The sequence below is a fragment of the Takifugu rubripes genome, chromosome 9, assembly GCF_901000725.2.
Source record: "Takifugu rubripes chromosome 9, fTakRub1.2, whole genome shotgun sequence".
NCBI classification, from domain to species: Eukaryota; Metazoa; Chordata; class Actinopteri; order Tetraodontiformes; family Tetraodontidae; genus Takifugu; species Takifugu rubripes.
Window position 1 is genome coordinate 5493123 of NC_042293.1, and position 63698 is coordinate 5556820.

Here is a 63698-nt window from a genome sequence, read left to right on the forward strand (position 1 = left end):
AGTTGGACACATCCAGCCTGGCTCCATGTACTACGGGTTCCCTTAGCAACCAGAACAGAGAGTCAGAGCTTTTCCTTGTTTCACATTTGAAAATGGCCCATGCCTTAACAACACTTAAAATATTAATAAACATAAAATAGAGGTAGCCCATTTACTTTGGTAAATTTAAAGTCGGTTAAAAACATAGTGTCATCCAGCCCCAAGTTACTCACCCATCTGAAGACACACCTGGCCACATCTCGCCACATTAGATCCGCCGGCCCTGTTAAAAACCTCTGGACAAACTGAATTCTAAAGGTGGTGGTCCTGCTGGCCAGGTGGATGAGACCCTGCCCTCCCTCCTCTCTAGGCAGGTACAGCACCCCCTGTTGGACCCAATGCATGTTGTTCCAGAAGAAGTTCAGAACTCTTGTCTGAACTTGTGCCAACAACCCTGAGGGGGGCTCCAGGCAATTAAGCCGGTGCCACAGCACAGAGGCCACCAGGTTGTTGAGGACCAGAGTTCTGCCTCTGTACGACATGCAGGGGAGAAGCCACTTCCCTTTTCCAATTCTGCCCTCAACTCTTTCAATTGTGTCCAGCCCATTTTTTTCACGGTTACCTCATCTCCAATAAAAACACAAAGGAACTTTAAGTCATCCTTCCACCAGGCTAGATTTTGGGGAAGGACAGGCAGACCATTGGTCCAACTGCCAATGGCCAGGGATTCACTTTTCTGCCAATTGACCTTTGCCGCAGACAGGCGATTGAATAAAACTGTTAAATTAACTAAAACATCCACATCTTTTTGGCTACACACCATCACTATGACAACATCTGCGTAGGCAGATAAAACCATTTTTTTGCTAAAGGACTTTAAAATCAGGACTGGAGGGGTGGGGGGTTCAAGGGAGAGAGCGTAAGGATTGCAGACAGGGTGCAGCCCTGCCAGGAAACATCTATGCACCCTGAAGAAGGCACACAGACTGCGGTTGAACTTCAGCATACTCACAATGTCACAGTACAGGACACGGATCATCGCTATAAAGCCAGGGCTGAACCCAAACCTCTGGAAGGAACTTGTGTTCAACTCGGTCAAAAGCCTTTTCCTGGTCTAGCAAAATGGGACCAGCATCGACGCCCAATGAGCTAGAGACCTCCAAAACATTCCAAATTAGGTGGTGCTGTAAATATCACGAATTGCATTTTAGGCTATAGCTATTTTAATGAAAGTAGAGTAGTTTCATGGATAATGCGAGAAGGATCAACTGGGGTAAACTGGGAAACTTTATGTGAGCGTGTTTGTGATGAGAACAGAATAATAAAGTGTGATATCTGTTTGGGTTAGGGCTCTCAAGGCTGTGCACCTGTGCGTAGGCTGAGGGCCGCTTCGATATAGTCAAAATATGTGCAACGTGACTGAGGTGATGCAAACTATGTAACCATGGAAACGCCTTTTGCTGTGTCTTGTGCAGAGTTTAATAAAAGAACCAACTCTGGGGGGGAGTGAGACTCTCTCCGGGACAGCGCGACAGCAGACGTGTCTGTAACGGAGCGGAGCCCCCTTGTACAAGGTTGAAAAGCAACGTTGGCTTCTGGTCTCAATTTGTGGTGAACTCGGTTCGTGCGCCTGTCTCAGTACACTTCTGAAGATTTCGACGTCAGTGGACGTTGTCCACCATGGACCTGCCGGGCACACAGTAGGTCTTCAACCTGGTGGCCAAAGACTTGGACAGAATTTTGTAATCCAAACACAGCAGAGACACAGGGCACCATTTTTTTATGTCCTGCAAATGACCCTTTTTGGGCAGAATAGTGACCACTGCTCTCCGATAGGACAATGGCAGGGAACCCGAGGCCAGGCTTTCGTTAAACACCTCCAGCATGTCGTGGGCCACAATGTCCTAGAAGGCTCTGTAAAACTCTACGGTGAGCCCATTGACACCTGGAGCTCTCCAACCTTGCATGCTGTTCAGAGCGCTATGGAGTTAGTCCAGCTGCAGCGGCCTGTACAGCCACAAGTTTGTTTCCTCAGAGACCTGAGGCAGCTCCCTACAGAACTCCTCAAACAATGCCCCATTCTCATTATACTCGCTGGCGTAGAGGGACGAAAATAACTCCACTGCACGCTTCCTTATCTGGCCCGGATCTACAAGTTCCTGCCCTATGCCCGTAAACAGTGAGTGGATTACTCTATTCTGCCCATGCTTCTTTTCCAGCCCCCCCCAAAAAAGCTAGAGGCAGCTTCTATCTCAGTGATGTTCTGAATCCGGGACCTGACCGGTGCATCCTGTACTTGACCGTCCAGCAGGCTGGCTAAGGCCATTTGTTTGGACTTGAGGACTTCAATGTGTCCTCAATCTCCTGTGGAACTGCTAATCACCTCTAGTTCCATATCTCAGTCTCCAGGTCTATAATTGATCTGCGTGTGTCTTGCGTGGTGTTGAGACTAAATTGCCGGCATAGGAGCTGTATCTCCATTTTGCCACAGTCCCACCACTGTCTAAGACATGTAAAATCACAGCATCAGCATCAAACCTCAACATCAAAACCATTGTCCAGTGCTAAACAAGATTTAAAGTGCCAGCATGCACTCTTGGGTAAGATATTCTTAATAACAACTTCACTTAAAACCAAAGAATGATCCGTAAAACCAACTGGAATAATTTTACAACCCCTAGAAATACTGAAGTGGTGTTTGAAGCAATAAAATCGGTCGAGTCTGGCCAAGGAGCTCCTATCTTCACTGAACCAACGACTCCTTTCCGCCGGACTGTTCCACGGGGCCAGGGGGGTTGCCGACACCGCCCCGGCCAGGACTGCGTGGTTAGAACTTAGCTCTGGCTAAATGCCCCTCGTCGCCACAGTTGAAACACTTTAAGGCAGAGGAGGTGACATACAAAGTGTAATCGAAATAATCTACAAGGACAATGAAATGATAATTGAACTCCTCTGCCTTGTTGTTCAGGATCATATGGACCTGCCTGCGGTGTGACACCACGTGTCTCAACAGCGGCGACTTATACACTGACAAGATTTTCCTAATTTGGGACACCACCTTCCCATGTCGGGACAGCTCTCTCGCCAGGAACTAGTCACTAGTCAGGAGCTGTCCCCGATTTTTTGGCCCACAGCCAGAGCCAACTCCTCCACACTGATCACGGAGCCCGCTCCCATTTTCCTACTCAACCCGGCTAAGCTGGCGTTGGCTGCCACACACACACCTACACACACGCTCACTAAACTAATATAAAAATGAAATGTTATGGCTACGAGGAACGAGGTACAACACATTTGTATGGGATATCACGCCCTCGCGTGGTCTGCTGAAGAAACCTCTATTCACGCCTTTTAAGGCAAATGACCCGTGGTGGTCCTCCCGGACATATAAATTCCCATCGCCACAGTAATTTCTCAGTTCGATCGCTACTCTTCACTGAGCCCATCTGCACAGTGGGGCAACCTAGCGTTGTACCTCGCTCCTCTCCTTCAGAGAAGAGAAGTTATAGCCATAACATTTCCTTCCCTTTCAGTTGATTCACTCAGTACAACACATTTGTATGGGACATGTATACATGCCCAAAAGAGCAGCTACCAAACAAAAGTCAAAACCTCAACAGGCTAGTGCCGGGGTGGCCAACCAGTCAGAGCCTAAGAGCCACATTTTTTACCGTGTTACCGCAACGAGCCACATCATACACATGCGCACAAATGAACATCACCTCATCCCCTTCCTCACACACACGGACCTCTGCTTAGCCAGATTTATTGTAAATGTCACACACCAACATGATGACAGAATTTGACTTCTACAGACTACAGGCCAGTCATTTTCAACAATGAACATTGTGTGCACTGTCTCACACACACAAACTCTCAGTTCAACTAAGTCCACAAACAAAAATATAATAATTAAAATATCTTTTTTTCTCTTACTATGCATGATGCGTAGTGGGACTTCTGGCATTCCTTGCTTTGAACAATCCTCTTCAAATCTGGCTTGTATTCAGTTGTTGCTGCGCGAAGCAATTCTTTCATATGGGTGTCAGTCAGAACAGATCGATGCTTTGATTTCACGTGTTTTACAGGTCTTAACCTGCGGACTCCCTTTAAGAATCGCATAGTCAGAGGCTGAGCACCTGGCATGACCCCATTTAACCGGACATGACAGGCAGAAATTGCTGCCAAATAGACCTTAATTGTAGAAAAGGAAAGACCCTTATCCAATAGTTCCTGAAGGAATGTTAACACATTCACAATGGAACACTGAAATGAGAAAAATATTTTGGTCCTGTCACCACTTCTCAAATGCCTGCCATTTGTAGGCATAAAGGCCTCTAGTAGATGATGCCCTTGCACTCTCAATCATCGCCACCACATTGGGGGGTAAACCAGTAGCTAACAAGTTGGACCTTTCAACAGCTAGGCATGCAGCCGCAACAGTTCCAGTCGTGGATGAAGAATCTCCCCCACTGCCTGGGAAAGGAGGTCCCTGTGGAGAGGAAGTTGCTGGAGTCTGGATACCAGTAAACTGATTATCTCAGCAGGATTTTGCCGGCCAGCAAGGGGCCACTAGGATCATGGAGAGCCCCTGCTGGCGTACTCTCTCCAGCACCAGCAAAACCATTTTCACTGGGGAAAATGCATACAGCAGAGTGTGGGGCCATAGGTGCGCTAAGGCATCCATCCCCAGTGGTGCGCTGCGGTCCATCATGGAAAAGAACAGGGGGCAGTGAGTGTTTTTTCCTGGAGGCAAACAGATCCTCTGCCCTGCCAAAACGGCTTAATATCTGTGCCCCCACAGACGGGTGGAGCCTCCATTCTCTCACTAGAGGACTGCCTCTGGAGAGAAGGTCCGGTCCCAGGTTCATGTGACCCGGAACATGCGTAGCTCTTAGAGACTGAGCATTGCAACACAGCAACAGAGAGTGAGATAGGTTCAAGAGGGGTAGAGAACGAGTCTCTCCCTGTCTGTTTATGTAAGAAACCACTGTTGTATTGTCTGTTCTAATCAGAACATGGTAGCCTGTAAGAACAGGATGGAAATGTTTCAGAGCCAAAAAGGTTGCCAACAGTTCCAAATAGTTGATGTGGAGCCTGTATTGCACCGCAGTCCACAACCCTCTCACTGCTGCTCCGTTGCACAGTGCCCCCCACTCTGTCAGGGACGCATCTGTGGACACTACTTTGCGAAAAGAAACCCTCCCTATGGGAGGTCCTTGGCGTAACAGCCTGGGTTCCCTCCTCGGAAGGAGAGTCGTCATGCAAGTCAGCGTTATCACCAGTTTCATTTGGAGGTAACGAGGTACACAAAGCTGGTGTGATAGCATCTAGCGTTGAAACTGGCGTTTAACAGCCCGAGTGGTACCACTGCGATCATTGACGCCATCATGCCTTTCAGCTGTAAAACCGTTCGGAAACGTAGTCTGCGTCCCAATTGAAATTGAGAGACGGTGGTGAAACGCCGCCACCTTGTGCTCCGACAGACGTGCCCGACCTGAGAGGGAACATATTTCCAACCAGAGGAAGGAAAACTGTTGACTGGGAATCACTTAACTTTTCTGAAGATTTACTAAAAACCTCAGCGCTCAGATGTGCGTCAGTGTTTGTGACAGCTGCCCAGCTGCCCGCTCCTCGGAGCTCGCAACTAAAGCCCAATCGTCCAGATAGGCTAATATGCCAACACCCGTTTTTGAAGCGGAGCCAACGCTGCCTCAACACATCTGGTGAAGGTGCAGGGAGCAAGCAACATACCAAACGGCAGAACCAAGCCTTTAAACGCGAACCTCAGAAACTGCCTGTGGACTGGGTGTATCGCTATGTGAAAGTTAGTGTCTGTGAGATCGATCGTTGTGAACTAATCTACTGCACTTAAAGCGCTCAGCAGCTGTCTTAGTGTTAGCATCTTGAATCTGTAAGTGGGTAGGAATCTGTTTAGCACTTGAAGATCGAGAATAGGACGGAGTACTCCCCCTTTCTTCAGAACAACGAAATAGCGGCTTTACCAGCGTCTGTTAACGTCTGACACAGGAACAACTCATATCGCTCCTTTGTTCAACAAGTTGTTTATTTCTTCCCTCAATACTGTTGCCGCCTCATTCCCCACAACTGTATATATAAAACACTGAGGGGGCTGAACTTTGAACTATAAACGGTAGCCTGTCACAACGATCCTCTCTACCCAAGGTGTACTGCGCATGCGCACCACCGAGGGAGTCGAACAGCCAGCCGACTGACCTGCAGAATTGTGGGCGAGGGACTGTCGCCCCATGGCGTGCCAGTGGGAAGCGGCATTAGCAGTCCACCCCGATGTTTGAGATTCATATTTTTTGGGTGAAAATAACACACAGTGAACAGTGGGTACCTTTATTGGGGCATTTGTGTGATCTGAAATGCTGTGCTTGGGAGACTGTATGGGGAAAACGGAGCCCCCTCACCCCGTTGTCCAAACAAAATGAAAGCGCAGACTTTCGGCAGCAACAGACAAGGGGCTGCGGTGTCTCCCTGCTGCATAAGCCTCTCCTCAGTCAATCCTAAGTCAGGACGACTGAGGCTTTTTCCGACCGGGTGCTGAGCCTTTATGGAGGCTACATGGTGGGCCCTTGTTCCAAGCCGAGTAGCATGAGTTTCCACCACACAATCTCTGTTGGCTGAGGCTCCAACCCTGCAGCTGTTGCCGATCTTTTAGGAGGATGCGGTAGTGCAGATCTGCGGAGGTTAGCAGGCTGTTTAGGTTTGGTTTCACGCCTGGTAATTATGCTGCTGAGAGCTTCAGCGTGCTTCTTCCTCAGCTCAAACTTTGTCTGAATGGTGTCGAGTGACTGACCAAACAAGCCACCAGCCGATACAGGTTCGTCCAGATAGATTGCCCGGTCCCTCTCTGGGACGTGAGACACAGGTGCCTCTGTGCAACGACCATGGAAGCCATCCCTCTCCCTAGGGAGAGCGCGGCATAGCAGGACACACGAAGGATGTGGTCTGTAGCGATCCTAACTTCGTTAAGCAGAGGGACCAGTGGACTATCTGGAGGCAAATTCTCCCCAAGTTCTGCCAGAGACATAGCTTGGTATGTCTGGAGCATAGCGACGGAGCGCAAAGCACGAGCTGTGCTTGCCTGCGACCAGTAAATTTTCTCCAGCTGTGAAGCGGAGAACCTGCAATGCCTCGATGGGAGTGTGGCAGAGCCACCGACACCGTGATTATGAGACGGGGCCAGGTACAAGGCCAAGTACGCTTCCATAGGAGGAATATTGACCAGACCGGTCTCCTCCGCTCTGTCCAATTCCAAAAACTGTCCAGAGTGCACAGTGGCGCGGGTAGACAATGGTTTGTGCCACGTCGACGTTAGTTCTGCGACAAAGTCCGGGAACATAGGCAGGCTATTCTTAACAGTTGTCGGTTCAGGGTGGAGGAAAAATCCAATGAATTGCGATGGCTTTTGAGCCGGCGGAGGAGAGGGCCACTCTATGGACAGCTTTTCAGCTGCGTGACAGCACAGTAAGAGGACTCCAAGCAGCTACACGCATCCTTTATTAAACCTTCAATGTAGGATGTTATTTATGATAAAGTATTGTTTAAAGCATTGCATTGTATACAATACTTTATTCTAATAATGAGTAGGTATTTCATATTTACATTACTTTTTTTGTTGTAAACCTAAGTAGGTTAAGTTTTTATGTTCAAATATAGGCACTTGGACCAACTATGCGTCAGGAATAATTAGTTAATGTTCGGGCCGAGGACAGAATTTTCTGCCTTTCTTTTGCAGTTTTTGTTTGTTTTAAGAAAAGAAAAACCTTATATCATGTGTTGGTTAAACACATACCGTATTAAAGTCTGAACCGATTGATCGATTCAGGATCCTGCAAGGCTCGACTCAGGGAAAGTCTACAAGTGTTTTTAAGAGCGGTCGGGTCCGCTCGGAAAGACTCGGGAATGATCGGGGTAACGGCTTTGACCGTGCTGACCGGTCGCTTTGTCAATGGAGGTTCATGATATGATCGTGTTTATGATCATTTGTTTCTAAACAAATACCGGTACTCTTACGCAAATGATAAATAGAAGATATCGCTTCAGTTTGCAAAACATGAACAATCGTAAACCTTAAAGAAGGAGCGGACAGTAGCTTACAATGCTAACTGGCTACGGTTAGCTCGGGCTTCTCGTTCTCCCCATCTTCTAATGTGATGGAAGAAATCGCTGCAGCTTCCAGCTGTGCAGAAATAACCGACAGTTAGCGGTTCCGCCTGCTCAGCATGGCTCTCACTGTGATGCAATTGACTTCTCGGCCAGGTGAAACCAGTCGTTAACGGATAAGGTAGTCAGTGATGCTAGTAGCGTGTGTCTGATGAAGCTGAAGCGTCAATCGGCTTGAAGATCATGAGTCGGTGTTTGTGTCTCATCAGGAGGCGGAACATGGAAGCCAAAGAAGAGTGGAAGTCCAGTTCACTAGATAAAACGGTGTCCTGCAAGCAAAATGGACGCTCTGGTAAGACTGGTAGTGTTGGAACATTTGTTTGAGGTAAAATCTCACGACTGCTGCTTTGTCAGTATTGTATTTGTTGTATGGAAGAATTATTTTGGGACACATTTTGGCTTTATGTAACTTTTAACTATTTTACACTACATAACACTATTGTCTCATTAAACACGTTTGAGTCGTATACGTGCTTCTGATTTGAAATGATTCAGGGAAAATGTACTGGTGGCTCAATGATGTTCATTGTAACGTTGCAAGATTCCAAAATCACTTTGAATTGGTTCAGTCACAAATGTGTCAAATGTATTTTCCAGTGTGTCCCATTAGTTCTTAAAATGAATAATCATAAAAAGACCTCATTTTTACTCTGAGGTGTCTTCCTGTCTGCAGCTATTGAGAGAACTCTTCAGAACCTGTTGAAAAGTCAAAACACGCTACAGATTCAGTCCATCACACACTCTGAATGTGCTGGTAGGTTCGATCCCCAGGGTAATCTAAAAGACAAGTAAGCAGTAATCTGTGAATCAGATCAGACAGGATAGAACAAATGTATTACAGTAAGGAAAATATATTAAAATGTATTTATGTTGTCTTATTTTCTTCTCTGAGAAATAGCTGTGTCATCAAACGAGTCTCCTTGTGTGATTCAGGCTCCTGTCCCAATCTCATCATGAGTAGAAATGAACTCGCCATCCCAAGGTCCAATCCTGTGAATCTGACCCCCCAGCTGCTCCCCCGTGTCCATCGACCGCTGTGCGTGTCGGTGTCATCAGACAGCAGTGGACGCTTCAAAGCTCTAGAGACACCCGAATGGAAGAACAACCTCAAAGCTCAGGTTTGTCCCAAACAACCCTAAAACCAACAGGCCACTTTGACTTGGACCAATTTTCTTCAAAATATCGTTACAGATCAATTCTTCCTCATAAGCACTTCCTGTTTGTGAATAAGAACACATGAATGTGTCACATTATCAGTCATAAGTCACAAACATTTTTTTAAAGCACAAATCACAGGTAGAGCGTATATAAGATCCACAGTTCCACAATTTTTTTTGCCATCTTAAACTTCTTTATTGCTTCATTGGTGATATTTGACCATACATGCAAAGCTCCTGCTGCCACCAGCTGATCCTCCTTCTTTGATTTACTTCTGGCTCCATTTACCTTCATTGCATATACACAAATATATTAATTATGTTGAGCACCAGAGTCCTAGTGATCTCTGTGTCATTTCCACTTGTTTTTCTATTGGTTGTTGGTAAATGTGGGCTGTGCCAGCAGTCACACCGTAAGATGTCGTCTTTGGCGATCTTAGGCTTTAGTGGACGAAGAGACTGCAGTGACGAAGATGGCCTCCACAAAACTGTGTGTTTGTGTGTCTGCCTGTATATGCGTGCCTTGCAGATGGATCAGGCGCACAGTGCTGGAGCTGCTAGCAGCACGGGGTCTCTTGAGCGAGCGTCTCTTTTCTGCGCCTCAGCCGCAGCTGCAGCGTGCAGCTCCGGTGTCTCCAGCCCTGTCAGCATCCTTAACAAGAGTAAGTCCTCCAGCCGCTTCTCACTCTTCTCTCCCCCCTGGAACAGCAGCTCTGAGTCTGACTCCAACCCACCATCACGTTCAGGTTCAAAGAAGCTGTGCAACTACGGTAGGAGAGCTGCCACGGGGCCAGCAGGGGCCCAGGGCCCCAACATGGCTCAGCCCAGACTAACAGGACCTGAACCCTTCCAGTACTCTGAACCTGTCATCTCCAAGGTGACAGACTACATCTATGTCGGCAACCTGAATGCAGCGTACAGTGGCCGCACACTGTGCCGTAACAACATTGACAGCATTATCGATATGAGCAGCGTGCCAGGAGAACCTCGACTCGGCCTTATACCGTGCACCTGTTCCCGTGGTGCCCGCCACAGCTGGTCCCGTCTAAAGGTGGACATTGGAGACACGCCAGACGCCATTGGGGATGGACTGTCCCTGAGACAGTGCTGTTTTGAAGATATCAATGAATGTATTGATGCGTCCACAGAGAAGAGGAAGCGGGTGCTGGTGCACTGTCGAGATGGCTTCTCACTGGCGCCAACATGCATTATCCAGTATCTGATGGTGAAACAGAACATGAAGCTGATTGCTGCATATGAGCTCCTGAGGGCCAAGTACCCAGTAAACATTAAGGAGTGCCACCAGAATGTACTGGTGAGCCTGGAGAGGGCGCTGCGGCCCCAAGGCAATGTGGACCCTGAGTGTTTCAAACAGGCAATCTCACGCAAAGTGGCGTGGACCTGACGTTGTATTTAAACCCAAGCTCCGAGTGGATCTTCTTGTCGTGCTGCTGTGTTTAGATCAGAAAATAGAACTTGAGCAGTGATGTCACTGTCCTTTTTCTAAATCTAAATCTAACCGCTTGAACAGGACACGACTCTGAGTAAAAAAAAAAAATTGATTCTGCTTATGCTCATCTCTTGAAAATCAGTCATGGAATGCAGAGTGTTGGGAAGGGGACAATTGGCCGCCAGCCTTGGCCATCCCTCATGTTGAACACCAGTGTCCAGTTTTAGTCTGCAGATATTCATCATGTTGTGAAAGAGACTGTTGGGCTGAGCAGAGACACAAGTTTGAGAGATTCTTGCAAATTTGAATAGCAAATCTGAAAGAGCCAGTCATGCTGGATGTGCCAGGAGACAAACTTCCAAAATTCTGATCCTTATTTCCAGATATTAATTAGTCTTTGTTACCCCTTCATTGTGTTGGTAGGTAAACTATACTTTGTTTCCTGTAATCAAACCTGAATAATATAAGTTCATGAAGTAAAAATTTCGATTTTTCACAAGAGTTTGAGAACATTTTAAAAGTTTTAAGACAGGCTTATTTGGTTATGAAGCTCACACTGTGGTGGGGCAGGGCACGGGGGATGCAGCTCCTCTAATGTCTCTCGTGGTGAAAACAAACATTCTTTGACTGATTAAACCTCATGACAATTCAGTATTTGTGGTGAAATTTTATATTTTGTTATCTCTTTAGAGCGCTTTAGTTCCCAAGCGTTTTAGTTGTAGATCAGATAGAAGAAACCCAGTCCAGTTGACAGAGAAAACTACCTTGGATACAATGACCTGGATGACTGAGAATTTACACAGACATCAGATAGAGTTGGGATTAATTTGCTTATGACAGCAATGCCGACTTGACCCTTTCAGAAAGTTGAGTGTTTGGTGTTGAGCTCATACATGGATGAAGATGAGTGTATCCTCTATGAGGAAGAGCCCTGTTTACTGACTGATCGGTGTTTTATTGATGTTCTGTGTTTGATGGCATTCACACGTTAGGATATTTACATCCGAGTTATAGTCATTCATATCATCAGATATTTTTGACAAAGCTTGTACATCTTCCTGTTTGGTGTCATAATAATTGGTATTATTGTCATGGAATATGATTGTGGTCAAACGGAAATGCTCTTTTTCCCTTAAAAGTTCAGATTTTTATTTCATTTTTCGTACCCCTGTGGACCGTCTAATCTCAGTGACATGACTGATGATGTCATATGTTTGGTGCCTTTTTTGCTGTGACATATTTGCTTATCAGTTTTATGGATGAATGTTGATCACTGGTGTCTGTGATTGCATCAAACTGGGCTGTTCTCAGGCAGTTTCTCTTTCATCATTCAAAAATGTGAATCTCATTATTAATGTATAATTATTTGCCCATTATTATTACATGCATATTGATGTTTTAACAATAATAACATTATCACTTGTTTTTCTAAAAGGGGATTGAAATCAATTAATAAAAATAGCACAAATTCTAGGTAAAATTTGAACTAGACAAATATTTAGGCAAAGTGAAAAGAATGTCAACATATTTTTGTAATGTAAAAGTTGAAAGTTGGTTATGATTTTATGTTTTATTTCATGTGATATAGAACAAAAACATAATCAAATAAACAGATCTACATTGATTTGTGAGATGTGAGTAATGTTCTCTTCTGTGCTGATCATTTCATATGTCATGAGACCATCACGTATGACAACATCAAAAGTTTATTTTGTTTTTGTTTCCAGGTATTGAAAGAATAAAATAAATTTTGTAATTGAGAAAAAGATTAATTACCTTTCTTGAGAAAAAAGTTTGAACTATGCTAAGATTTGTAAATCATGCATATTCCAATTAAAAAATATTATAGGTTTAGGTGTTTTAGGTCTGTTATCATCAGTAAGTGCACAAATCCCTATGTTTATTACAGATTGTATAACAAGTCGTAATTGGTTAACTTTTTGTATTTAGAAGAACCCATATTTTCTGTCATTTCCAGGTGTGAAATAATGAGAGGTCAGAGGTTATTTATAAAAGTCTGGGGAAGTTTGACATCTAAAGTTTCAGCTGATTGGTGACTCAGAAAATTCACCTCCTTAAACAGAAAGATGATGCTTTACTTTTCCTCTGGGAAACACAATAAATAACCAATGGATAAACGCCAAAACACGGCCACTCCACAAGTCTGCCCCAGCCTGTTCCAGAACGGGGTGAGAACGTTTACTTCTGTCTTCTTTGACGTTAAGGATGAGTGAGATTTGAGCTCTGCTACTGTGTGGTGAGGATGATTAACACATGTCTGTGGTGTTACCTGTTGCTGTGTCACAGATGTTATTTAGCAGTTTTCACTCATGTCTGTAGTGTGTCACATGTTGCTAGATGTTATTTAGCAGTTTCAGACATGTCTGTGGTATGTTGCTGTGTCACAGATGTTATTTAGCATTTTCAGGCATGTCTCATATGTCACATGTTGCTGTGTCACAGATGTTCTTTAGGAGTTTCAGACATGTCAGTGATGTCACATTTTGAGATGTTTAAATTGATGGGGGACGTATCAGGTGTCTCCTAATCTCCTTGAAGACAGATGAATGACGACAGGAGCTTAGAAGATACTGTTCCTGATTTAGATTTTGGATTGTTGCCCGTGGCAGAGTACTTACCCTAACCCCTTGGTTTCATGTGTCCTCCAACTGAAGTGATCATTTTAGGACATTTTTGGTTTAGATTGTCATCATAAAGCACTTACATACTACATGACTCTTGTCCGTGATCTAAAATTTATTTTTTTATTTTTTCTGCAGATTTAAAGCACAATAATTGCCAACATGTCAGAGTGAGTAACCTCTTGAATTTAAATCTGATGTTTGCTGCATTATTTGGAAATGTCACATTGATCTGTGCTGATTAGAAGTGTGAGCTTTATTATTCAAGACAATGCTGAAGTGATTTCTACATTTCATGGGTTGTGTGTGCATGTTCTCACATGCGGACTGTTGTGCATGCTGTTGATTAGCTTCACCACTGTTTACCACTGGTAGCACAGTTTGGCCAGGTCATCTGCCTGTTGCTGTCTATCTTTCTAGTGTGCTTTGAGAGCTTTTTTCAATAAAAGGTTGCATTTGTTTGGCATTGTGGAGGGATATGAAGAGCAAACAACAAGCTGGGTGACTTCCCAGTGTTTTTGATATGATGTTCCATCTGATGCCCTCGATGGTCCTGGGCCGGTCTTATTCAGGGGCCAAGATCTTGTTCAGGGGCCACGGTTCAGCTCAGTACAGGAAAACAGGGAAAGCTGGAGCATTATAAATTCATTCATTTACTTCCCTGAGGTATAGCATCTGCTAGCTCGCTTAAAGGCCAAGCTTTGCTGCTTCCATATGGTAAGTGCAGTGTTTAAGTGTTGTGAAGAGGAAATAACAGGGTTGTATTGCCTGCATACTTGAGTCTGGCCAGATGGTAGTTGGGCTGGGACCTCCTGCCAAACCCAGGTCATGAGATGATCAATGAGGTAGTTGAATTAGGTCCTGAGCAGCCACACCGCCCTGGCTCACAGTTCTGTTGATGGGAACCGAGAGGCAACAATCACAGTCATCTCTTGCTATGTTGGTGGAGGAGGCCTGCAGTAATTTATCTGATTGATTTCCAGCTGCTGAGTAATTGGCACAAGTGCCTGGTAATGGCCAGCCTGAGCATGCTGTGGTCTATTCCTGGGTTCTGGGTGGTCTGGTAACAAGGATCAACCAGGACCAGTTAAAATAACTAATAAACCTCTGTACAAATTGACCATGTTGCACATTCCATCTTTCTCAAATGTGGGTAATTTTTTAAAGCACTGATGTCTCAAATCCTTTAGGAAGAAGATGAATTCCAGTCGCAAGCATCATCTGAAGGTAAGACCAGTGTGACTGAGTCAGCTATGTGGTGCATCATATGATGAGCTCACATGGCTTTCTTCCACCAGAGCTTGATGCTGTCCATAGCTAAAGGGTTGCTGGATGAGGAGGAGAGGGAGCATGAGATGAAGAAGAAGAGATACATGGCTGAAACCTTTACTCCAGTGTGCATGCCAAGGACCATGCAGGAGCTGCAGGTCATCATCATCATCCACACAACGAAAGAACACCTAAATATACTTATTTATTTAACATTTGTGTTCAGGAGCAGTGTAAGGAGATTCATCGCAATATTGACAAGATTGATGAAGAAAGATACAACCTGCAGATGAAGGTCACCAAATCGGAAAAAGAGGTATCGCTTAGAACCCTAATATATGTACTTTATTTTCGCGACCATAAGACGCACTGTATTAAAAGGTGCAGTCTCAGTTATGGGTGCTGTTTCTGTATTTAACACATACATAAGGCGCACCGGAATTTAGGGCACGGGCATAGTAAAACATACCGGTACGCTAGCTTAAAACATGCATGCTAGTGTGTATTTAGCAATGTACTCATGTACTGTACATCAACTACTGTATCTGAAACACAGCCAGAAATGTGGCCAAACTGTGTAATTACATTTACAACTTAAATCAGTTTCTACTCAATCAATATACATAAATTAAATGAATTCATTATTAACAAAAGCATGTTTAATTATAAAGTTCAAATCAGTGAAATGTTAAACTGGATGTGGGAGTGCACATCCATAGTGCAGAAGGTAAAATTGCATTCAGGATATCGATCATTGTGATTTGATTTGGACAGCTAGAACTGATTGGCTCTTCACCTATTACCGTATTTTCGCAACCATAAGGCACACTGTAATGAAAGGCGCAGTCTCAACAAAATATTCATTCTTCTGCCACAAAACCATCAAGGTTTTCATCTTCTGTATCTGAATTAAATAGCTGCGCTATTTCAATGTCCAACATCCCGAATTCCTCTTCTTCATCATCTGAATCAGACTCACCGACTGGTTCCGCTTCAGCGTTGATGCCGACTTTTGTGAAAGCTCTTACAATACATGAAGACGGTATCATAGCCCATGCGCCTACAATCCACCCGCATATGGTGGCATAACTTGCCCGCCGCTGCCCCATAGTGGGTAATGTATTGCGTCACTTCCTGTCTTCTCAATCGTTCGCTGGTTGCACTGTGCACGGGGTGTTGTATTCACTTTACTTAATATTGAACACTTGGTGTGTTGTATTCACTTTACTTAAAATTTGAACACTTGGGACATTCTAGTCACCTGATAACAACAGTGAGAAACAACCCATATTAAACAAATACAGGGCTTCGCCGACTATTAGCATTAGCATGGCCTCACCGTCTGTTTCACCCAGTGTCTTTCTCTGTTCAGCATGTGAAATGTTTAGTTACTCCTCTGCCTCCTTTAGTGAAGGGAGTAGGTGCAGGAAGTGTAGTTTATTTACAGCTATGGGGACGAGACTTAGCGAGCTTGAGACGCTGAAAAACCGACCCTGGTAACTGGCGACTCTGTTTTGCGCTACATGAAGCTGACTCAAGCGACCATAGTTAAGTGCATTCCGGGGGCCAGAGCGGGCGACATAGAAGCAAATGTATGGCTGCTGGCGAGACGTAAACAAGTCGGTGTGCAACTATGCAAAAACGATGTCGGACTCCGTAGCATTCTCTAGTCCCCTCCCCAATCTGGCCAGTGATTAGATGTTTAGCCGCATGTCATCGCTTCGTCGCTGGCTGTCACGGTGGTGCCCTGAAAACGAGGTGGCCTTTATAGACAATTGGAGCACTTTTTGGGGAAAACCTGGTCTGATTAGGAGAGACGTGTCCATCCCACACGGGATGGTGCCTCTCTCATTTCTAGTAATTTGGCTAATTTTATTAGACTCAAAGTGACCTGACAATCCAGGGTCCAGACCAGGATGCAGAGTTGTAGTCTTACACACCTCTCTGCTGCTTCCATAGAACCCTCATCCGCCAACAATACCATATTTAACACTATAGAGGTAGTCTCTGTTCCACAGTTAAAAGTTCACCAAGCACAGAACAGGGGAGCGGTCAATCACCATAATCTTATTAAAATTAATACTAAAGCACAAGTTGGAGAAACTAATATCACAATTAAGTGTGGACTGTTAAATATTAGATCTCTTTTGTGTAAATCCCTGTTAGTACACGACCTGATAGCGGATCATCACATTGATTTATTTTGTCTAACTGAGACCTGGCTTCAGGAGGAGGAGTATGTTAGCTTAAATGAATCTACTCCTCCTACCCATCTTAATTATCATATTCCTCGTGTTACTGGTCGAGGAGGGGGAGTGGCAGCAATCTATCACTCCAAGTTATTAATTAATCCTAGATCAAAATATGGCTCCAGTTCATTTGAAAGCCTGACTCTTGGCATCACCCATCTTAACTGGAAGGCAGAAAAGCCACTTCTGTTTGTAGTTGTATATTGGCCCCCTGCTGGGCCACATTCAGAGTTCCTGTCTGAGTTCTCTGATTTCTTATCTGACTTGGTCCTGAGAACAGACAAAGTCATTATCATTGGAGACTTTAATATCCATGTAGACGTTGTAAATGACAGCTTTAGAAATGGCTTAATTTCATTACTTTAGTCAGTTGGTTTTCTCCAGCAGATAAACCAACTCATAGCTTCAACCACACCCTAGATCTAGTTCTGACTTATGGTGTTGAGGTAGAACATGTGTCAGTGTTCCCTCAGAACCCACTCCTGTCAGACCATTCTTTGATCACTTTTACATTTATGATTAAGGATTCTTCTGTGCTCAGAGCACAGTCTTACTATAGCAGATGTCTTTCAGATAATGCTGTAGCTAAGTTTAAGTAAGCGATCCCTGTGCTAATCCCAGAACCACCATGTGTTTCCCCAGGGATCAATCATTATAATCTTAGCCCTGCTGAGGTTGACTCTATTGCTGAAGGTGCAGCAACCTCACTGAGAATCACGCTTGATTCTGTTGCCCCCGTGAAAAAGAAAATAGTAAATCAGAGGAGGTGTGCCCCCTGGTATAATTCACATATCAGGACCCTCAAGCAGAAAGTGCGAAGACTGGAAAGGAAGTGGCATTCTTGTAAAATAGACAGCTATCATGTAGCCTGGAAAGACTGTCTATTAGTTTACAAAAAGGCCCTCTGCAAGGCTAGAACAGCTTATTTTTCTTCTTTAATTGAGGAAAATAAGAACAACCCCAGGTTTCTTTTCAGCACTGTGGCCAAATTAACCAAGAGTCACAGTGTTTTAGATCCACATATCCCTTCTTCCCTTAGTGGTGAAGACTTCATGAGCTTCTTCACTGATAAAGTTCTAGCCATCAGAGAAAAAGCTAACCAGGCCATCCCTACAACTGGACCATCACCAGATGTGCTGACTGTGGGAACATACAGGTTCTCCAACAAGCCCTTAAACTCCTTCAGCCCTATATATTTTTCTGAGGCGTCATCGCTAATTCAGAAATCCAAGACCACCACGTGTCTTTTAGATCCCATCCCAACACACCTGTTGAAGGATGTTTTACCAGTGATAGGCAGTTCTATCCAGGACCAGATCGATGGTTCTTTAGTGACAGGTTATGTACCCTGCTCCTACAAGGTGGCAGTGATTAAGCCGTTGCTTAAAAAAACATCACTAGATCCTGATGTATTAGCAAATTATAGGCCAATATCCAACCTTCCTTTTATCTCTAAAGAACTTGAGAAGGTGGTGGTGATTCAGTTACTGGAGCACCTGCAGAGGAACAGCTTGTTTGAGATGTTTCAGTCAGGCTTTAGATCTCATCACAGCACAGAAACAGCACTTCTTAAAGTTACTAATGATCTTCTCATAGCTTCAGATCATGGACTAGTTTCTATGCTGGTTCTGCTGAATCTCAGTGCTGCTTTTAATACAGTTGATCACAGCATCCTGTTACATAGACTGGAACATGTGATTGGGATTAAAGGGACAGCACTAGACTGGTTTAGATCATATTTATCTGATAGATACCAGTTTGCTCATGTCCATGGTGTTCCCTCTTCATACAGTAGGGTTAGCCATGGAGTTCCCAAGGTTCTGTACTTGGACCAATCCTCTTCACCTTGTACATGCTTCCCTTAGGGAACATTCGGCAGCATGGTATAAATTTTCATTGTTATGCCGATGACACTCAGCTTTATTTATCCATGAAACCAGAGGAGACAGAGAAGTTAGTGAAGCTCCAGACCTGTCTTAAAGACATAAAGTCCTGGATGTCTTCAAATTTCCTCCTCCTTAACCCAGGAAAAACTGAGGTCATGGTGTTTGGTCGTGAACCTCTCAGGGATAGATTAGATCACATGATCACTCTAGATGGTATCTCATTAACATCTAGTCTCTCTGTGAGGAATGTTGGAGTAACTTTTGACCAAAATCTCTCCTTCAACTATTGACTTGAGGTATTGACAAAAGAGATCATATAACTCCTGTAATGGCGTCTCTTCATTGGCTGCCCGTTAAATTTAGAATAATTTTTAAAACCCTTCTTTTGACCTACAGGTCAGAGGCCTAGCTCCATCCTACCTGGAGGAGCTAGTGATACCTTACCAGCCCAATAGACCACTCCGCTCTCAGAATGCTGGTCTACTTGTGGTTCCCAGAGTTTCTAGGAGTAGAATGGGGGGCCGAGCATTTAGCTACCAGGCCCCCCTGCTATGGAACCAGCTCCCTGTCCAGGTACAGGAGGCTGACTCCATTGCTAGTTTTAAGATCAGACTTAAAACCTACCTCTTTGAAAAAGCTTATTGTTGTTAATTTTGTAGTTCCAGTTACTATCATAGATAGAAAAATTATCATACTCAGGGGGTCGTCTAATCATTAGGTCACATTCTAGCTATGCTGTTATAGGCCAAGGCTGCCGGGGTCTGGAAACATGATCACCTGACAGGCCTCTGTCACCCCACTGGGTCATGGTTTCCTCTCCTCTCCTCCTCCTCATCAAGCAGACTAGTTATGATGATTCTTGTGTAGTTTTTCTGCTTCTCTCCCCCCTCCCTCTCTGTTTATTTACAGGTATCGCCGCCTTTCGGAGCTGCATGATGACCTCCGGCCCCGCTGACCCGTTGTATAGTGTATTTTTGTGTGTGTTTCTGTGCCTCTCCTCTCCCCCCCTCCTTCTCCTCTCCTCTCTTTACTCAGCCGGCCATCAGCAGGAGGGTCCCCCTACATGAGCCTGGTCCTGCTCAAGGTTTCTTCCTGTTAAAGGGGAGTTTTTCCCTTGCCACTGTTGCTTGTCTGGGGTTAGGCCCTGGGATTCTGGAAAGCACCTTGAAACAATTTTGATTGTAAAAGACGCTATATGAATAAAGATTGATTGATTGATGATTGGTTGATTGGTAGTCTTTGTGGAGGAGTGTTCGCCTCCTGTCATCCAGCACTCTGTTTCCGTGGCAGCCGAGAACCACGGTGAACGACGACTTCTTGTGCCCCGTTGTGCATATCGCCACCATGCTGGTCCCCTTTTTCTCCACTGTGTGGGTCAAAGGGATGTCAAAAGTCAGAGGGATCTCATCCATGGTGGTGATGTGGCTGGGCGCGGTTATCTTGTCGCGGCAGTAGGTGCGCAAGATGGCCACCCTCTCCCGGTAATCCGCGGGCAGCCGCTGCGCAACAGTTGTCCTTGCACTATGGAGAGATGCCGCCTCCTCATAAAGCGAAAACACCATTTTCAGCCGCATATTCGATGGCCTGCAGTTTAAAGTAAGCTTCATACGTGTGTCGCTTGACCGGCGCCATTTTAGGGGGTCTTTATGCATAGGTGTGCCGCTAATCGATGGGCAGAGCGTTTACTGTAGTGCACCCACCAAAGGCACACAGCGGATTTTGGAACTTAGTCCACACACAAGGCGCACCGTATTATAAGGTGCACCGTTGATTTTTGAGAAAATCTCAGTGTTTTAGGTGCGCCTTATAGTCGTGAAAATACGGTACATAAACAGAAATGGATGTTGTATGATTGGCCTTGCATTATGAGAAATTTTTCTTCAGCGGTGACTTGTTTGTTCTTTATGCTTTCAGGAAAAGGAACTGCGCGACCTCGGTGATTGGCGTAAAAATATCGAAGATAAATCTGGCATGGATGGGAGGAAGAAGATGTTTGAGGCTGAAACCTAAATGTGCCAAAATCCGATTTTCTCAGACATGCAGGCTTTTCTCATTTTCACTAATTGGTAAAATAACTTCCAAACTGTTAATCATCTGTAAGTGACAGAAACACAGAAGAAACCACACATTCACCCTGCTTTTGTTAAGTGTTTCAATTAAACTATAATTTTAAAGAATGAAAATGTTGCAATTAGAAGCATTAATTGAAAATGCATCCATCCACTTATACAATGTTCTTGAATAATTGTCTCAGATGTGAAAAGACATAAAAGTTCTCCAAAGTTGGAACACATTCAAACAGTGTCCCTTAAAATACAAAAACAAACAATAAGCAAGTCATAAAATCCATCACTGCAAAGAAAATGCTGCAGAAATCGATGTTAAAGCTAAGCCAAACACCTCTAGCTCAGGTTTACTAATGACAGCAAGATATTTGTTGGTGCAATAACACAAACACATTGTCTGAGTATGACAATTGACTGTTAACTGTTACGAGCGGTTGTATTAGGACCCGAAAACAGGCAGGACACAGTGGCGTATCGTCTTCCGAGGAGCTTTATTTATTTTCACAGAAAATCGTGCAACTCAAAAAGGTGTGGAGACCACGACTCAGTTCTTAACCCAAACAGAAAAATGAAAACTTACAACAAAAAATCCCGAGCGGGGTCAAAAGCAGTCCACGAAGGAAATAGATAAACGATAGTCCGAGGAACGGGTTCAAAAGTAATCCACGAAGGAAAAAGTCTTACGATAGTCCAATTGGGTGTAGCCGAGGTTTTCCGAAACAGACAAAAACACACCAACACTGGCCAACCGTGAGAACAGTCCATAAATAGGTGGCTTGATTACCGATAGTCTGCAGGTGCACCAGTCCCCGGCACCACCTGCGGCTGAGGCATGGCTCCACCACGCCCCCCGCAGGAGAAAACCTGCAAAAGAGTTCCCAGAAACTGGGAACCTGACAGTTAACCTTTGCAAAAAAAAAAAAAAAAAGACCCTAGGAACATTTTTCTGTCATTTTTCTGATGTCAAGTTTAAACGTGCAGGTCTAAACTAGCAGGTTTGTCTGTCTTTGACCGAAAGCATTTTACCTCTAGCACGTTGTCTCCAGATGTATTTCCCTTCATTATACCCTGAAACACCAAATAATAGAACAATGATGTCCTAATGATAAAATGATGTTTTGTGCCTGGAAGCACAATGGTGTAAAAATGGTGTTAAAATGATGTTCCCAGCCTAGGACCACAATGGTAATAAAATGATGTTCCCAGTCTAGAACCACCCTCATGTTAAATGCTGTTCCCAGCCTAGAGCCACCCTCAAACCAGGAAAACAAAACACAAACAAAAGGCACCAACACACAGGCCATGAATGATTTTCATAGGATAGAACCAACCTATTCTTAAAAAAAGATTTTCCCGGCCTAGAAGCAATATGGTGTAAAATGATAGTTGTAGCCTAGAACCACAAAGGTATTAAAATGATATTCCCAGCCTAGGACCACCCTGGTGTTAAAATGATGTTCCCAGCCTAGAAGCACAATGGTGTTAAAATTATGTTCCCAGCATAGAACTGTCCTGGTGTTAAAATGATTTTCCCAGCCCAGAAGCCCCCTTGTTTTTAAATAATGTTCCCCTAGGAGCACAATGTTGTTAAAATGATGTTCCCAGTCTATAATCGCCCCGATATTTAAATGATGTTACAATGATGCTTTCACCCTAGAACCACCCTAATGTGAAAATAATGTTTGCAGCCTAGAATTGCCCTTGTTTTAAAATGATTTTCCCACCTAGAACCACAATGGCATTAAAATGATTGTCCATCCTGGAATCGCCCTGGTGTTAAAATGATTTTCCCAGTCTAGAACCGCCCTGGTGTTAAAATGATGTTCCCAGCCTACAACCACCCTGGTGTTAAAATTATGTTACCAGCCTTGAAACACAATGAATGGTACAAAAATGATTTTCTCACCCTTGAACTGACCTATTGTTAAAATATACTCAGCCTAGAAGCACAATGGTATTGAAATGATTTTCCCAGCCTAGAACCAACCTATTGTTAAAATTATGTTCCCAATCTAGCACCACCGTGGTGTTCAAATGATTTTCCCAGTGTAGAACTGCCCTAATGTTAAAATGATGTTTTCAGTTTTCCGCCCTCATGTGAAAATAATGTGTCCAGCCTAGAACTGCCCTGGTGTTAAAATGATTCAGATTCAGATTCAGATCCTTTATTGTCCCACACGGGGAAATTTACAGTGCAACAACAGCAAGAGCACGCAGAGAAAAATAAGATAAAATCAAATAGAACAGGATTTGGGATATACAAAGAGGATGTACAGTATATTTACAATAATCCAGATAAATGGATACTCGGCCTCTGTGTACCTGTACATAGTACAGAGGGTGAATACAATATACATATCAGAATATATAATATTCAGATTGTGCTAGCGGGTGTTATGTTTATTGTGCAGTCTGACAGCAGCCGGCAGGAAAGATCTGCGATACCTCTCCTTCACACAGCGAGGGTGGAGCAGCCGCTCACTGAAGGAGCTGCCTAGTGCTGTCAGGGTGTCCTGTAGGGGGTGGGACGTGTTGTTCAACATGGATGACAGCTTAGCCATCATCCTCCCGTTAGGTATTAAAATAATGTTCCCAGCCTAGAACCACCGTAGTGTTAAAATTATGTTCCCAGCCTTGAAACACAATAAATGGTATTGAAATATTTTTTGTTACCCTACAACTGACCTATTGATAAAATGATGTTCCCAACCTAGAACCACAATAGTAATGCAATGATGTTACCAGCTTAGAACCACAATGCTGCTAAAATGATGTTCCCATCCTAGAACCACCCTGGTGTTCAAATGATGTTCCATCCTAGAACCACCATGGTGTTAAAATGATGTTCCCTGCCTCGAATTGCCCTGTTGTTAAAATATGTTCCCAGCCTAGAAGCACAATGGTGTAAAAATGATGTTCCCAGCCCAGAACCACCTTGGTGTTAAAATGATTTTCCCTGCCTTGAAACACAATGAATAGTATTAAAATTATTTTCTCACCTTAGAACTCATTTATTGTTAAAATGATGTCCCAGCCTAGAAGCACAATGGCATTAAAATGATGTTCCCAGCCCCAAAACGCCCTGGTGTTAAAATAATGTTCCCAGTCTAGAGCCACATTGTTATTAATTGATGTTGCCTCAGCTACAATTAATGACATGATGTTCCCCTAACTGCAGTGCAATAATGTTTCTGTTAAATTCCTGAAAGTTACATTTGTTTATTAGTTAATATTCAGTTTTAAACCTGAACATAAAGAGATAACCTAGACATTCCGATCAGGATTCATTCTTTGATCTGTTGCCTTATTTATTAGAAAATGTGTTTTTTCGAAGGTTTATAGGTTCAAACATGTTGCTGCTCTGACAACTTTCTTACATTCTGTGGTCAGTAAATAATAGAGATCGGAATCTTAAAGGGTGGGTTATTTTTAATGAGGCGGGGGAGCAGAGAACAGGGCACAAATGCTCTGTACTGTATTTCATGACCTTGTCAGCTGATTGGCTTGACCACTAATCCCCTTCCATAAAGAGAAAGCAGCGAACCTGAAGGGATTTGACAGATTGCAATATAAACCATCTTAAGTCTAGTCCTGTCTGGGACTCTGTCTGTCTATCTGTCTGTGCATCTCAACAAAGACTGGTTTTGTTCAAAGAAGTAAGAACTTCTCTGATGCTTTTATGCTCTTTGACTGGAGAATGTTTAGAAAGTGCATTTGCATGTCTGTGGGTTAGGCTCAGATTTGTTCTGTCCTTAAAGTTACAATTGTTTGAACATTAAGAAAAGAAAAAAACACTTTTGTCCTGTCAACTTCTGATGCCTCCTAATATAGTGATATGAAAATCTTTTATGCTTGTAAGAAACATTTAACGCTTTACTTTTTTACTGAGATGAAAATGTAATGAAACCATTTTTGTTTCTGAGTCGATGATTGTATGATTTGCTTGTTTATTTCACCGATGATATGCAGTCTAACGATATGGCACGCTAAAAGTTAACACAATTGCAAGACCTGAACTTGAAAATTGAGCTGCCATTATTCATCTTTCTGTCAACAACTCATTGTTGACATATCATGGTGAGCAACACTGTCCTCAAATTTATAAATGGTTTATTCATTTGGAAGCTTTTATTATTTTAGCTGTTCAGCCTGAAGTACCTGACCTACACTTTTGGAGTTATTTTTGTTTGTTGTTTGTAATTTGTTCTAACATCTTGTCTCTCAGAAGGATGTTGGTGTCGAATTACTGCCAACTCAATGACGATCTCTCTGTCTCTCTTTCTCTCTCTCTCTCTCTCTCTCTCTCACACACACACACACACACACACCCTTATACCCGTGCAATGATTCCATCTCCAGTATAACCTGCTGTCATGTTCTCGGAGTTTCACGTTTCCTAAAATACATTGTCCATCCTGGGGATATCGCCATTGCCTATTATTGGGTTGCAGAAAATGAGCAGTTGTTGGGCAGTCAGCTTAGATTCCCTCGGTGGCTCATGGACGTCTTTTCTTTCAAGACGACCTGCTGTCAGTTTTTGTCTCCATAAGTTAGACGTTAGGAACAGCTGAGGTTCTCCAAATAGATTTTTAATCCACAGCTACAGATCTCAGCCAGTCAGCATCAGGCCCCCCCCACCATGGAAAAAAGTGTATTAACCATCCAGCAAGCTTCATTGAAACACAGGCACTTTCAAGAGATTCGATACTTACACATTATTGCTTTATTTAAGAAGGAACATGTCCTTGAGGTGATGTTTAAGAACATTTGATTTCAATTCCAAAGTTGTTTGTGAGTTTGTTCTTACAATTAATTTTTTCAAAACTCAGACATGAGAAAAGTTCAAGAAGGCATAAGAAAACAGCAAGCGATGGAATGTTAGCTTGTTCAATGCAAAGACTTTAAAGACAATCACATGGCAAGCAAACAAAAGAACAATCATGACAGTGTCATTTTGGATCTTAGTGGAAAAACCTCGCCTTTTCTGCATGAAGTGGTGCATGCACTGTCTTTGTACATTTAAAACATTGTCATTTTTTTTTCAAACATTTATATTTTATTCAATTTCATGGTGAAATTATGTCATTTTTTTTGTAATTAACAGATAACATCCGGAACCTGCAGCTAAAATGGCCACTGAGTAAGTTTCTTGTCTCATATGTCGTAACTATTCATTTAAATGAATAGGAATAGGAAGTTATATGGCTGCTGGTGTTGCCCATGTTTATGTTCAGAGAACCTCTGAACCCCTGCAGTGTGTACACTGCCCGCTTGTCGGTGGAAGTGGATTTGTAAATCCTTTAATCGGCTGTCAGTCATGATGTTTCACACATAAATCTGATCAGAAATAGGGAGCCTTTATTGTCATCGTACACTGTCCAATAAAATCCAGGCAAACACAATCCAAAATGCCAAAGTTTGAAGAGAAGTTCCAGCCTCGCCTGATGTTATAAAATCAAGCGATTGATAAAAATGTTCTTTGAGAAAAAATCAAGAACTTTGATGGCCAACTGGAAGGTGGGGCTCATGCCATTACTCCAACTGACTATCAGAGAGAGATCAAGAGGCTTAAGCCAGAGTTGGTTGCATGTTATCCATTTTTACATAAAACTCTATTGCCTTTACACCTCTTTTCACCACCAGGTGGGACTCTAAGCTGGTGAATATGTAGTACTGCATCAGATACACGTCAGCTTTGGTTTTGCTCCCTGGGGGATATAAATTGGGGGACATATTATTAGGGGGACTGTCTTTAATCTGAACTACATTTTCAAAACACATTTACCCATTTATTTGTGTGACTCATTGGACTGAGTTAATAGTTGAGCTAACCCTAACCCCTGAAGTTAGCTTACACACAAATTTAGCGCTGCAATCAGAGGATGGGGGACTTACAGGAGATCCAGAGCAGTGAGGGGGTACTGCTGCCAAAGCATATTAAGGAACAAAAACAACCGCAGCTGATAAGAGACCAGAATGACAACAATTATCAAAAAATCTTGCCCATCCCCCATATGAAAGAGAATCGTGCCTAGAGTACTCAGTAGTCACATGATCAGCCTGTTGTACCAACACCGATAATCATCAAATGTTTGGGGAGACCGGTGAAGGACCACATTGGACCAGCAGCAGACCCCACACAAAAGATGGCTTTCAAACATATTTTCCTTGAAAAGGAAAGTGTAAGGACAATAAAGAATATTTTTAAATATAGAAAGGTATACAATACCTGTACTTGTCTTCTACGTTTGTTTTGTCATGAAAGAAAAACATTGAGAAATAAAAGCGTGGTGTATTTGGGTTAGAGTGTGATTCAAAACATCAACAAGAAAGGGAACATTTTATGTCGAGCAGTATGTCATAACATATTTTTGTCTTAGTTGGCAGATTTATTATTATTTGATTTAAGATCGATAAAGTTTTATTCATCTTTTTTTAATCTGCAGGAAAAGACTCTCTGCAAGACGTAAGCATACACTGAAAGTGAGAAGATTTTTGAGTAGAATAACGCACCGTTCAATTATTTGGCCACAGGTAATCAGTCATATACCATTCACAGAGCTGTATGCTGGTCGTGGCTGGAAATTTACTGGAGGCAGAGTCAGTGGTGAAGGTGGAGGAGAGGGAGAAATACCTGGCAGATAAATGCCCTCCTCTGGAGCTGCCATACTCCAGGGACGAGCTCATGGTGAGTCCGGCTGTAACACTGACAATAATGAATGTGGAACTGTTGACCCAGAAAAAGATGCAGCACAGAAAATGTACCAGTTCTAGTACCAGTACCTGTAGCACTACCAGTGCCATTACCGGTACAAGTGTCTCTACTATTACCAGTGGCAGCACCACTACCGGTGTCGACACCAGCCTGAGTTGCTCTCCAACACAAACAATATAAACAACCTACACAAAGTCTTTGTGAATCCTCAAAATTCAAATAAAATCAAATAATCTTTATCAGTATCTGTTACAATCTAAAATGTCTCCCAGGTCCTTTACGTAAATCAAGGGCCTGACCCCCCCCAACAAGCAACAGTGGCAGGAAAAACTCCCCTTTAACTGGAAGAAACCTTGAGCAGAACCAGGGTCATATGGGGGGACCATAGAAGGAGGAAAGGGGGGAGGACAGGTAGAGGAGAAAATAAACATAACTCCTGTAAATACATTAAATACAACAAGCTATTATTACAAGAGACAAGTGGGTCAGTGGGGTCAGAGGTCAGCTCGTCACTGCGCAGCTATAGAAGCATGTAACATAGGCTCAAATAATGTAACCAAATTAAAATAGAAAACAATTAGACAGGTTGGAGTGTTTGGGTATGGTATGGTATTGGTGGATCAGAATCCAACAAGTCCAGGGGACTGTGTGTATGGTTTCTGCCCCAAAGGTTAGGACTAATATTAGATCATTAAAAAAGTATTAGATAATTACAAAATAATTAAAATGAAACATTTGTCGAGGGTACATCAAGCAAATTTATTTTTTATTTTTTAGGAACTCTGTAAACAGCTTCATCAGCAGGTTGGTGTCAGTGAGGAGGAGCGATACTGCATTGAGTTTAAGCTAAACATGGTTCTGAATGAGGTGAGCAACACTGTCCTCAAATATTTATAGTCAGAAGGTCTTTGAAATCGTTACACATTTTAAATTGTGTTGTCCTGGTTGCTGCTCAAGGTACGAGACCTGAACATAAAGATCGTAGATTTGAGGGGAAAGTTCAAAAGACCACGTCTGAAGAAAGTCCGTATGTCTGCTGACGCCATGTTGAAAGCTCTGCTGGGCTCCAAACACACAGTCAACATGGATCTGAGGGCTAACCTGAAGCAGGTGAAGAAGGAGGTGAAAGAGGAGGTAAGTACAAGCTTTATGTTTGACATCAGAATGAATTGGTGTTGACTCCAAACTTGCGGTTTGATAGAACCAGTTAGAGTCAATATCTATGATATGTGAAGACAGTGCTGAGTTTGCATCACTGTAATGGTTTTAATATCTTGTCTTGCATTCACAGGACAAGCAGCTCCGTGATGTTGGAGACTGGCGTAAGAATGTGGAGGACAAGTCTGACAGGAAGAAGATGTTTGATAGTTAAATGTGAGCTGTCCTTGGTTGTCCATGACATTTCAGAATGCGGTGTTAGCTTTCAAGTGAAGAGTTTTATCCCAAAATGTTGCATGTTGACTTTAAACCTCACACTTTGGACTGTGAGACAGAGAAATCCCTTCAACACATGATAAGCATGTACAGTATATTTAAGTTAAAGTCATTGTGATTTGAGTCACTTCCTTCATTTAATAATGAGGACTCAGACTCTTCAGTTGAATGAATGTTGCTGTTTTGTCATTGGACATGTTTCTACCGTCTCCCTGCTTTTGTGCAGACCAGGCAGACCTATTCTTCTGTATCCAAAAGTCACTTTATCACTTTTACAGTCATATTAAAGGTTTGTCCAGCTCACACACATCATAGATATTGATGACAACCCTAAATGAAGTTCTTCAAAACCTTTGGGTCTCCACTACATATAATACATTGTGGAACAGCCATATCCTTGACTAATATTCTTTGGTCATGGAGATCAAAATTTCTGTGTTATTATTCAAAATAATTCAATGATTACTAAATGAGTCATTTTAATGAGATTTGATGTGGAAGGTTAAAAAAGAGGTGTGGTTTATGCATTAGCTTGTCAAGGTAAAATTAAGCTTTGTCGAAGAATAGTTCAGCCTGAACGCTGAAGCATCATGTGACCTTTTCTAAGGTGTTCAAACACAAATGTGATGTACTTTTCACTTTCTTTTGTCACATTAAATACAAAAGCTTCACATTCATCTTGGTCACTTCCTGTCAGTTCGCTTTAATTTAGTCTTAGAAATGACCCAGTTTCACCTAATGGGACTGCCTGCAACAAAGAATTCTACACTTTTTGTACTCAGGTTATCTTGTGTATTTTCACATGAAACTTTAAGGTGGAGTTAGCACAATGTAATTGAAAACTAATATTAAATTGAAGCATATGAAAAGGATTATCACAAAGTTTTAAGTCTTTAAAAGAAGAAAAAACAAAATAATTTTCTTATGGTGGGCTAAATATAGCCTAATCCTTAATTTAAAAATCTTGGGCTCCCACTGATGGTTAACTACAGTGAAGCTCCACGCTTCAAAACAGAAAGACAACTAACTAAAATCTTCTCAAAAACATTTTTCTCCGCTGTTTTCCTCACACTAAAACTACATTCACAGAAAAACGCCTTACATACAAAGTCAATGCAAACATGCATAGGGATGCAAATTAAAGCTGGTGGTGCAGCTAACACAATACAAGGAATGTGAATCCTGTGAAATTGAACACATCACTCTTCTTGACTTCTTTATCCCTTTCAGGCTGACTGAACACTGAACTTTTAAGGCAAAATCTCTTGCTAGTGTTTAATGTATGAAAAACTGGCAGCCTCAACATCAAGTAGACTTGATAAACCCAAAATGATGAAAATGGGAAGAGTAGTGGTGCATAAAACACACAAGAAATTAATTTTCACTGAAGTTTGGTGTGACTGTGTTATGATAAAGGTTTTTGTGTGTTTTTTTTTTCAAACTTAAGATAGACTGAAATCTTTATGTTGACAACAAGATTCAAAAGTCAGATAAAAGCTTTAAGCTTTCTGCGCAAACTCCAGCTGATGGTAAAGGAATAGCTAGCTATCACGAGCTATTATTAAAGGAATTAACACATTAATTTTATTTTGATTTACTGTATTTTCTGGACTATATGTCGCTCCGGAGTTTAAGTCGCACTAGCCAAAAAATGCATAATAAAGAAGAAAAATAGATATATAAGTCACAATGGACTTTAAGTCGCATTTTGGGGGAAAATGTATTTGATAAAATCCGAGACCATGAACATACATTTCATCTTGAAAGGCAATTAGCATGGATTAGCAATAGGGTTACGGTATGCTAACGTAACAAATTCAGCTACATGACCCACAACGAACTGAGTACGTGTCTGCTTTGTTAACGTAACATATTAACAGTTATTCAGATAACTATAGCATAAAGAACATCCGAGTAAGTTTACCAAACAATCAAATTTAACTCCATAGACGAAGCACCGCTTCTTCTTCTGCATCGCTAAAGGAACTCGTTTCTCAGGTACACACGCCTAGAGCGCCCTCTTGTGGTTGTCAGTGTGAAAATAACAAACATGTGAAATTCTGTAATAATGTATTTATTTAAGTCGCTATGGAGTACAAGTCGCACCACCTGACAAACTATGAAAAAAAGTGCGACTTGTAGTCCGGAAAATACGGTAATATGAATGGATAGGTTTCAGTTAATGTCAGCCACTGTGTAAAAATTATTTATTTACTTAAATAAGTAAAATAATTTTATGAAAGTGAATTTTGTGTTGAGGATCTAATTTTTATATATTAAAATCTTAGTATTATTAAAGTATTATTTCTACTACAAGAATGGCTGATTGTGGAACTCCGAACGTGACTTATTAATTCATTAGTTGTATCAGTTAATTCTTTTTATTTCAAACAAACTACTACATATTTCTTGCAGATATTATTGCGTATGAACTGATATTGTTTCCTGCATGGGTCAGTAAAGTGATTATGATATGCCACTTCTGTAACTATGAGAAAAGTACGAAATATGCGAAAAACATTTTTTTTCTCACCATCTAGACCCGTCTCACCTGTCCTCACTCTCTAGGCCCATCCAATCAGCTCAAACCGTCTCACTTGAGTGAGAAAGAACTTCAGGTAAGAAGAAAACAGATGGTTATAGAACCGGGGTGGCCAACCAGTCAGAGCCTAAGAGCCACATTTTTTACTGTGTTACCGCCACGAGCCACATCATACACATGCGCACACATGAACATCAACAGGGCGTGCAGACCTATAAATATCTTGGGCTGTGGCTGGACAACAGGCTGGACTGGACAAGCAACACGAGGCAGCTGTATAAGAAGACCCAGAGCAGGATGTACTTCCTGAGGAGACTCAGATCGTTCAACATCTGCAGGAAACTCCTCTGGATGTTCTACCAGTCTGTGGTCGCCAGCGTCCTGTCCTACGCTGTGGTCTGCTGGGGGGGGAGCGCAACAAAAGCAGACCTCTCCAGGCTGGAGAAGCTGATCAGGCGGGCCGGCTCGGTGGTGGGGATGAAGCTGGAACCTCTGGCGACAGTGGCAGAGAGGAGAACTATCGACAAACTGCGGAGCATCATGGACAATGTCCGCCACCCTCTGCACACTGTCATCCACAGCCAGAGAAGCCTGATCAGCCAGAGAAGCCTGATCAGCCAGAGGCTGCGCCTCCCCAAGTTCAGGACCAACAGACTGGGGAACTCATTCATCCCCCGAGCCATCAGGCTGTTCAACTCATCACTGGGGGGGAGGAGGGCCAACAGGAGAACCGGAACATTTTTATAGTTTTATATTTATATTGTTATATTCATATTCTATTTTTAATTTATTCTATTTTATTTTATTTCTTATTTTCTTATATTCTATTATCTTTAATAGGTTTGATGGGGGGAATGGTGGTGGGAAATTTTGTAGATGCTGTAGATCTTTGGAGATGCTAATTTCCCTGGTGGACACCCCCTAAAGGGATCAATAAAGTTATCTTGAATCTTGAATCTTGAACATTGTGTGCACTGTCTCACACACAAACTCTCAGTTCAACTAAGTCCACAAACAAAAATATAATAATTAAAAAATTTTTTTTTCTCATACTATGCATGTTGCTTAGTGGGACTTCTGGCATTCCTTGCTTTGAACAATCCTCTTCAAATCTGGCTTGTATTCAGTTGTTGCCACGCGAAGCAATTCTTTCACATGGGTGTCAGTCAGAACAGATCGATGCTTTGATTTCATGTGCTTTAGGGTAGAAAACACAGACTCGCAGATGTATGTTGACCCAAATATTGACAGTATCTTAAGCGCAGCCCGTTTGACATTGGGGTATTTTTCCATTGGCACACTTTCCAGAACTCAATGGCCCCTTACCTTCATCTCAACAAAATAACAGTCATTAATGTTAATCATTGTTTATTGAACATGTTGAACATTAATAACTTGTTATTATTTTGTTGGGTATCTTTGCAGTCTCAAATTCTCAAATTCAGGACTAAGTATCACAGGTGCAGGTGACAAGGTTTAACACCGGATAGAGGGATGAAAGATTGTATCCTCAACCTGAATTGTAGATCTTTCCATGACCATGATCCAAAATAGTAGTCCTAAGATTATTGGTATTCTGAACAGCAGAAAACTTTGAGGAGATGTGTGAGGGTAGCTTGTCTAAAAAGCCTTATAATGCCTTATATTTATGTCTTCAGGGCCTGAACTGGGCAGACTAAATGCAATTGGGTCACCTCCACAGAGTCATGGGGTGGAGAACGAAAGGGCTCTAAAATCAAGAGACACACCACCAAGGACTGATGGAGCACGTTAGACACCTGCTTGCAGGGTAGCAATAACAGCAAGACTCAAGTTGCTGGATGCTCCCATCATGGGCCATACATTCAGTCTGTAAATCCCTCAAATCTGGTGAAAGAGCTGTCCCGGAGGCTGCGACCGCATGGGGGCTATGAGGCTGGGTGGTTCGCCAATAAGGTCAGCCTACCTCTGAGCCATCTAGATAGTTGTCTTAACCCTTAAGCACCATGGACAAAGTGGAATGTCTTCCCTGAGGCCAAGGGAATTGGTCCACCATGGCAGTAGAAGAGGACAAACTGAAGAACCCAGGAAAGCCCTCCAGGCTCTAGCCAGATGTGGCAGAACACTTTCATACTGAAATGGACTCTTTATCTTGACTGCAGCATACTCAGCACTCAAGGACACAGATTACACTGGTGCCAGTAACCAGGTGTTGAAGAGTGAAGTGTGGCAGCAGGCTGACAGCCATCAGTGGCGGGGGCCAGTAGCTGAATGAGGTCTGGTACCCCCAAGATGAGCAGTCTCACTGCTCTCATTGTTAGATGAACATTGTCAAGCCTGGCTGCCCTAGGTTGGGAAGCCCTGTGTGGTCCATGTGGGTAAGATTGCACAGAGGCTAGTGGGGACCAGTATGGAGTTTGTTTATGCAAGCCAAATACAGAATGCCAGAAACATCATCAATGGTCTAAATCATCCAGCTCACAGACTGAACATAGACATACAGATTTATTCTCCTCCTATCAGGGAAGATAGACAGCAAGTACGTATAACTAACACAGACAGACTGAGGAACAGCTTCTTCCCTCTGTTGCCTCCCTCAACCTACAGGATAGGTGTCACCAGAACCCTAAACACAGGGCTCAGCAGACTAGAACACAAGAGAAGAAGATAGAACAGGAACATCTCAGGTCAGCACTCAAAATGTGTAGATAACTAGACTGGGCATACATCAAAACTGCCAATAAATGACCCCAAAAGGGATAAAGGGAAAAATAAGCTTCATAGCATTTCTAACCCTTGCCTGTCTGCAATATAAGAAAAACTGAGGAGGATCAATGCCAAGAAGAATGCAGGGATTTATACATCAGGGTAACAAAACAACTTCCTCACAAGCAAATGGCCCAACACAGAATAACGCTAATATTTGGACAATATAGAAAGACACAGAAATTTGTGTAGAAAGCTCAAAGACTTTCACCCTCTTTGAATACACTTTTTGTTGGGGGGAGCTCCAGTTAATATTTGCTTTCCACTGATATCGTTTACACTCTCAAACAGCAGCTGTTTCTTCACTGACAACACATCCAGAATTAGAATCATGCCCACAGAGCAGCAGCGCTACATATTATTTGAGGAGGTTACTGAAGGCATTTCCTCAGTTGTGATTTTGAAGGTTCCTTGTCAAACAGGCCAGAAACTAAAGAAGGTCAAAGCCATTAAGGAATCACATTTCCTTTGGAAAAACGCTCAGATTCCAGAAAAAGAAAATTAGAACTGAGTGAATGTTTTTATTGAACTTGTTTTGGAATTTAAAATTTATTTGTATTGTATTGAAAATAATGATTATTCATTAGTCATGGCATGGTGCGCAGATCAGGGCCCTGTGTACAAACTCTGCTCTAGAATGCATTCCTAAGACTCGACTCTCTACAATATCATCCACTGCCCCTCTCTAAATTCCCAGTATGCCTCTGTTATCTCAGCTCTCTGCAGGATCATCAGGCTTCAGTCTAGTTTGAGGACCAGTCAATTGTCAAAATCATTCCAGTTCAAAAGTTCTTTCTTTTGTCTGAAAGGGAATCCCTTAACAGTTATGGGGAAGATAATCTGAAACACATACTAAACTCTTAGTGAAACTTTTTTCTTGAAAGTGAGTTTTTCTTTACAGATCAACAGCTTTTGTTTTTATCATTTTCCCCTCAGAAAGTGGAGAAAATGACAATTGATATATTTGTGTCATACAAAAAAAACAGTGAAATGAGCTGCTCTGAAACTTCTGGACTTTAGAGGATGTTTTAGAACACTTTCTTTTTTGACATTGGTTAGATTTCAGTAACAAGGCTGCCTCTTTGGGCTAAAACAAAAAATAGATCTTTTTAAGCGTTAAATTTTAATGCCACATTTCATTTTTGTGAACATTAATCATGGAAGCCATTCATTTGTTCGATGGTTGGAAATGTATTTCCATATAATCAGCTGCCTTCAACCTGTTTATGACTTGACTTCGTTAGGTTGGCTGTTGAGCGTTAGCATCCTCTTTTCTCCGGAGATGTCAGTATGCTGTAGGAATCTGTGCATGCTCAGGTTGCACAAATCAATACATTCATATAATGGCAAAGGCTTTTGGCTAAATGTGGAAAAAGTTATTCTGTCATCATTCAAGTTGAAAAAATTAGTCTGATTGAAGATGAAAAGTTGTGAAAATAATTAAAGATGTTTAAATTCATAGGTCTAAGAAGATAATATTTCACAAATGCTCATTTACAGTAAACCTTAAACCCTAAAGTAACCCTAAATTTGTTGTGTTGAATCAAAAGACTTTTAAATCATTTTTACACTCTTTGAAATGTTTATTGCTTTATGTGTTTGTCAAACTAACCTAAAGTTTTGGATTCAAATGTTGACAAAATTAAAGTAATGTGTTCTTTCTCATATTGGTGGTGTAGGATTTTGGTTGATTTTAGAAAGTGGCCCCCTCGTTATCATGTTCTGTTCTGCTGCTTTTATTCACTTTATCCTCCTTTTTATAGCATCTTGGCAGAGTTGTTGGACGATATCAGACTCCTCCGTGGCGGTGGTGGGGGATGATGATATTTCAGGATCTGTTGACTGATTGGACCAATGATCCTTCCTTTCCATAAACAGGAGCTCCACATCCATAATCCAGCTCTCGTATACATCCATACGGTATATATACAGGCAGGAGACAGTCTGTTCATGCTGCTGCAGCCGTCTTCTACCCCCCCACAGGTGAGCTTTCTCCTCTATGTCCTACATTTCACGAAAATGACATCATAGGCCTGAATTTGCTTTTCAACATACCTTAAATTTGGATCTGAACTCTTTTTGCCATGTAATCCTTGATATCTTTTAAGCAGGACAGTTATTAACAGCTGAATAAATGCTGTCGACAAAAATAAACAGGCAAAGGGAAAGGCATCTGGCCCAAAGTGATGAAATATTTAAGTTAGCCTTTTTTTTTAAAAAACAAACAAAAAACTTGAAAGTTTTCAATTAAAGTCATGATGGAACTAATGTACTTGTACTTGCTGCATTTGGGGAAAAAAACAAAAAGACAACTGGAATGCACCTAAAAAAAATAATTGCAACATTTTGTCTATGTTTTATTTTAACTTGTATTTTTGAAACCTAGCATTTTAAAAACAACTAGACATGAATTCTACTCATGACCTTTGCCCTTTTGCTGGAGGACCCTAAAGCTTCTGAAGTGTGTCAGTGTTTGTGTAACAATAGCTGAAGCTATGGCAGAGGCCAAATTTAATCTGCCGTCATGCGTGGACAATTAAATCACAATTTACTCATTGATCGTCCTTCTGTTTCAGCTCTTGACGAAAACAAACCAGCACCATGTCTGAGTAAGTATATTGATCGGATCTGTTGGTGGGGCTATTGATCAGTTTGGGTGTTGTTTTAAATAATCAGCTTTATTTTACTTACCTTGTGTTTGTTGCTACAGTTAAGTTTAAAAAAAAAAAAAAATCATTCCTGTTTAGCCTTCACAGTAGAAGACCAAACAGCTGGAAAGAAAAATGATAGAAAGTACAAAGAAAGAAAAACATGGAATCAAACTGATGGAAAAACAAGATTCCTCAGTATCATCCACCAGTTCTTTGATCACTGATCCCCAGTAACCAGCTTTGCGTGATGTCACAGGAAGAAGATGTCGTCGAGCCGCAGGCATCATCTGAAGGTACAACACCGACACCAGGCGCACCCTTCTGGTGACAACTCTTCTGTCTGTGTATGAGTGCGTGCGTGCATGCGTGCGCGTGAGTGTCTGTCTGTCTGTCTGTGTGCGTGTGTATGTGTGACATACACTGCAGACATACTGATGTTATTTTCATTGTGACAACAATATTATTGAAAGTTTTATACCACATGTTAGTGTTAATTATACTTTAGTGTAAAAGTTAAAAAGAAAATGTGACCTTTAATTGTATATTATAAAAATGCATTTTATTACTCTAAATACGGAAAACACTTTTTATCATCAACATTTATGATTAGTAAGCAACAACATTCTGCTCTTAACTCTGTTGAGTTTATTTTGTTTTGCATCAAAACCTGCCTTAAAGTATAATTGAGGTGACAACTTGAGGTGATGTTGTGACTCTGGGGTTAGGCCCTGGGTTTCTGGAAAGCGCCTTGGGTTTCTGGAAAGTGCCTTGAAACAATTTTGATTGTATAAGACGCTATATAAATAAAGATTGATTTGATTTGATCTGATTTGACTACAGTTACTGTTTGCTGGTTTCTACGGTTAGAACACTTTTATGAGATAAAAATATGATTTTCTAGAATCTCACATCTGCTTCTGTCTCTGCTACAGAGTTTGATGCTGCAAATTGCTGCAAATTGGATTGTTCAGGAGAAAAAGGATACCGCTGCTGCCAAGGAGAGGTACATGGCTGAACAATGTCCTGCCCCGAGTCTAAGTGGAGACCAGGCCGCTCTCATGGTAAGAAGCACATTTGTCTTGTGCTGAAATAAAGTCTGTTCATTTCTCTCTCTGCATTTAGTTCAATTCATCTTTATTTGTCTAACAAGTTAGCATGATTTTCAGAAAATGGACTCACACATTAGCACATTCTATTTGTTGTGCAGGAAACCTGCAGAAAACTTCATGCCCTCATTGACAAAGTAGACGAAGAGCGCTATGACCTGCAGACCAAATTGGGAAAGGCCGAAAAAGAGGTAAACTTGAATAATGATGTTCCTCTTTCTCTGCTCTCCTCTGCAATTGACTTTGGAAAATTACTCAGAAGCTGACTAGAGTTTTTAGCTAATTGTTGCCAACTTAACTTTGGTTCAGTTTACAATTTAAACTAAATTAAAGTGAAACTTACAGGAAAAAACATTTAAACTCGAAGCAGGTTTGAGTGCACAGTGTCATTGTCTTACAGGTAGTGGCAGAACTCCCACTGCACTTCTAATAATCAAATGGAACATTTAGGAAAGAAATTAGCCCTGGCCTGAACTTTGACCTTAGTAAGTTGCTCTTTGGAGAAGGACTTTATTTTCTATAACAACTCCTCCAACCTCAACAGGGATGTCCTTTGAGCTGGAATCAGACAGGAACATTAACCCTGCATCCTACCTGCAGTCACCCAGTCTCACTCATTTTTTTCATTTCACTTTTGATTTCTTGTCTAACACTGAAATTTTCATTTTTTCCCCCTCAAAAGTCTGTTCATTGATTTTTTTTGTAAGATTGATGACCTGAAGATTAAAGTGATTGACCTGGCTGGTGTGAAGAAGCCCGCCCTGAAGAAAGTCCGTATGTCCGCCGATGCCATGTTGAAAGCTCTGCTGGGCTCTAAACACACAGTGAACCTTGACCTGAGGGCCAACCTGAAGCAGGTGAAGAAGGAGGTGAAAGAGGAGGTAAGTCTAACACTAAGCCACTAAAGGCCATTCAAATAGGTGGGAAAACAGTAGGATATTGATTATGGATTTTATCGTCTGATAATGACAACAATGTTGGAATTTCGCATATTGGACAGTAATTAATTTAGCTGATTAAATGATTAAATACAAACAGCAATAATGACTTTAATTTATGTAACAAGCCAGCACATTCCAATGCTGTTGAGGTACAATTACATCTGACATTCATCAAAGAAAAAGAAGTCATCAGCTGGGGGCCAGCCTGGTGTCACCTGCTGTGGATAAATCCATAGAATATGTAAAATACATTGTCTTGCCAAAGCGCATTATCATTCAGTTAGCAACTAGTTATTTAAACCCAGTTGCTGCAAAGAGCAGCTTTTCATTTCTATAGCAACCATGTCAAAGACTCATCCTGTGGTGGTGGAAAAGAGGTTGGTCTGTTTAAGAAGAGTCACATCATTGTTCTGCCTCTAGCAGAGGAAACATCATAGGAGATGAAAGGGCCTACTAAAACTGGGTAAAGAACTGTCCAACTGTTCAGAATTAAAACTTGGGAGGACAGTGGGGAACCACCCTCTTAGAGGAAGAATTGGGGTCGAATCAGTAATCACTGATTAGAGATTTGGTGGAATCAGATGGACGAGGAACACCAGAAGAACTCAGGATTGTATTTACTATTGAAAGTAAGAACATTTCCACATGCACAATGTGAACGAACTGAAGGGACTGAACAGCTGTGGAGCCTTACAGGGAGGCTGAACAGAGGAATGCTGGGGTTCATAAAGACTCTGGAGCAATGAAAGAAGGTCAGGAGGCCTGATGGGTCCAGATTTACCCTGTTCCAGAGTGATGGGGCATCAGGGTAAGAAGAGAGGCAGATGAACTCATGCACCCATCATGTCTTGTGTCTACTGGACCAGCCTGGGGGGGCAGAACTCTGATCTGGGGCTGCTGCAGGTCCTCAGGTCCAGATTCAGAAACACTATGGGTCCAAAGAATGAGGTCAACTGAGTACCTGAAGATCCTGAATGACCAGGTTCTTCCATCAGTGGAGTTCTTCTTCCCTGACGATGTGGGCAGATTCCAAGATGACAATTTCAGGATTCCTGGGGCTCAATTACTGGAAGAGTGGTTCAGGGATGCTGACATCTTTTCAAGCATGGATGGACCACCAGAGTCCAGATTTTGAGACCCCCCCCCCCCCCCGGTTCCTGAGAACGTTTCAGATGTGCTGGAGAAGCTTTTCTCAGTGGACTCTCTCATCATCCCTACAAGATCTGGGTACGAAGTTAATGCACTGGATGGAAATAAATCTGTGACATTACAGGAGCTTATGGGAACAATGTTGGAGGGACTGTGTCCTGATCAGAGCTAAAGTTAGTCCAACCAGATATTAGAGTGTGTTATTTTTTGGGTTTTAACTTTTATTTTGTCTGCCACGGTGTCTCTGCATGACATCGTCTTAATTTTTGCTGCAAAATGTCTGATCCATAAAGAATGAAGCACTTCTCATCCAAAACGTCATATGAAAGGAAGAGTGATGTTCTGTCTAAATGAAACCTGGCTAAGTCAAGACTTCATTCAGCTTTATCAAGATAGCTGACCAGGCTGTGTAAGAGTCCACTTTGCCCATTTCAGCATCCTTCCAATGTCTTGCCTTAAGTTGTTCGGTTCTGCCACAGTTTCTCATTGTCTACTGCTCCTGTTTCTGGATCTCTGATCATTAGTGAGTTCAAACTGATAACCCAATTTTGTCAGCTCTGCTGCAGAAATCTTCCAGTATTTATTTGGCTGCTGTAAGAGTGGAACAGGACATGTGCTCTGCACCTCCATAGTCCCTCGGAATGCCAGGCCACTGAGCAACAAACTGGACAATATATGAACAAGGACCAAACACCAACAAAACATTGGGAGTTCAGAGACTCTAGATCTAGAGTTCAGAGACACGGCTGGATCAAAAACAGACTGGAGAATTATAGTTTATAATTCCATCACTGTACCCAGAATTTATAGTTCTGAGTGAATTGAACAGAGTAAACCTAGCTCTCTATTTTTTGTCCTTAAGGGAAAACTAATTTTCACCACCTTACAGTAAACATTGTTCCACCTAGTGTCTTCCTTGTCTTGTTTGACATGTGTCATGCTTGTGGAAAGTTACCCTAACCCTGACCCTAACTCTAACCTTAAGCAGGCTGTGACTTGCTGATGGCCTTCAGCAGTAGAACCAAGGCCACATTACCATTAGGCTTCAAAAGAGTGGAGAGTGTCTGGGTTCACTGAATGCAGCTATTCTGCCATCATGGCCACGTTTACACAATAGCCCCCCAGCTTGTCCATCTAATTGGTGTTTGTCACAAACATGCTGGGAATTGAATTGAGTCTCCAAAGACAGGGTTATATTTCTGCTTATATTTCTGCTGACCCATGTGTCTAATTCTGCACCTCTTGCTGCAAACAGTGATCCATAAAGAACCATGGGTCATTTCCAAGGAAACCATGCATATGATTTTCATCCCCCACTAACTTCCAGATGTTTGAGTCTTGACCTGGTGATTGCAGAGCAGCTGAAAAATGTTCAGTAAAGAAGCAATCATTTGAGCCACCATCTTCACATCTCCCCCCCAAGTTCCTGGGGTTTCTACAAAGATGCCTCCAACTATTAGCATCTTCATAAACTCCTCATGTATCCTTCACTTTTTTCTTCATAACTGTTGATGCCCCCTTTTGACCACTTTGTTCTCCAAATTTCCACTTGTTCCCAGGAGCCCATTCACACCTTGCCCACCACATCACCATCATCGTACTCATCTTCATCACCATCTTTTTCATTTCATTACCTTGTACCTGTGGCATGTGCAGAGGATCCCAGGCTTGTTGCACCCACAGTTCTGATTTAGAAGTTTTTTGAAGTTTTGAAGATTTATTTTTAGACATGAAAAGGTTTCAGGTGCCCATCCAACAAGGTCTCCCTCTTTGTTTTAAGCCGCAGTTACTAGTCCCACAACAAGTCCCTAACCCTAACCCTATTCCGTAACAAATCTGCCCGCTTTTGCATTTTGATGTGACCAACCTCCAGTTGGAGCAACTGCAAAGGCTCCTGTATGTGCACATCTACTGTAGTTGTCTGAACATGACAACAACCCTCATTCAGATCCTCCACAACCCATCTTGGTGACGCCAGCCAAACCTTCTGATGGCCTCTCTGTAGACACCAATTTACCAATTCACAATTCACTGCAGCTAGCATTCATAATAAAAATAAAAACTCTCTCATAGATCTTCTCTCTGACTTTAATGAATGTAACTTTTTAAAAAAAATTATAAATACAAGTTGATGTAAGATTTGTGATTTTTTTTGTGTGAAAATGTTTTAATGCATTTTCACCAAATACATCAATATTGATAAAAAATACTATAATTAATTGCTATTTAATAACTTATTACTCCCGCTTCTACATAATTCAGCTCTTTTCAAATGGAATGCTCTTTTTTTTCATACACTCAGATTAATATCTTGTATCATCTTTACTGGACTTTGGTATTTTGCCAGATGATGCCGAGTTTGTGTTTCAGCCTGCAGATGTGGGCGACTGGCGGAAGAACATTGAGGACAAAGCCGACAGGAAGAAGATGTTTGAGACCTCATAAACTACTGAAGCCTTTGTTGCAGCCATCTCAAAAAATAAATGGACATATTTGTTCAATCCAAAGCTTTTTAATTACATATGTCAGTTTTAACTCTTATTTTTACATTTGGTTTGTGATGTTTTAAGATTATTTTTCTGTGCTGATTTTTCACATTGGGCCACCTTCTTCTATTACCATATTTTTCAAATTATTTTTTATTTGCAATATCACACATCATGGGGCTTCAGCCCCCTTAAAACTGGCAAAATTGGGGCTTAGTAAAAATTAACACAGAAGGATGTGTGGGTTTTCTTTAATTGGCATCGAAACACTGAAAGTGCTACTTTTAAAATAGAAACCCACAATATGGACCCCGAACAACAACCGTGACAGTAACTTTTATTTGGTGCGGAAAGCACATATGAGCTTAAAATAATAACCAGATTTGGTCTTGGAAAACTATGAGTGTTCAATATGAACACCATTCATGTTCAAAGCATTTTTGTGCTACACGAATAGAAAACCGGAGCGAGTACGTCATGTTAATTGTAGTACTTATATTGACCACAGGAGGAGCATCCCCCTCTCCTGGTGATCATAAACAGGCCAGTGCAGACAACAAAAATGAGGAATTTAATTTTGCTTATGTTTTAAACATGACTTAAGCATGATAAAGGTGAGTGTAGTCATATTCATAAAGTAAAGTCCCTGGTTCCTATTTAATTTTTATCTTTTGTTTTTTCAGGGCCCAGATCCCAAACCTGAGATCATGATGATGGTGGTAAGTCAATTTCTTTGTGGTTATAAATGTTTCTACTCAGTTGAATGCTAGAGTCATGTTTCATAATAACAATAATGATAATAATAATAATAATGGAATTAAGGAATTTATCTCCATATGATCCACCAAGAAGAGCCCATCTCATTCAGTTGAACCGTTGGTATTGCTGGTCACATGATCCCACTCTGGACGGCAGCCCACCTCCCACACCACTCATGGAAGATTTATGACGATGAAGGTATTTCAGGAGCTCATTGATCTGATTGGCCTCACAGTTCCTCATGGCCATAAAGAGGAAAGCATGAAACATGCTTCAAACATATAAATACACCCACAATTTTCACTTTTAGTCTGAGACCCCTTCACCGTCCTGCCAGCCTGAAACTCCCTCCGCTTTCTGACTTTAGAGGTAAGAATAAAGTGATCGATCAAATATCTGACAGTATTCTCTTTAACTGTGACTGTAAAATGCTTTTTTGTGAATTTTGTTAGTTTTTTTGTGTAAACAAGCAGTTCTCCAGTATAAAAAGCTTCCTGCTGAAGAACAATCAAAGTTTTTGATCTATATAAATTTAAGTAGAAAATAACATGAATGTCTGATTGCTGAGCACATCAAACAGCTATTCTGCTTTCATGTTGTGAATATTAACATGAACGATTCTTCTGTGGTCACCTGGAATGTAAAAGCAGTATTATTATTATTGCTGTTGTTGGTAGTGATGTTATTTATATAAACATCATAAATATAATTATTGTAGTTATTATTCAATAAGTGACTGCTGGTGCCGTGCCTGTCTAACTCTGCTTTGCTGGGGTTGACCTCTGACCTTGACCCAGGGATAGTGTTAGTGATGATTGGCTCAGATGATGCCCTTTCTATTTTTAAAAATCCAAAGTGACCAAATAAGCTTGAGGAAACCCCAAACCCACCAGAAGGGTCCCCAAGGGGCCCAGACAGCTGGAATAAAATTGAAGTTGACCCATGAAGGTTTTATTTACTTTGACTTGACTTTACTTTATTTACTTATTTGACCAGAAATTTCATCATATGTCACATTTTATAATCATTCTGATTCTGCTTTTGGCAGAGTGAAACTGTAAAGGGATCCACAATGTCTGAGTGAGTATAAGTTTAAATCAATACAGAATTATCACTTATATGAAGTCTACATCTGAAATTAAGAGTCATGTTAAAAGTTTTAAAGGACGTTTTAAGCTTTTCAGTTGTTGCAATGTTTTGCTAATAAATTATTTTTTCTTCAAAGGGGAAAGAAGATGACCTCAAGTCGCAGACATCATCTGAAAGTAAACCTGTTCTCCTGTGTTTGCATCATGCATGCTAACAGATTAGCTCATCCGTCTCACTGTACTTGCTCAATCTGAAAAGTTGCCCTCATTTGTAGTGTTAGAAGTTTTTCATGTAGATTTTCTATTGTTAGAGTTTGATGCTACAGATCGCTGCTAACTGGCTCGAGCAAGAAGCTAAAGAAATAGCAGAGGCCAAAGAGGCATACATGGCAGAGAAGTGCCCCGCCCCCGACCTGAGTGGAGACCAGGCGGCTCTGATGGTAACAACACAAGAGACACATTTACAGTGGTTCTTCATCTCAGTCTATATTGTAACTTTTCACGTTTTAAATCCTCACAGGAGTTTTGCAAAAAACTGCATTTGGCCCTGGACAAGATCGATGAGGATAGATACGATGCCGAGGCCAAATTGGAAAAGTCGGCCAAGGAGGTAGACGTGCTTCCATCACTGTACAGGAAAGCTACAACCTATAGATTAACTACACCATCAACACCTGAGAATCCCAATAGTTTTGTTCAAAGAGGATTGATTAAAAATCTAATCATCACTTAATGAATAAACCTCGGGACGATCTCATGGTGTTTGTGATAGATCGAGGACCTGAAGCTGAAGGTGGTGGAGTTGGCTGGCGTGAAGAAGCCCGCTCTGAAGAAGGTGCGGATGTCGGCTGATGCCATGCTGCAGGCACTGCTGGGAGGGAAACATAAGGTGACCATGGACCTGAGAGCCAACCTGAAGCAAGTGAAGAAGGAGACCAAAGAGGAGGTGAGCCTGTTGTCATAGTAACCATAACATGAAACCCCTGACAGCATCCTTGTTAGAAATCTCTGATTTATGATTCTATTTCCTTTCCTCATTCTCTCTGTCCCTCTCCTGTCCACTTGTCCTGCAGGCTGCAGAGGGTGTTGGTGACTGGCGTAAAAACATTGAAGACAAAGCCGACAGGAAGAAGATGTTTGAGACTTCTTAAAGATTTTTCACTGGAAATTTTAAATTAAATATTTTTGTGAATAATTCTTCACTGTCTTCCTCAAGTTTTTTCCTTCTATGTAATCAGACCTTGTAGTGTGCAAGTAGTCAGCAGGTGGCAGCAGAGAGCCTGCTCATAGTTTGATTTAGTGACTAAGCTGCACGCTTCCTGTTAAGGGTGAGTTATTTCCTGTTTCCTATTTAAAATGTATTGGTTTTGTCATCATTTGAATCTGGATTTTTTTTTTTCTTGAAAAGTTAATTGGATGAGAAAACGTCTTCCAGTTGGAGCTGAGCGTTCTGCAGAAGCATTTGTATGGATCCTTCTGAAAGTTCTCTCCAGCACTGATCCCAGTGGTCTCAGATCAGTTCTTTTAGAACTTAAAACTGTTCTTAGAACCACTGACACCATCATTCAATTACTTATGTCAACCATGACCAGCCCCAAAGAATTGTTTTGGCGTGTATTTGTGGACTGGACGTTCTGACTGGTCGGAGGTGACTCCGCCTCCATAAAGAGGGTTGTCTTTTCTGCTGAGTTAGCACATCACATCTATATGTTTCTCTTAACTGTTGAGATCTGGCCAGTTCCTCCTCCTCTTCCTCCTACAGGTCACAGTCAGGTGAGCTTTTGCACCGCTCTGTTTACGTAGTTGGTGTTCTGGTGTTAACAGGTATGACCCCTCACCAGTGATGATGCGTTCAGGTACAGTTAAAGAGCAAAGTGCTCCCTGTCACTTGTTTTCATGTTTCCGTTTACATGGCATTCAATCAATTTTACCATTAACAAAAAATCTTTACTTATTTCCTTAAGCAGAACTTACTTGAATAATATTTATCCTGAGTATACAAACCTACAACCTTAGATAATTTTTAAAAAATGTTTGTGAGAATTTGATGTATTTGTTGTGCTTTTGTTGTAAAACTGAAGAAAAGCATAAATCATTTGATTTTTTTATTTGTTCTAACATTATATTTGAAACTATGATTATTGTGATGTCAGGCAGTTCTGTGGCCATGCCTGCTCCTACCAGTTGGCAGTTCACATGCCTGAAGGCTGTTGGCATTGCTGTTAACGGCCTCAGCTACGTGCCTGTCGCAGCACTTGTGTCATCTGCTAGTGGCATTTGGTGCTCAGGTCATAAGTTGCCTTCAGTCAAATTCCAGGCAGAGATTTCTTTATTGAGGGGCCAAAAGTGTCAGTCATCTGACCCACATGCTCAAATTTAGGCCATTTTTTGTGACAGTAAAGAGTATCCTGTTTTGTCACAGAGGTCAAAGGTCACCAGTCAAGACTGATGTCAAGGTCATCTGTCATATTTGTTGATGTTGAGAAGATTAACTAGTTTTGCTTGTGAACAGGAAGTGATTGACAACCACCAAGATGTCTGAGTGAGTACCAGCCCCCTTCCTCTTCCTAATCTTTGAGTTCAATTCTTCTGATTTGTATTTTCAGCAAATAACATAACACAGGTGTCATTTTCCTTTCATATGTCACCAGTGATTTATTGAATAAAACGTTTTTGTGGTTCATATAGAAATTATGTGTAGTTTACAACACCTAAAGTGATGGCCACGCCCCACAGTTTACCTGAAACATCAGTTTCTTTGTTGCCCCAACCCCCCCCCCCCCAAAAAAAAGTCACCTACAATGACTCATTCAATCATTTTTGATCTCAGGGGAAAGAAAATGACGTCGAGTCGTCGGCATCATCTGAAGGTAAAAACAAGGTTCTCACTTTCACAGCTTCTGTAAAAGGTTCAAAATTAAAAGTTAAACAACACTTTCTAACTCTTGCAGAGCTTGATGCTTCAGATTGCTGCTAACTGGATCGAACAGGAGAAGAAGGACATCGCCATGGCAAAGGAAGCCTACATGGCTGAAAATTGTCCCTTTCCTGACCTGAGTGGAGATCAGGCTGCTCTCATGGTGAGCTGATGAGATTTGAAAAGGAATAATTGGAATGCTAAATTTCTCAAATTTCTCAGAAAATGGTGTTCCGCTTGTCACCAGGAACTGTGCAAGAAAATTCACACTGCCATTGACAAGATCGACGAGTCGCGCTATGACATCGATGCTAAAGTTCAGAAAGCTGATATTGAAGTATGGACAGAGAACCTGAGCATGATAACTGATCACCAATGTTGGGAAACTGAAGAGCCTACTGGTTCTGTGGTAGATTGAGGACCTGAAGCTGAAGGTGGTGGAGCTGGCCGGCGTGAAGAAGCCTGCTCTGAAGAAGGTGCGGATGTCTGCTGATGCCATGCTGCAGGCACTGCTGGGAGGGAAACATAAGGTGACCATGGACCTGAGAGCCAACCTGAAGCAAGTGAAGAAGGAGACCAAAGAGGAGGTAAGCCCATTGCCACGGTAACCACACCAAAACTCATCTTTCTCCCATTCGATCACTGTCATGATAAAAAAAAAATGCAGATTTTATACTCAGCTAATGTGTTACATTTTATGCTGAATTAATGGATAATTTGTCTCAGATATTTCACTGGAAAGAGGAAAATTTCTTCAGAAACAAGAAAGAAGTGTAAATAAAGGAATGATGGTGTTTAGTCCACAGAGGCTGTTGGGGACTGGCGGAAGAACATTGAAGATAAGGCGGACAGGAAGAAGATGTTTGAGACGTCCTAAAATATGTCTACCAGGAAATTGTTTCGCTGAGGTCCAACAAGACTCAAATTCAAACACTTTTTTATTTGAAATAGTTTCACTAAAACTTCAACAAAAGCACTAAAATAACAAGAACTATTTAACAAGGATCCATTCAGCGAAATCATTTAAATAAATAACGTCAATCCAAAGTTGTCTGTTACTTTGTTGTTTTTGTACACTATAAACCTAAATTTTAGAAAAACTGTATTATATCATGCATATCTAGAAAGAAGGTGAAGGTTTTGGAAGTCTTCTTCAGCAGCTTGTGGGTGTTTGGGGGAGCAGGGACGGTGGGGAGTATTTCAGGAGCTCGCGGTCTCATTGGTCTGTATCGATGCACTTCCATAAAGAGAATGTGAACATTTTGCATCTGCCCATATAAACCGTTTGACTTTTGACTGTCTGTGGCATAGACGCTCTTCTTCTCCTACCAGCTGATCTCCTACTCTTTCTTTTCTTCTTCTCTGGTGAGAACTCTCTCTCTCTCTATATATATATATATATATAGAAAGCAAAAAACAGCAAAAAAAAAAATACATATATATAATCTTTTTATTTAATACCTAATAAACTGTTTCCATGTTATCTGAATAGTTTCCAGATTCTCATCAGTGCTTTGATTAAATCCAGCATAACATCCATGGACTTTTCTGTTCTTTTAGGGTTAATAAAGTAAAAAGAAATGTTGTGTATAATTCCCTCATACATCGCAGAAATTTGGTGTAATTTCTGAAAGATAATTCTGATTACTGACTTCAGTCAAACTGTAAGACATACGGACAGTAACAACATTTACCTGTGAAAAAATATGCTTATAATTTACAGTATGTCCATTAAATACTTTTTCAAATGGATTTGTTTGTGAATATCACCTGTTATTGAAATATTCAAAGTTCTTGTACCCGTTTAATGTTAAAAATCACTTCAGAATTTGTGGTCTTTATTTAATCTGATCGTGAAACGGATAGGGGTCACCTGATATCCGCACTCCCAGTTTAGTTTCGTTGACGACGCAGCTCTTCAGCTGTGGCTTAGATCAGGTTACCAAGTGTCTGCATCTGTCCAGAGACATGAGTTGATCCTTGTCAGCTCTGGTTTTCAAATATTTCCTCCCTGACAGCATATTTATGCTCCTTCAGGCAGGTGGTGAAATTTGAAAAGCACAAATATGTCCCAGTGAGTATTTCTGCACATTTACTGACTCAGCTTTAATGCTAACTGTGAAGTGCTCACTTCATCTATAATGATATGATTTAGCTAGATATTAATATTGTCATGTCATTAATGTTGTATGAGTATATGAGTAAATGTTGCTTGACTGTAAACAGGAAAAAGATGACGTCCAGCCGCAGGCATCACCTGAAGGTACATCTACCCATGATTTCATAGCGTGGTAAACATGAAATGTTCTCCAATTTCTTATAGGATATGACATGATTTTTAAAAGATTTTTAAATGTGGATTGGAAATTAGATTTCCTCAATATCTGACGTGATCTGGCTGCGTCGTGCAGAGTTTGATTCTTCAGATCGCTCAGAACTGGCTGGAACAGGAGAAGAAGGAAACCGAAGAAGCTAAAGAGGCCTACATGGTGGAACATTGTCCCGCCCCAGACCTGAGTGGAGACCAAGCTGCCCTAATGGTGAGTACAGCATTTATGTCCTGATGCCAAGAACTTCACTGTCATCTTTAAGTTCTGCTGTTAGTTAGTCCTAGAAATATGTCTGAAAAATATACCAGTTTCATCTGGTTTCAAATGTAAATATAAGCAGGTGCCATCTGTAGAACAGCAAAACCAGGTTCTGTCTAATATATCAGTTTAGCCTGTTCCTTTGATGCCAGATGAACTGTCATGGTTTTAACAGGATGTAGTGTTGATTAGCTATCTAACTGCTCAATTGATACAGAGGTCCCTCCCCCTCTGATGCCATCAAAGTTATGAGTAACTGGAACTAATGATCAGCCCTAATATGTTTTACATCCATGCTTGTTAGGAAACATGCAAGAAACTTCATGCTCTTATTGACAAAATTGATGAGGAACGGTACGATGCTGAGGCAAAAGTCGCCAAAGCTGAGAAAGAGGTAAAGTTCAGATGCGTTTTTCATAAATATGGCAAATGAATGTCCAAAAATTCATGTTTAAACCTCTTTGATAGGTTGATGACCTGAAGATCAAAGTTGTGGACCTGGCTGGTGTAAAGAAACCCGCCCTGAAGAAAGTCCGTATGTCCGCCGATGCCATGTTGAAAGCGCTGCTTGGCTCCAAACACACAGTAAACATGGACCTGAGATCCAACCTGAAGCAGGTGAAGAAGGAGGTCAAAGAGGAGGTAAGTTCATTGTTTTTGCTCTATTCCCTGAGTAATCTTTAAACAGGGGGTCTTCCATCAGAGGTCTCAGAGCTTAAGGGCCTTTCACAGTATATTAGCTGTTCCTACCAGAGCTAGAGGAGGGATCAGACTGCTCCAGACCCTGGGATTTATCTGGGAGGATGCTGAGGACATCAGCTCCAGGAAAACTAAACTAGGAAAGCTAACAAGAACCACCAAAATCTAGAGGATGCAGGGGAGGCAAGAGATGGCTGCTAGGTTTTGTTGTGGGTGGAGTTTGGGATTCTTGGTAGAAGTGTTGGGGTGGATGTGAGAAAGTATATATGTAAACTGGAGCCTGCAGAAGTAGTTCTGATTTAGACGGGCTGACAGAGATCGTCCTGAGTTACCTGACCTGACAGAAGTGGTCCTGAGTTGGTCAGGCAGACAGAGGTGGTTCTTAGTTACCCGGGCTGACAGAGGTTGTCCCCAACACTAAAATATCTTTAACCCTGAAAGTAAATATCTGTTCAAGTTTAACATGAGAAACAAAAAAATGACTACAATGAGAAATTAAATGTTTTTTTGAACTCTGCAGCCAACAGAAGCTGTGGGCGACTGGCGAAAGAACATTGAAGACAAAGCTGACAGGAAGAAAATGTTTGAGACTTCCTGAACGTCTCTCCTCTCTCAGTTGTCAAACATGTTTGACACCATACAGCTGGATTGTGTTTAAATAATTTAATTTTCTGTCAGCAGATTTCTGAGTGATAAAATAGAAAATTTAAAACCATGTTTTCATAATCTGAACAAATATCAAGAATAAAAACAAAATATGGAAGAAAGACCTCTGTTTTGTTACATTATTAGCTCCACCAAGGGGTCATGGGACCGCTGTTCTTTGTCTATTTGTAAAATAACTCAAAATAATTAAATGGATTTTAATGATGGGTAGCGGCCGAAGGCAGGGACCTTGGCGGTCTGATCCCCAACTGCATAAACTGGCTCTAGGGACATGGAATGTCACCTCTCTGGTGGGAAAGGAGCCTGAGCTGGTGCACGAGGTTGAGAAGTTCCGACTAGATATAGTTGGCCTCACCTCAACGCACGGCAAGGGCTCTGGAACCAGTATTCTCGAGAGGGGTTGGACTCTCTACCACTCTGGAGTTTCCGATGGTGAGAGGCTATGGCCCAAAAAGCAGTTCAGCGTATCCACCCTTTTTGGAGTCCTTAGAGGGATGCTGGAGAGTGCTCTTTCTGGGGTCTCCCTCATCCTCCTGGGTGACTCCAATGCTCACGTTGGCAATGACAGTGTGACCTGGAGAGGTGTGATTGGGAAGAACGGCCCCCCTAATCTGAACCTGAATGGTGTTTTGTTATTGGACTTCTGTGCTCGTCTTAGAATGTCCATAACAAACACCTTGTTCAGGCATAAAGGCGTCCACATGTGCACTTGGCACCAGGACGCCTTAGGCCGCAGATCGATGATCGACTTTGTGACATCTGCCCAGGGCTACTTGCTGAACTTGGTGCGTGAGTATTGCGTCACTTCCTGTCTCCTCTATCGTTCGTTGGTTGCACTGTGCACGGGGTGCCGTATTCACTTAATATTGAACACTTGGTGTGTGGTATTCACTTAATATTAAACACTTGGTGTGTTGTATTCACTTTACTTAAAATTCTGAACACTTGGGACATTCTAGTCACCTGATATCAACAGTGAGAAACAACCCATATTAAACAAATACAGGGCTTCGCCGATCACTAGCGTTAGCATGGCCTCACCGTCTGTTTCACCCGGTGTCTTTGTCTGTTCAGCGTGCGAAATGTTTAGTTACTCCTCTGCCTCCCTTAGTGAAGGGAATAGGTGCAGAAAGTGTAGTTTATTTATGGCTATGGAGGCGAGACTTAGCGAGCTTGAGACGCGGTTCCGCAGTTTGGAGTTAGCTGGACTTGCATCAAGTAGCCAGGGTAAGCTAGCTGCTGCGGAGCCGCCTAGCGTAACTTCAGCTAGCGGTCCCCCGGCAGCAGCCGAGCAGCCGGCTAGCCAGGGCGGCTGGGTGACGGTTCGTAGGAAGCGTAGCCCAAAACAAAGGCCCACGGTGCACCACCAACCGCTTCCTGTGGCTAACCGCTTTTCCCTACTCGGCGACACACCCGCTGAGAAACCGACCCTGGTAATTGACGACTCTGTTTTGTGCCACGTGAAGCCGACTCCAGCGACCATAGTTAGGTGCATTCCGGGGGCCAGAGCGGGCGACATAGAAGCTGCTGGCGAGACGTAATCGTAAATTTGGTAAAGTTATTATTCACGTCGGAGCCAACGACACCCGGCTTCGTCAGTCGGAGGTCACTAAAATTAACTTGAAGTCGGTGTGTAACTACGCAAAAACGATGTCGGACTCCGTAGCATTCTCTGGTCCCCTCCCCAATCTGGCCAGCGATGAAATGTTTAGCCGCATGTCATCGCTTCGTCGCTGGCTGTCACGGTGGTGCCCCGATAACCAGGTGGCCTTTATAGACAATTGGAGCACTTTTGGGGGAAAACCTGGTCTGATTAGGAGAGACGGTGTCCATCCCACACGAGATGGTGCTTCTCTCATTTCTAGTAATCTGGCTAATTTTATTAGACCCAAAGTGACCTGACAATCCAGGGTCCAGACCAGGATGCAGAGTTGTAGTCTTACACACCTCTCTGCTGCTTCCTTAGAACCCTCATCCACCAACAATAACATATTTAACACTATAGCGGTAGTCTCTGTTCCACGGTTAAAAGTTCACCAAGCACAGAGCAGGGGAGCGGTCAATCACCAAAATCTTATTAAAATTAATACTGAAGCACAAGTTGGAGAAACTAATATCACAATTAAGTGTGGACTGTTAAATATTAGATCTCTTTTGTGTAAATCCCTGTTAGTGCATGACCTGATAGCGGATCATCACATTGATTTATTTTGTCTTACTGAGACCTGGCTTCAGGAGGAGGAGTATGTGAGCTTAAATGAATCTACTCCTCCTACTCATCTTAATTATCATATTCCACGTGTTACTGGTCGAGGAGGGGGAGTGGCAGCAATCTATCACTCCAAGTTATTAATTAATTCCAGACCAAAACATAGCTTCAGTTCATTTGAAAGCCTGACTCTTGGCATCACTCATCTGAACTGGAGGACAGAAAAGCCACTTCTGTTTGTAGTTGTATATCGGCCCCCTGCTGGGCCACATTCAGAGTTCCTGTCTGAGTTCTCTGATTTCTTATCTGACTTGGTCCTTAGAACGGAAAAAGTCATTATCATTGGAGACTTTAATATCCATATGGACGTTATAAATGACAGCTTTAGAAATGGCTTAATTTCATTACTCGAGTCAGTTGGTTTCCTCCAGCAGATAAACCAACCAACTCACAGCTTTAACCACACCCTAGATCTCGTTCTGACTTATGGTGTTGAGGTAGAACATGTGTCAGTGTTCCCTCAGAACCCAGTCTTGTCAGACCATTCTTTGATCACTTTTACATTTATGATTAAGGATTCTTCTATGCTCAGAACAAAGTCTTACTATAGCAGATGTCTTTCAGATAATGCTGTAGCTACGTTTAAGGAAGTGATCCCTGTGTTGATCCCAGGACCACTGTGTGTTTCCCCAGGGATCAATCATTATAATCTTAGCCCTGCTGAGGTTGACTCTATTGCTGAAGGTGCAGCAACCTCACTGAGAATCACGCTTGATTCTGTTGCCTCCCTGAAAAAGAAAATAGTAACTCAGAGGAGGTGTGCCCCCTGGTATAATTCACATATCAGGAGTCTGGAAAGGAAGTGGCATTCTTGTAAAATAGACAGCTACCATGTAGCCTGGAAAGACTGTCTATTAGTTTACAAAAAGGCCCTTCGCAAGGCTAGAACAGCTTATTTTTCTTCTTTGATTGAGGAAAATAAGAACAACCCCAGGTTTCTTTTCAGCACTGTGGCCAAATTAACCAAGAGTCACAGTGTTTTAGATCCACGTATCCCTTCTTCCCTGAGTGGTGAAGACTTCATGAGCTTCTTCACTGATAAAGTTCTAACCAGGCCATCCCAACAACTGGACCATCACCAGATGTGCCGACTGTGGGAACATACAGGGTCTCCAACGAGCCCTTAAGCTCCTTCAGCCCTATATATTTTTCTGAGGCATCATCGCTAATTCAGAAATCCAAGACCACCACGTGTCTTTTAGATCCCATCCCAACACACCTGTTGAAGGATGTTTTACCATTGATAGGCAGTTCTATCCTGGACCAGATCAATGGTTCTTTAGTGTCAGGTTATGTACCCCGGTCCTACAAGGTGGCAGTGATTAAGCCGTTGCTTAAAAAACCATCACTGGATCCTGATGTCTTAGCAAATTATAGGCCAATATCCAACCTTCCTTTTATCTCTAAAGTTCTAGAGAAGGTGGTGGTGACTCAGTTACTGGAGCACCTGCAGAGGAACAGCCTGTTTGAGATGTTTCAGTCAGGCTTTAGAGCTCACCACAGCACAGAAACAGCACTTCTTAAAGACTAACTAATGATCTTCTCATAGCTTCCGATCATGGACTGGTCTATATGCTGGTTCTGCTGGACCTCAGTGCTGCTTTTGATACAGTTGATCACAGCATCCTGTTACAGAGACTGGAACATGTGATTGGGATTAAAGGGACAGCACTAGACTGGTTTAGATCATACTTATCTGATAGATACCAGTTTGCCCATGTCCATGGTGTTCCCTCCTCATACAGTAGGGTTAGCCATGGAGTTCCTCAAGGTTCTGTACTCGGACCAATCCTCTTCACATTGTACATGCTTCCCTTAGGGAACATTATTCGGCAGCATGGGATAAATTTTCATTGTTATGCTGATGACACTCAGCTCTATTTATCCATGAAACCCGAGGAGACAGAGAAGTTAGTGAAGCTCCAGACCTGTCTTAAAGACATAAAGTCCTGGATGTCTTCAAATTTCCTCCTCCTTAACCCAGGAAAAACTGAGGTCATGGTGTTTGGTCCTGAACCTCTCAGGGATAGATTAGATCACATGATCACTCTAGATGGTATCTCATTAACATCTAGTCTCTCTGTGAGGAATCTAGGAGTAACTTTTGATCACGCGGCATGATGCTGAAAAGTTAGTCCATGCATTTGTTACTTCCAGGCTGGACTACTGTAACTCTTTATTATCAGGGTGTCCAAACAACTCTTTAAGAAGCCTCCAGTTGATCCAAAATGCTGCAGCCAGAGTTCTGACAGGTATTGACAAAAGAGATCATATTACTCCTGTACTGGCGTCGCTTCATTGGCTGCCCGTTAAATTTAGAATAATTTTTAAAACCCTTCTTTTGACCTACAAGGTCCTCAGAGGCCTAGCTCCATCCTACCTGGAGGAGCTAGTGATACCTTATCAGCCCAATAGACCGCTCCGCTCTCAGAATGCTGGTCTACTTGTGGTTCCCAGAGTTTCCAGGAGTAGAATGGGGGACCGAGCATTTAGCTACCAGGCCCCACTGCTATGGAACCAGCTCCCTGTCCAGGTACGGGAGGCTGACTCCATCGCTACTTTTAAGATCAGACTCAAAACCTACCTCTTTGAAAAAGCTTATTGTTACTAATTCAGTAGTTCCAGTTACTATCATAGACAGACAAATTATCATACTTAGGGGGTCGTCTAATCGTTAGGTCACATCTTAGTTATGCTGTTATAGGCCAAGGCTGCCGTGCCGGGGTCCGGAAACATGATCACCTGACAGGCCTCTGTCACTCCACTGGGTCATGGTTTCCTCTCCTCTCCTTTCCTCTCCTTTCCTCTCCTCATCAAGCAGACTAGTTATGCTGATTCTTGTGTAGTTTTTCTGCTTCTCTCCCCCCCCCTCTATTTATTTACAGGTATCGCCGCCCTCAGAGCTGCATGATGACCTCCGGCCCCGCTGAAGTGATTGTGCATCATATTTTTTTTGTGTGTTTCTGTGCTCTGTGCCTCTCCTCTCCTCTCCTCTCCTCTCCTCTCCTCTCCTCTCCCCTCCTTCTCCTTCTCCTTTTCCCCTCCCTCTCCTCTTCTTTCCTCTCCTCTTTCCCCTCCTCCTCCTTCTCCTCTCCTCTACCTCCCCTTCACTCTACTTCTCCTCTCCTCTACCCCTCTCCTCTCCTCTCCTACCTATCCTATCCTCTACCTGTCCTCCCCCTTTTCCTCTCTCTTTACCCAGCCGGCCATCAGCAGGAGGGTCCCCCTACATGAGCCTGGTCCTGCTCAAGGTTTCTTCCTGTTAAAGGGGAGTTTTTCCTTGCCACTGTTGCTTGTCTGGGGTCAGGCCCTGTGATTCTGGAAAGCGCCTTGAAACAATTTTGATTGTATAAGACGCTATATAAATAAAGATTGATTGATTGATTGATCGTGTCATCGGATTTGCGGCCACATGTTCTGGACAGTCGGGTAAAGAGAGGGGCAGAGCTGTCAACTGATCACCTGGTGGTGAGTTGGCTCCGATGGTGGTGGTGGGGGGGGGTGCCGGACATACTCGGCAGACCCAAACATATTATGAGGGTCTGCTGGGAATGCCTGGCAGAGTCTCCTGTCAGAAGGAGCTTCAACTCACCCCTCCGGGAGAGCTTTGACCATGTCCCGGGGGAGGCGGGGGACATTGAGTCTGAGTGGACCATGTTCCGTGCCTCCATTGTTGAGGCGGCTGACCCGTGCAGTGGCCGCATGGCGGTTTGTGCCTGTCGTGGCGGCAATGCCCGAACCCGCTGGTGGACACCAGTGGTGAGGGATGCCGTCAGGCTGAAGAAGGAGTCCTATCGGGCCTTACTGGCCTGTGGGACTCCTGAGGCAGCAGATAGGTACCGGCAGGCCAAGCGGAGTGCAGCTACGGCGGTTGCCGAGGCAAAGACCCGGGCATAGGAAGAGTTCGGTGAGACCATGGAGAATGACTTTCGGACGGCCTCGAAAACGTTCTGGACCACCATCAGGCGTCTGAGGAAGGGGAAGCAGTGCACTGTCAACGCTGTGTATATTGGTGATGGTGTGCTGCTGACCTCAACTCGGGATGTTGTGGATCGGTGGAAGGAATACTTCGAGGACCTCCTCAATCCCACAAGCACGCCTTCCAATGAGGAAGCAGGGCCTGGGGACCTGGGGATAGGCTCTCATATCTCCGCGGCTGAAGTTGCCGAGGTAGTCAAAAAACTCCTCGGTGGCAAGGCCCCGGGGGTGGATGAGATCCGCCCAGAGTTCCTTAAGGCTCTGGATGTTGTAGGGCTGTCGTGGCTGACTCGACTCTGCAACATTGTGTGGACATCGGGGGCGGTGCCCCTGGATTGGCAGACTGGGGTGGTAGTCCCTCTTTTTAAGAAGGGGGACCAGAGGGTGTGTTCCAACTATAGGGGGATCACACTCTTCAGCCTTCCTGGTAAGGTCTATTCAGGGGTACTGGAGAGGAGGGTCCGCCGGATAGTCGAACCTCGGATTCAGAGGAGCAATGTGGTTTCTGTCCTGGGCGTGGAACAGTGGACCACCTCTACACCCTCAGCAGGGTCTTCGAGGGTGCATGGGAGTTTGCCCAACCAGTCCACATGTGTTTTGTGGACTTGGAGAAGGCATTCGACCGTGTCCCTCGTGGGGTCCTGTGGGGGGTTCTCCAAGAGTATGGGGTGTCGGGCCCGCTGATACGGCTGTCCGCTCCCTGTACGATCAGTGTCAGAGTTTGGTCCGCATTGCTGGCAGTAAGTCGAACTCTTTTCCAGTGAGGCTTGGTCTCCGTCAGGGCTGCCCTTTGTCACCGATTCTGTTCATAATTTTTATGGAAAGAATTTCTAGGTGCAGTCATGGTGTTGAGGGGGTCCAGTTTGGTGACCTCAGGATCGGGTCTCTGCTTTTTGCAGATGATGTGGTCCTGGATCGGTTCGCCGCCGCATGTGAAGCGGCTGGGATGAAAATCAGCACCTCCGAATCCGAGGCCATGGTTCTCAACCGGAAAAAGGTGAAGTGCCTTCTCCGGGTCAAGTGGAGGAGTTCAAGTACCTCGGGGTCTTGTTCATGAGTGAGGGAAGAATGGAGCAGGAGATCGACAGGCGGATCGGTGCGGCATCCGCAGTAATGCGGACTCTGCACCAGTCCGTAGTGGTGAAGAGAGAGCTGAGCCCAAAGGCGAAGCTCTCGATTTACCAGTCGATCTTCATTCCTACCCTCACCTATGGTCATGAGCTTTGGGTAATGACTGAAAGAACAAGATCACGGGTACAAGCGGCCGAAATGAGCTTCCTCTGTAGGAATCTCTACCATCCGGGAGGAGCTCGGAGTTGAGCCGCTGCTCCTCCGCATTGAGAGGAGCCAGATGAGATGGCTTGGGCACCTAGTCAGGATGCCTCCTGGGCGCCTCCCTGGTGAGGTGTTCAGGGCATGTCCCTCCGGTAGGAGACCCCTGGGAAGACCCAGGACACGTTGGAGAGACTATGTCTCTCGACTGGCCTGGGAATGCCTGGGGATCCCCCCAGATGAGCTGGAAGAAGTAGCTGGGGAGAGGGAAGTCTGGGCTTCTCTTCTTAGGCTGCTGCCCCCGCGACCCGACCCCGGATAAGCGGTAGAGGATGGATGGATGGATGGATGGATGGATGGATGGATGGATGGATTTTAATGAAATCTTCCAAAGATCAAAAACCCTGTGACTTTGATCACAAAGCCCATCGTCATCGTAAAGCAACCATCTATGTTATGTAACCTTGTAGCACTATTGCCTATTTATATACCCAGTCAGGTGTTTTGTTGTGTTTCTATAATAATAAGTAATTCTGTTTGGACCCTCTGAATCATGGTGCTGACAACTTGAGAATTTTCATCAGTTTTCACCATCGGTGACAGAATTGGCTGGAACATCTGAGAGGAGGAAAAAGAGCAACATAAGAATAAAGTTGAAGATTTTCTTCTTATTAGTTCATGTGAGGAGGTCATTTAATCCACTTGTACTGATATAGGAAATGTTAAAATTGTGATTGTCTCGAGATGCTTTTCAGAACCTCAGAGTGATCTGTGGATCCAGTCATACCTGCAAAGAGAGAGAGGGAGGGAGATCCAAAACTACAGAAGAAAAGGGTCTACCAAACCACCTTTATTCTTTAGTGTAACATCAGATCAGAGCTGGTCCAACATTTGTTGCCTCCAGCCAGGACTGTTATCACGAGAAGATGTGATTGATGCTGTGGGCGATGGTAGCTGAGAAGGAAATTACACAGCTCCAAAACAATAAAAAAAAGAGTTTAAATACTACTGACAAAATCAACACAAAACAATATGTACATGAAGATGTAATAAGAAAACACAGGATTTAGACACAGCCTATATTAAGGGGTGCTGTTGTGCAGCGTTGTGTTCTAGGCTGAGTCCAACAGAACCAACACAAATGGCTACTCAGTATCAAAAATAGTAGCAGCCTCACTGGGGACTTGCAGCAAAGTCGAGTCCCTGACCAGTTTAGAACCAACCAGTTACTGAATGAATGACCAAAATAAGGTTTTTGAAGGACAAAGAAAGAATAAAACATTTGAGACACAAGGCTGAGTCTAATTTTATGATACTGTGGCGGACACATTGGGGTGTATCTCACACCCAGGTGATGCATGGGGTGATGGGCGTGGTTAGCCTTTGATTTGATGCACTGTTCAACGCGCCATTTAGTATTGTCTGCTGGATGCAGAATAAAGACGTCTAAACCACCTGCTCTGTCCGAGTCGTTCCTCGTCCTGCCACATTGGTGACCCCGTTTTGAACATGTTTGAGGCAGCATGAGGATGGTATCTCCTCTTCGGCAATGTCGCCCCGACACACGCAGCCAGCCAGCATCATCGCGTCCGTGAAGCTGCCCGACTTCTGGCAGAGCGACCCGGCCCCGTGGTTCCAGCATGTTAAAGCGTTTTTCCACCTGCGAGGAGTCACCGAGGACGACTCCAAATATTATTTGGTGGTCGCGGCTCTGGACCAGCAATCCACTCGCCGTGTCATGCAGTTGCTGCGGGACCCGCCACTGCGCGGAAAGTACGCAGCGATCAAAGAGCTCCTGCTCCGGAGGTACAGCCAATCCGCCACGGAAAGGGTGGACAAACTGCTTTCCCTGCTGAGTTTGGCCGATGGTTCGGCGGTAGACCTTATGGACAGCATGCTGTCATTGCTGGGCTCAGACGAAGGCGGGTTCTTTTTCCCGCACATTTTCCTGCGCCAACTTCCACATCCGGTCCGGGCGGCCTTAGCGAACTCCCCGAGTTTGGCTGCTGGTGATTTCCGTGGTTTGGCTGAGGAAGCGGATCGTGTGCTGCTGACTGCGAGGTTGACCTCCGTGCAGAGCGTGTTGGCGGATTCCCAGCTACTGGTACCAGAGGACATAGACGAGGCGATGGTGGCTGGAGTTTCCTCCCGGAGGAGGAAGAGTGACCTGTGTTTTTTCCACCAGCGTTTTGGCCACAAGGCCCGGCGCTGCGTTCCTCCATGTGCGTTCGAGACGCAGGAAAACACCAGGGCCAGCGCTCAGTAGCAGCTGTGGGCGCTGGTGAACAGGAGGAGCTGCTGTTTGTCAAAGACTCCCTGTCAGGCCGGCGGTTACTGGTGGATTCTGGCTCCCAGAAGAGCCTCCTCCCTCCAGGCAGCGCAAACCTGTCATCCTCGGGCGCAGGCCCCCAACTGACTGCTGCTAATGGTTCCTCTATTGAGACATTTGGTACCAGGTCGGTGACTGTTTGTTTTTCTGGACGCAGTTTCACATGGGACTTTGTGTTAGCCTCCATTACTGTTCCCATCATAGGCGCAGATTTTCTGTGTTCTCATGGTCTGCTAGTGGATTTCGCTAACCAACGTCTAATCGATGCTGTGTCTTTTGCCACCTTTCCATGTCTGACGGGGGGACCTGGGCCGCTGGCACATGCCAGTTTTGCGGGCAATGTTTTTCAGCAGTTGCTTGGTGATTTTCCGTCGCTTACTACGCCCGCGTTTTCCACGGCCGTCACGAAGCACGGGGTGGAGCACTTCATTCCCACCGCGGGTCCGCCCATTTTTGCACGCGCTCGGCGACTCGACGCTGTGAAGTTGGTGACGGCTAAGGAGAAATTCACCACAATGGAGCGTTTAGGGATTGTGCGGCACTCTAACAGCCCATGGGCCTCTCCGCTCCATATGGTGCCCAAGGCGGATGGCACTTGGCGGCCCTGTGGCGATTTTCGTCGTCTTAACAACATCACATCCCATGACCATTACCCCATTCCGCACATACAGGATTTTTCCGTTCGCTTGGCAGGCACTACCATTTTCTCCAAGGTAGACTTGGTGCGTGGCTATCATTAGGTTCCGGTGCGTGCCGAGGATGTGCCTAAGACTGCCGTGATTACCCCGTTTGGGCTTTTAGAGTTCCTGCGCATGCCCTTTGGCCTGGAGGGGGCTGCACAGACCTTTCAGCGGCTAATGGACTCGGTATTGCGTGACCTCACCTTTGTGTTCGTCTATTTGGATGACATATTGGTAGCAAGTCCTTCGGCAGATGAGTACCTGACCCACCTTGGGCAGGTTTTTCAGCGACTGCCAGATCATGGCCTGATTGTAAACCCAGCGAAATACCTGTTTGGTCTGCTGGCGATTGATTTCTTGGGCCACCGCATTTCTTTTCACACTCTGCTCCAGCCCATGGACTCAGTACTTTTCCACTGCCCTGCTCACACCACACCCTCTGATCACCACACCTGCTCTCAGTCACTGATCACACACCTGCCCTCACTCATCAATCCGCTCACCTCACCTACCATATTCTCCAGCCTCACACTCACTCAGTGCCAGATTGTTCTCTGCTATGCATGACCTTCCAGCGTTTACCTGCCTGTCTTCCCGGAATCGACCCTGCCTGTGTACGACCTGCCTGTTCTGCCTGACCCCCGGTAAATTAACCCTGTCTTCTGTTTTGACCACGAGCTCAGCCAGTCTCCCTTTGGATTGTTTGCCTGATTCTGCCTGCCTCCCGGTTACTGACTTTTTGCCTGCCTCGACCAAGTCCACTGCCCCGCCCTCGAACTGTTCTTTGTTTGCCAGATTGCAGTTAATAAACCTGTTAACTGATCATCAGTTCATTGCCTGTTTTGTACTGCACTTGGGTCCATACCATACCCGTCACAGTACAATCTGGCCAGTCATGGACCCAGCAGAACCACCGTCACTACGGGATCGGTTTGAAAGAATCGAGGGAGTGCTCATGCTTCATGAGCAGCGGTTGGAGGAGGCGGCTGCCCATGCCCGACAAGCTGCGGAGGCCCAAGCCAGGGCCATCACAGCCCTCACAGCTCAACTACAACAGCTGACCTCCACCCTTTCCTCTCCAGAGGCCACAGTCTCTGCACCAGCAGCTCCACCTCCTGCTCCTGTTCCACCGCTGCCGAGGATGATATCAGAACCCCGGCTGGAGGCCCCAGAGCGCTACAATGGGGATCCCAAGCTCTGTCGTCCCTTCCTGACTTCCTGTTCTCTGCTCTTCAGTCTGCAGCCACACACATTTGCCACTGAGGGAGCCAAGGTGGCATACGTCATCAGCAACCTGACAGGAAGAGCTATCCTCTGGGGAACTGCAGAGTGGGAGAGGCAGAATCCTGCCTGTGCTTCATTCCAGGCCTTCTCGGAGGTGCTGCGCAAGGTCTTCGGGCTGGGAGCTACGGGTCCAGATGGCACTTCAGGGCTCCTCTCCATACGGCAGGGGAATCAGTCCGTGGCAGATTACTCCATCGACTTCCGGACCAAGGCTCGTCAGAGTGACTGGAACCTGGCTGCACTCCGGGATGCCTTTCTGCATGGTTTAGCAGAATATATCAAGGACGAACTGGTTTCTTACCCTCTACCTGCCACACTGGATGAACTCATCGAGCTCAGTACTCGACTGGATCTCCGTGTCAGGGCCCGGAGAAGAGAAAGGACAGCTCGAGACAGACAGAACCCCGCACCTTCCACGGCAGCTCACCGCCTGAATTTCCCCTCCGCTTCGGCCCCTGTTCCTGCTGACCCAGAACCGATGCAACTGGGTCGCACCAGACTCACAC

The 63698-nt window shown here is 43.4% G+C and overlaps 7 protein-coding genes across 16 annotated transcripts; all 7 read left to right on the forward strand.

Moving 5' to 3' along the window:
• Positions 1-7913: 7913 nt before the first annotated feature.
• On the forward strand, positions 7914-12420 carry LOC105416905 (putative protein TPRXL). Of its 6 annotated transcripts, XM_011607127.2 has the most exons (6): positions 7914-8296; positions 8385-8467; positions 8849-8929; positions 9109-9293; positions 9862-9994; positions 10079-12420. In XM_011607127.2, exons 2-6 carry the CDS (start codon positions 8395-8397, stop codon positions 10735-10737), a joined length of 1131 nt encoding a protein of 376 aa, XP_011605429.1. In that variant the 5' UTR covers positions 7914-8296; positions 8385-8394; the 3' UTR covers positions 10738-12420. The 6 variants fall into 6 exon arrangements, with proteins under 6 accessions (XP_011605429.1, XP_029697673.1, XP_029697670.1 ...); XM_029841813.1 differs by having other exon boundaries at positions 8385-8500; positions 9862-12420; XM_029841810.1 differs by having other exon boundaries at positions 9862-12420.
• A 509-nt stretch (positions 12421-12929) lies between these two features.
• On the forward strand, positions 12930-21074 carry LOC105416162 (troponin I, fast skeletal muscle-like). 3 transcript variants are annotated; one of them, XM_011607123.2, is made up of 6 exons: positions 12930-12971; positions 13563-13594; positions 14615-14651; positions 14723-14851; positions 14920-15009; positions 20743-21074. In XM_011607123.2, the coding sequence occupies exons 2-6, from the start codon at positions 13587-13589 to the stop codon at positions 20836-20838; spliced, it is 360 nt and encodes a 119-aa protein (XP_011605425.1). In that variant the 5' UTR covers positions 12930-12971; positions 13563-13586; the 3' UTR covers positions 20839-21074. The 3 variants fall into 3 exon arrangements, with proteins under 3 accessions (XP_011605425.1, XP_011605427.1, XP_011605426.1); XM_011607125.2 differs by having other exon boundaries at positions 14926-15009; XM_011607124.2 differs by having other exon boundaries at positions 12970-13039.
• Positions 21075-24410: 3336 nt separating this feature from the next.
• tnni2a.2 (troponin I type 2a (skeletal, fast), tandem duplicate 2) lies at positions 24411-29720 on the forward strand. Its single transcript, XM_003967217.3, has 7 exons — positions 24411-24550; positions 25999-26034; positions 27341-27377; positions 27454-27582; positions 28387-28476; positions 28567-28743; positions 28901-29720. The coding sequence occupies exons 2-7, from the start codon at positions 26024-26026 to the stop codon at positions 28979-28981; spliced, it is 525 nt and encodes a 174-aa protein (XP_003967266.1). The 5' UTR covers positions 24411-24550; positions 25999-26023; the 3' UTR covers positions 28982-29720.
• Positions 29721-36223: 6503 nt separating this feature from the next.
• LOC101062247 (troponin I, fast skeletal muscle-like) lies at positions 36224-42684 on the forward strand. The gene is made up of 7 exons (XM_003967215.3): positions 36224-36313; positions 36907-36939; positions 37238-37274; positions 37914-38042; positions 38189-38278; positions 38795-38968; positions 42548-42684. Exons 2-7 carry the CDS (start codon positions 36932-36934, stop codon positions 42620-42622), a joined length of 513 nt encoding a protein of 170 aa, XP_003967264.1. The 5' UTR covers positions 36224-36313; positions 36907-36931; the 3' UTR covers positions 42623-42684.
• Positions 42685-43667: 983 nt separating this feature from the next.
• On the forward strand, positions 43668-45707 carry LOC101076809 (troponin I, fast skeletal muscle-like). The gene is made up of 7 exons (XM_029841243.1): positions 43668-43791; positions 44471-44502; positions 44648-44687; positions 44822-44950; positions 45031-45120; positions 45283-45456; positions 45584-45707. The coding sequence occupies exons 2-7, from the start codon at positions 44495-44497 to the stop codon at positions 45659-45661; spliced, it is 519 nt and encodes a 172-aa protein (XP_029697103.1). The 5' UTR covers positions 43668-43791; positions 44471-44494; the 3' UTR covers positions 45662-45707.
• A 484-nt stretch (positions 45708-46191) lies between these two features.
• LOC115250955 (troponin I, fast skeletal muscle-like) lies at positions 46192-48473 on the forward strand. 3 transcript variants are annotated; one of them, XM_029841244.1, is made up of 7 exons: positions 46192-46283; positions 47023-47052; positions 47341-47380; positions 47462-47590; positions 47675-47764; positions 47841-48014; positions 48227-48473. In XM_029841244.1, the coding sequence occupies exons 2-7, from the start codon at positions 47045-47047 to the stop codon at positions 48302-48304; spliced, it is 519 nt and encodes a 172-aa protein (XP_029697104.1). In that variant the 5' UTR covers positions 46192-46283; positions 47023-47044; the 3' UTR covers positions 48305-48473. The 3 variants fall into 3 exon arrangements, with proteins under 3 accessions (XP_029697104.1, XP_029697105.1, XP_029697106.1); XM_029841245.1 differs by having other exon boundaries at positions 46201-46283; positions 46933-47052; XM_029841246.1 differs by having other exon boundaries at positions 46272-46366.
• Positions 48474-48618: 145 nt separating this feature from the next.
• Positions 48619-51483, forward strand: LOC115250956 (troponin I, fast skeletal muscle-like). Its single transcript, XM_029841247.1, has 7 exons — positions 48619-48792; positions 49465-49501; positions 49654-49690; positions 49839-49967; positions 50320-50409; positions 50484-50657; positions 51235-51483. The coding sequence occupies exons 2-7, from the start codon at positions 49494-49496 to the stop codon at positions 51310-51312; spliced, it is 516 nt and encodes a 171-aa protein (XP_029697107.1). The 5' UTR covers positions 48619-48792; positions 49465-49493; the 3' UTR covers positions 51313-51483.
• The last annotated feature ends 12215 nt before the right edge of the window (positions 51484-63698 follow it).

What these genes read in the sequence shown, in the direction of transcription:
- LOC105416905 (XM_029841810.1), top strand. Translation starts at nt 8,395, where the DNA reads ATGGAAGCCAAAGAAGAGTGGAAGTCCAGTTCACTAGATAAAACGGTG. An exon ending in CACACACTCTGAATGTGCTG is followed by an intron (nt 8,930 to 9,108) that starts GTAGGTTCGATC and finishes TGTGTGATTCAG; the next exon opens with GCTCCTGTCCCAATCTCATC. An exon ending in AGAACAACCTCAAAGCTCAG is followed by an intron (nt 9,294 to 9,861) that starts GTTTGTCCCAAA and finishes CGTGCCTTGCAG; the next exon opens with ATGGATCAGGCGCACAGTGC.
- LOC101076809 (XM_029841243.1), top strand. An exon ending in GTCGCAGACATCATCTGAAA is followed by an intron (nt 44,688 to 44,821) that starts GTAAACCTGTTC and finishes TTCTATTGTTAG; the next exon opens with AGTTTGATGCTACAGATCGC. An exon ending in GAGACCAGGCGGCTCTGATG is followed by an intron (nt 44,951 to 45,030) that starts GTAACAACACAA and finishes AAATCCTCACAG; the next exon opens with GAGTTTTGCAAAAAACTGCA.
- LOC105416162 (XM_011607123.2), top strand. An exon ending in GTCGCAAGCATCATCTGAAG is followed by an intron (nt 14,652 to 14,722) that starts GTAAGACCAGTG and finishes TTCTTCCACCAG; the next exon opens with AGCTTGATGCTGTCCATAGC. An exon ending in GGACCATGCAGGAGCTGCAG is followed by an intron (nt 14,852 to 14,919) that starts GTCATCATCATC and finishes ATTTGTGTTCAG; the next exon opens with GAGCAGTGTAAGGAGATTCA.
- LOC115250956 (XM_029841247.1), top strand. An exon ending in GAGACCAAGCTGCCCTAATG is followed by an intron (nt 49,968 to 50,319) that starts GTGAGTACAGCA and finishes CATGCTTGTTAG; the next exon opens with GAAACATGCAAGAAACTTCA. An exon ending in TCGCCAAAGCTGAGAAAGAG is followed by an intron (nt 50,410 to 50,483) that starts GTAAAGTTCAGA and finishes CCTCTTTGATAG; the next exon opens with GTTGATGACCTGAAGATCAA.
- tnni2a.2 (XM_003967217.3), top strand. An exon ending in ACTCCAGGGACGAGCTCATG is followed by an intron (nt 27,583 to 28,386) that starts GTGAGTCCGGCT and finishes TTTATTTTTTAG; the next exon opens with GAACTCTGTAAACAGCTTCA. An exon ending in AGAAGGAGGTGAAAGAGGAG is followed by an intron (nt 28,744 to 28,900) that starts GTAAGTACAAGC and finishes TTGCATTCACAG; the next exon opens with GACAAGCAGCTCCGTGATGT.
- LOC115250955 (XM_029841244.1), top strand. An exon ending in TTCAGAAAGCTGATATTGAA is followed by an intron (nt 47,765 to 47,840) that starts GTATGGACAGAG and finishes GTTCTGTGGTAG; the next exon opens with ATTGAGGACCTGAAGCTGAA. An exon ending in AGAAGGAGACCAAAGAGGAG is followed by an intron (nt 48,015 to 48,226) that starts GTAAGCCCATTG and finishes GATGGTGTTTAG; the next exon opens with TCCACAGAGGCTGTTGGGGA.
- LOC101062247 (XM_003967215.3), top strand. An exon ending in GCCGCAGGCATCATCTGAAG is followed by an intron (nt 37,275 to 37,913) that starts GTACAACACCGA and finishes TCTCTGCTACAG; the next exon opens with AGTTTGATGCTGCAAATTGC. An exon ending in GAGACCAGGCCGCTCTCATG is followed by an intron (nt 38,043 to 38,188) that starts GTAAGAAGCACA and finishes TTTGTTGTGCAG; the next exon opens with GAAACCTGCAGAAAACTTCA.